At 40.5% G+C, this 64956-nt stretch overlaps 5 protein-coding genes and 1 long non-coding RNA gene across 8 annotated transcripts; 2 read left to right on the top strand and 4 right to left on the bottom strand.

Annotated features, from left to right (window-relative positions):
- The first annotated feature begins 2714 nt into the window (after nucleotides 1-2714).
- On the top strand, nucleotides 2715-4080 carry LOC311059092. The gene is made up of 3 exons (XR_014602122.1): nucleotides 2715-2760; nucleotides 3727-3794; nucleotides 3968-4080. It is a non-coding gene; the product is annotated as an uncharacterized lncRNA (long non-coding RNA).
- Nucleotides 4081-20949: 16869 nt separating this feature from the next.
- Nucleotides 20950-22110, bottom strand: LOC311058596 (protein pelota homolog; the record flags this gene model as incomplete). Its single annotated transcript, XM_084076058.1, has 1 exon — nucleotides 20950-22110. One exon carries the CDS (start codon nucleotides 22108-22110, stop codon nucleotides 20950-20952), a length of 1161 nt encoding a protein of 386 aa, XP_083932184.1.
- A 3977-nt stretch (nucleotides 22111-26087) lies between these two features.
- LOC311058595 (hydroxycarboxylic acid receptor 2-like) lies at nucleotides 26088-27065 on the bottom strand (the record flags this gene model as incomplete). The annotated part of the gene is made up of 1 exon (XM_084076057.1): nucleotides 26088-27065. The coding sequence occupies one exon, from the start codon at nucleotides 27063-27065 to the stop codon at nucleotides 26088-26090; it is 978 nt and encodes a 325-aa protein (XP_083932183.1).
- Nucleotides 27066-33837: 6772 nt separating this feature from the next.
- On the bottom strand, nucleotides 33838-43270 carry LOC311058766 (hydroxycarboxylic acid receptor 2-like). Of its 3 annotated transcripts, none has more exons than XM_084076238.1 (2): nucleotides 43132-43260; nucleotides 33838-35015 (listed from the first exon to the last, which is right to left on the bottom strand). In XM_084076238.1, exon 2 carries the CDS (start codon nucleotides 34925-34927, stop codon nucleotides 33953-33955), a length of 975 nt encoding a protein of 324 aa, XP_083932364.1. In that variant the 5' UTR covers nucleotides 34928-35015; nucleotides 43132-43260; the 3' UTR covers nucleotides 33838-33952. The 3 variants fall into 3 exon arrangements, with proteins under 3 accessions (XP_083932364.1, XP_083932363.1, XP_083932362.1); XM_084076237.1 differs by lacking the exon at nucleotides 43132-43260 and adding an exon at nucleotides 35375-35476; XM_084076236.1 differs by lacking the exon at nucleotides 33838-35015 and adding an exon at nucleotides 41494-42897 and having other exon boundaries at nucleotides 43132-43270.
- A 7452-nt stretch (nucleotides 43271-50722) lies between these two features.
- On the top strand, nucleotides 50723-51202 carry LOC311058594 (transmembrane protein 229B-like; the record flags this gene model as incomplete). The annotated part of the gene is made up of 1 exon (XM_084076056.1): nucleotides 50723-51202. One exon carries the CDS (start codon nucleotides 50723-50725, stop codon nucleotides 51200-51202), a length of 480 nt encoding a protein of 159 aa, XP_083932182.1.
- Nucleotides 51203-52181: 979 nt separating this feature from the next.
- Nucleotides 52182-60156, bottom strand: haao (3-hydroxyanthranilate 3,4-dioxygenase; the record flags this gene model as incomplete). The annotated part of the gene is made up of 10 exons (XM_084076213.1): nucleotides 52182-52254; nucleotides 52591-52673; nucleotides 52842-52910; nucleotides 53457-53602; nucleotides 54100-54143; nucleotides 54458-54547; nucleotides 55008-55114; nucleotides 55808-55891; nucleotides 57592-57670; nucleotides 60068-60156. The coding sequence occupies 10 exons, from the start codon at nucleotides 60154-60156 to the stop codon at nucleotides 52182-52184; spliced, it is 864 nt and encodes a 287-aa protein (XP_083932339.1).
- Nucleotides 60157-64956: the final 4800 nt, after the last annotated feature.

Genomic DNA, 64956 nt, shown 5'->3' with positions numbered 1-64956 from the left:
GGACCCCGGCCCAGTTACTAGTATTAAAATTCAATAGAACTTTAATACTAGTCATCAAGCTACTAATATAGACTGAAGTAATTAAAGCGGGTCATGTTTGCATGTTTGTAATTGTAACAGCTGAAATCAATAATATATCAGTATTCTGATATTAACCTGCGGGCCGCATTAAGTGAGGGTGGGGGCCGCATGTGGCCCCCGGGCCGCCAGTTGCCCATGTATGCTCTAACTGCACCACTGGGGTTTCTTAGTTCTCTACTGTCTTGTATGCTCTTCAGCAGTGGTGGGAGAAGTAAGGCCCAGCATCCCTATTCTGGGGGCGAACATTCGTCAAAAATAACAGATTTACAATCGCACAACGTGTCAACGTGTTGTGAGCTTGTAGATTGACCATTTTTAGTGAAGAGATTTGGTGTAGATGGTAACGAGGCAAGCGGGAAAGTAAAGTTGCAACTTTACTAAGAATAGAGGGTTTAAGTGAAAATATCAATACCACAATGTAGAGATATGCTTTGCATCTAAATTCTAAAAGGATAAGTATTTCCTTCCCATCTGAATGTTTCATGTCTCTGTGGCTCAAGAGATGTGTCACTGTTTATGAATCAAAGATTTTAAGGTTCAAAGCTCCTAAAGAACATTTTCACTGTCCATCCAAATTCTAAAAGGTGGGTTAAGTATTACGTCCTCCCATGCATTTTCCATGCCAGCGTAGCTCAAGAGATAATTCCAGGGTTTATAAACGTAAAATTTAGGATTCAAAGCTCCCACAGAACATCTTCCTTGTACGTCTAAATCCTGAAAAGGTGGGTAAGTATTACGTTCTCTGTTGCATCTTTCATGCCACCACGGTTTAAGAGAAAGCTCTGGGGTTTGTAAACCGAAGGTCTGGAGTTCGAAACTCCTGGAGCACATTTTCACTGTCCATCTACATTCTAAGAGGTGGTTTAAGTATTACGTTCTCATTTAGGTTGTCCATACCTGTTTGGCTCAATAGATAAGTACAGGGTCTGAAAGCAGAAGGTTTAGAGTTCAAAGCTCCTGAAGAACATTTTCACTGTCCATCTAACTTCTAAAAGGTGGGTTAAGTATGACGTTCCCAATTGTAACTTGTATGCCAGCGTGGCTTAAAAGATAAATACGTGGTTCATAAACCCAGGGTTCCTGGTTCAAAGCTCACTCAAAACAACTCCAACAACTAAACAAAACCTGAAAGGGTAAAACAACTCAAATTAAACTGTGGTCAATACTAACTGGTGATGAATAAAAAAAACACAATACAATAAAAAACAAGTATGACCTAAGTCATAATAAAGCCGCATGGGGCAGGCTTTTTTGGCCCCAATCTTTTCATACACCTGATTACTTGTTTTTTGGATTGCTTGTTTCTCTCGCCAAACCTGGCAACATTAGCCTTAGCGTCGCAGATTAACGCTCGAATGTTTTTTATATAAGTGGTGGCAACATTTTGTGACACCACACGGGTCTTCCCAACAATAGCTGAGATTGAAGTCAGTGTGAACATGGGCAAATAATAACTTAATAGCCAAACTAGGTCTAATGAAGCACGCTAGCATTTAGGCTAACCCTCCTGGCTGAAGCCGTCTCCCTTTCTCTCTCTCTCTGCTGTGTAACTCTGTGCGTTGCCTTGTTGTGATGTGTGTTCGTCCATGCTGGCCCCTAATATGGTCTGCTTCCGGGTGGTTCAACCTAACTAACAATGAGGATCGTTCTGATTGGATCCCTTCCCAACTAGTCCCTCAAAAAGAGTAATTCTGATTGGATCTCTTCTCCATTCGTCCCGCCCTAACATTTTCGTCTCGTCTAATTCGTTGACTAACGTGTCCATTACATTTTCGTCTCCCCATTGGCTTAAAAGGGGGTCTTAAAAGGGGGGAAGTGTGATGGACAGCCAGGACAGCCAATGACACTCAGGTGTCGACACTTTTCACTCGGGTGTCGACTAGGACTAGTGCTGTTTACAGAGCCGCTCGCTAGCGCATGCGGCTAAAAATGAAAACAAAACAGAACATTGTATTAAATTGCAATAGAGGATTGTGATTTTACATGTTTAATTATTCCACAGTTGTCCTGTATATTATCACAATCTTATGAAAAATACTGGTTAGTACAACCCAGTTACACCACTTGACAGTGTTGTTTCTACAGTCATATTCTACTCTTTATACCAAGCTCGTGGAAGCAATGTCATTGGGCATCCAGGTGTCAATCAACTCTAGTCAACATAGCAGGTTCTGACAGGGGGTGTGACTAAAAAAGCAGGAAGGAAGACAGTCTGAGAGTGAGAGAAAGAGTGTGGTATTGTAGAAGAGGTCTCCCTGAACGCGTGCGTATGTCCAAAGTGTTGCCTCGCGGAGCCGTCTCCTGTCCAGTGTCCAATTTGTATAGGCTATGCATTCCTTTGAACAGCATTTATCCATTTATATAAATTATTAATGTTTTAAATCCCTTTTTGTTACACAGAAACATAATATGTGTTGTATAGAAACATAATATGTCGTTTAAATGCTTAATTTATAGTTTTAATGTGCAAATTAACCGTTTTTCAATGGCTCCTTTTTGCTCTAGAGGGTACTCTTATTCTGAAGAGATCGTCCACCTGAAGTCTAATTGTTGCCACCTTATTGTTGCTGGCGGAACACAGCTCTTGTGAGCAATGGATGGAGCCAGCAGTCAGCCGCTGAAGAAGAACACATTATAAGTGAACGTTAACTAAATAGATTTTCTTCAGCGCGATACAAGGTACAAATGCGTTGCCATTATAGTACTGATGCAGATACTACATTAAACTCGCCACCATTAGGCTAGCTAGTTAGCTAAAACGAAGCGCCCATGTGAAAGAAAAGCTAATATTCTGACAAGATAACCTCAGCTAATACTCTTTCACTTTAGCCTTTTTATCTTGCAGCATATTTTACGTTTAAAACATATATATTTTAAGCATTGTAGAGGATAGGCAAAGATAAACATTGCGTTTCAGCCTATTCACTTTTTCGGTCATTGAATTTGGATTTTGTGTGTGACTTGGTTGGATATGTATACATTAAATGTATACATATCCAACCAAGTCACACACAAAATCTTGGACTTACAACAACAAAGAATCATCATCACAAATGTTGTGATGATGATTCTTTGTTGTTGTAAGTCCACACAAGTGTGTTTTGATTTGTTGGAAACAAAGACCGAAAATAAACCATTTATTCATTCATTCATTCATATTTAAATCAGCTATAGGCCTATAGGCAAGGTTACATCCTTTCCAAGAGTCATTGGAATTGAATGTAGACTATAGCAACTTGCACAACTGACAGGTGTCATTAATTACCACAGTGTCAATTAGTGCCCAATCCATACTGTATGTTGCTCACTGGAGAAGATGTGGTCTGTGTGAAACTGGTAAAATGGAGATATTAAATATCTGTGTTTGGTAAAACTTTTACCAAACACACGTTTTCTGCCAGAACCTACACATGCCATGGATATGAAAGTAGATGACAATAGCTATTATATCTGACCCCAAATTGCAGCAATTAATTATTGGGTGAGAACATAATTATGCATGCAGAGCTACAACTTATGAAATGTATGTAATGTCACAGCTGGCTGTGGCTACTGGTACTAACGGCACTACTGTAGTTGTACTACCTACAGTATGTGCATAATACATGTTTGTTTCTGGATTCACTTTTTATTTCGTCCCAACAGATGAACAGAAGACCAAGAACCAAAGTAGTAGAGTATACAGAGGTGGAAACAGACCTGGAAACAGACCTGTGAGTGTCTATTTTGTTCTGTTCTGTTCTTTTATGTTCTATAAAAAATATAGACTATAATAATAGAATATAGATCAGTCCTGATTTGTCATAGTATACTATACATTACAGACACAAAATTGTCATTGGAATTTCTATGTGTGGCACATGGGGATAATTAATCTGTTCAACAGGTCCTTCTCCCAGACACTGAGTAGTGAGGAGGAGGAAACTGAGGAATGGAAACCACCAGAGGCCAAGGTCCCCAGGACGACCACTGCTGCAGGGGTGAAAAAGGCAGTCGTAAAAAGACCTGCTGAACCCAAGGAACCCAAAGTGCCCAAAATTACTAAGGAACCAAAGCCCAGAGCTCCGCGCAAACCCGCAGTTCCTAAAGAACCGAAGCCCAGAGCTCCGCGCAAACCCGCAGTTCCTAAAGAACCGAAGCCCAGAGCTCCGCGCAAACCCGCAGTTCCTAAAGAAACGAAGCCCAGAGCACCGCGCCAACCACGTGCCACCAAGGTCCCCAAGGAGCCCGCGGCTGCCACCGTCACTGGGGAAAAGAGGAAGAGGACAGATGAAGAGGTCCAAGGAGATAAGGAAGATGAGGGAGGGGAACAGACAGGCGGCCCCCCAGAAGGAGACAGAGCAGGAGAGGAGCAGCACAGTAATAATAGATTGAAGGAGGAGGTAAAACAGCCTTTTAACTTGTCTTAAACCCTTTGATACTTCAGTCGGTCGGGGTCCACTCCCCCAGGGGTCTTTAGTTGGCCCCCCTCCTTTTTTACTCTACACCAAATCTCCACCAAAAAATATGTCCCAAAATGCAACACATTGTGAGCTTGTAGATCTGTTATTTTTTCAGAATTTTACCTTTTATGACAAGCCCAGGATAGGCACATGTGGTTCAATAAGCCTTCATGTCACTACGGTATTCCCTGCTGATCGAATTCATTACTATAGATTTCAAACATTAAACACACTTTAATAATATTGATACTCTACACATTAAATCTGGCCCTATTATTAATCTGGCATTTTCATTTACAGATAATCAGATAGATAAGTTAAACAGTTTGTTAGATAAGTTAAACAGTTTGTTAAGATAACCTAGATCATTTAGCTCCAGGTGAATCACACGTTAGCGGTTAGATGGCAATACCCATGCTGTTCTTAACACATAAATGTTCTAAATACTGTACCGATAAATCACACTTTCTTTGTTGCTGTTATGCCACTTATGGAATGTTTTGTTAAATCCTTTTCTTAATGTAACTTTACTGTTCTAACCTGGATTTGAACCCGGATCTCCTGCCTGCCTGCTCTGGGGAGAAATTGAAGTTCAAAATTTGTGTCAAACCAGAAACATGATTGTGTCAAAGTTCGTGTCCAAAATAGACACAGAATCTAAATATCTCAATAGAAGAGCAGGGATACCAAATACAACCACCGCAATTGTATGAGTTATTTTGTATTAACATACTCTATCGTACAGATTGGACAAAATAACATTCACAATTTATTTTTGCATAATAGCGCTTTAAGTACTTCCCCCCCAAAAATGTATTAATTAATTTACTCACCCCGTGATGGCCTGATTACAAGAATTGACGCATGTATAACATTCCTTTACAGTGAATGAAGAATCCCAAAATAAAGAGAATAGAGTTGAAAAAGAACAGAATTGGAAAAAATAGAGGTCCATGATTAAAAACTGTAAAACCTCTTCAAAAGTCTGTTTATAAACTCCAAAACAAGTGTTATGTATCCAGATTTATCTATAAAATCATAACTTTTTAATTGAAACTTTATTGTTTTAATACTTAGGGCTAAATCGTCTAATGCTCGAACGTTGCATGCGTGTGAACTGAGCTCCTGTGGAACCCCACAGGCATGTCCACCGGTGCGTTACTCGCTCGTGCATTAATAGACAGTTTACAATGGAAGTAGTTTAAAAAGTAGTTTTTGAAAGAACAGTATACAAAAACTTAATTTAGGGGGGGAAGGTCTCATAACTGGTTTTGCTCTGTTTAGGGCATACCAGTATCATTTACTTATCAGCGATGTACTGAACTACACACACCATGGATTGATTTAGATGGCTTGGCTTCACAAAAAAGTTAGAATAAGTTATTGTTTTCTGAAGTCCACGTTTGTCCTTTGTTTCAAAGCAGACATTAAAGATATTGATGGTCTGTGACGTCTATTGCAGGTGTAGGCTGCCTCATGGCAATAAAATGACACATCCTTGCTCTCTGGTTCCCTCTTTTTCTTTGCTTATACCTCTCTTTCTATCTGACTCTGTCTCTGTCTCTCTCTGTTTGTCTGTCTGTATTTCTTCCTCTCATCATCAACCTTTATTCAAATACCCATCTATCCTTCCATCCCCCTCCTCTGTTTCTTCACTCCGTCTCTGTGTTGGTCTCTCTGTCTCATAGAGGGTATCATTTAGGCTGTCACAGGGACCTCGGCAAGGTTGCTATGCAGGTGAGGGCTCGTCTGGATTGGCGCTGAAGGCCACGAAGAAAGAGGAGGCATCCGAGGAGGAGGACTTCACATTTGACATGCCCTCCCCTAAAAAACAGAAGTGTCCTGGCACCCCCAAGGGGCAATCCTCTGCACTGCCATCTTCCACTGCAGAAGGCCTAAAAAATGAACTCAACATGAACTGGGACCTCATAGAGGTATTTCAATACATTGTAATGTGTCCAATGTCAAAACGTATAACAATATTACTTGTTTCAATTATACAAAATATTAAAAATAAAAATTGCAGTAGTAATATAATATTACAATTACTGATTGGAGAAACGGGTCATTACCGCAAGAGAGCAATGTATTATTATTTTTTTGAGAGAGAAAGGATACAGTATGGGTTTGTAATAGAAAGTACTAAAATGTGTAGCGTAATAAGTGATTGCTCTGCTCTCATAAGTAATGTTGATGCTTTTGAAATTAGTATTTTCAGAGTATTTTCAGAAATATATATATATATATATATATAAACATGAATAAATAATTAGTTTAAAAAAAGAAAGACAAGTAATTCATATTTTCGGAGTAACACACCCAGCAGTTGATGTGTTGCATGCAGAACCTGTATAAACCTCCAGTATGACTTATTCACTTTTTCATAGTTTAACTTATTGAGATATTCATTGTCACGGCAGCCTTGCACAGCCAGAAACAATTTTAGTCTGCAAGTATCCACTGAGAATCGATTGAGCATGGCAGCCAGAAGTCTAATTAGATGAACTATTGGAAGTGTTTTAGATGATGACAACAAGCAGCTCTGTACTGTAAATGACAACAATGGATAAACTTGAAGATGTTACAGTGTTGATGTGTCAATAGAATTTGTTTTAAAATTGATTGATGGCCTTTGTCGAGAGAGAAGATATTTGCGCTCTTCTCCTGACTGGGTTCAGCATGAGCTTTTATCAATACAGTAGGTTCCACTGGTTCATGGAGGCTCTGACTGTAAAAACTGATCAATTTCCCTGCTTTTTTTGCATTGACAGATGCCTGCAGCCAAATCAAAATGCTTATGACTTGCTTGACCAAAATTAGAAAAAACAAATTTATGATCGGGCTTTGCCAGGCTAGAGTTATGGCACACATTTTTCACTGGCACCACTGAGAAAAGTTAATTTCTTTTATGTTGTTAAAAATATTGGAGAAGTCAGGGTGTTGACCACATGATTAAAATGTCCCTGGTTTGATTCTGGCTGTAGACCTGTTAATGTCCTTCCCTCTACTCTAGCACACTACTGCATATACTTTATGGATCTGTGTGTGTGTGTGTCTTCCTCCTCTAGGTCCTTTCCACTCTAACGGTTGTGCAACGCTGGGTTTGTGTGAACATCGTGAAGCTGTTGAGGGAGGAGAACACTGTGCCGTTCATGATGCGTTACCGCAAAGAAATGATCAACCACATGGATGCGGATGCCGTCCGGGATGTCCAGCTGGTGATGGAGGAGTTGTGGTAGGACTCTCTGGATTCTGATGCTGTGATTACAGTAGGGCTAGACAGTTGATTGCAAATGTATGTTTCATAATTATGTAATCTCTACACATCTCAGTCTCTCTCTCTCGCATTTGTGAACAGAGCTATATCACATTGCAACTTAGAAAAAACAGCTTACCAAAGCTGTTGTTAGAAATAGTAATACAATGCCCGGACCACTGGCCTAGTGCTCTGGGAACTTATGTAGCCTGACAGCTCATTGCGGGTTCGAGTCCCGTTCCCGACGATCTTTGCCGTATTTCTCTCCCCGTCTCTCTCTCCCTGTTTCCTGTCCATCTCCACTTATACTATCAATATAGCCCCCCCCCCCCCCAAAAAAAAGAAATAGTAATACACATGTAGGCAAGGGTAGACTGGTACAAAGCCTTTGAAACTAATAGCAGTCAGTAATCTTTCAGGATTTTGCTGTCACTTGATATAAAGCTTTTTGGGGAAAATGGCAGCAAGTATTTAAAATAGTACACAAATAGCAGCAGTTTTTAAAATGTATTTAACCCATTAAGACCGGGAACGCATCCGTGTCATTTTAAGATTTCTTTGGGCTATTCAAAAATAGCAGATGTACTGTACAAGCTCGTAGCAAATGCAAATCTCATGCAAATTTGCTCATGCAAATCTTATATATATTTTTTAAAGCATTTGGTTTTACTCAAATATTTGCTTCTGGGGATTCCACAAAATGTCTTCTAAACCGTTTTTTGAAAAAACGTATGTTGCTAAATCAGTGGTTCTAACTCTTTTCATGTCAAGGACTCCCAAAATGATATGTATTTGGCCGGCAAAATATTTCACCCCCCAGAACTTAGTAAATACATGTATTTTTAAAAAAAAATAGCAGATCTACAAGCTGAGCTTGTATATCTGCTATTTTTGAATAGTCAAAGAAATCTAAAATGACAGAGATGCGTTCCCGGATTGAATGGGTTAAAGGTAGTTGCTCTGTTCATAATAAGTAGTTCTATGTCTGGGATCAACTCGGTACAGATACTGCAGGAATACACATACTGTATGATTAGTAGTTCTTAAGGTGGTTGTATCCAATTGGACATCCGTCTCCTGTCACAACATCTCACAAATCTTGCTGTTGCCTTTATATACATAACTATTTGCAAGTTAACTGATATTGACATCAGTTATAAAGGATCAGCAGGTAATAATTGAACATCGAATGATGTACTTTTTCAGAGCAATGTCTACTGCCTCGCCATTACAAAATGATTAATAACCAGAACACTGTACTCAGACATCAGTCACAGAATTCATTACATACCACAAGAAACATGCCTCATGAGTAGGCTGTATAGTCTGAAGATCAATTTCCCCAACTCTAAGGGATAAATGGTTCAACACAACAGTAGTCTCAAATTACTAGACCACAATTTTATGAAACAGCTGTGTAGGCATCTTATCTTTTTTCAAAATTGGACAAAGAAGTGGAGTATTTTGCAACCAATCCCTGGAGGAAAAAATCAAAAAACAAAACACCACTTACTGGCAGACATGTCTCCACACTACTTTTTAGTGCTGAGTACAGAGATTGAGAGAGGAGTCACACAGTGCCAGATAAAACTAAATTGGTGCAGAAGAAGAAATATTTAGCATAATTTCCTGAGTTTAGTACTGATAGCATTCTCACCTCAAAGGAACCACACCACAGTCTTGGAAGCGGACAGACATACAGTAAACAGTGGTGAGAATGTGAGATCGAGGTGTTTTGGTTCAACATTAAGATTAGAGATGTCCCAATTTATTTAATTTCCCCTTTTGTTTTGTTTGGCCATGATCAGAGTAAAGTATCTGCCAATACCTAGTCATGATGCAATCTTTATAATATCCTACAGTACATAAACCAGCTGCAGAGTGCACACAAAGTTAGTAAAACAAATACAATGTAGACATCACTTGTTTTTCATAATGGAGTACAAGAACGTCGGTACTGTAAACTGAAACATTAGATTCGATTTTAAAAAATGAGGTCCGGGTCGACTTGGCTGGAATTCCCTTATAAGATTATATTTTCACTGCACACATTAGCTGCTGCTAAACGGTAAACAGGCACTCGCTGCCACAAGTTGTTGGTAATGTCTGTTTATATGACAGCTGAGCTGACATATATGTAGACTGAGCACAGTGGGATAGAATGTACAAAACCTAATATGGCCATTCCTTTTTTTTTATAATTAAGTTTTATTCCATAATTTTGCAATGATACATCACATGACTATATATGTGAATACATAGTTCATGACTTTGCATAGTTACATTTACCGGTAGATTTACCAGTGGTTTCAAGGTCAGTGCTTTCTTGTGGGTTTTCTATTTTTTTAAAACATCCCCTTCGGCTATCCTCCTACTTCCTAGTACCCCTTCCCTACCTCCCCACCCACCTGTCCACACCTTAAAACTAAAAGAAGAGGGAAGGGAAAACTAGAAGAAAGAGCATTGAGAACAGAAGAAAGGGAAAGAGAGAAAAAGAAGAAAAAGAGAAAGAGAGAAATAAATAAAAGAAAAGAGTGAAAACAGCATATTGACTCATCCTCAAATGGTGCATGCGCCTCATGTGTTGCAAGTACCTCACAATCCACACCCCCAGATTTCGGATGGTCCATTAATATGGCCATTCCTATCCAGTGGCAAGTCTATTGCTGGCCACTAGATGGTGATAGAAGTCAAGCTGTAATCCCGGGGAGAAAGTCTATGTGAACAGTATTAGATTTTTATACTTGAATGCCATGCTGTTGATGTATATTGTTTTAATTACCGATCTTGTGTGTGTGTGTGTGTGTGTGTGTGTGTGTGTGTGTGTGTGTGTGTGTGTGTGTGTGTGTGTGTGTGTGTGTGTGTGTGTGTGTGTGTGTGTGTGTGTGTGTGTGTGTGTGTGTGTGTGTGTGTGTGTGTGTGTGTGTGTGTGTGTGTGTGTGTGTGTGTGTGTGTGTGTGTGTGTGTGTGTGGGGGGGGTGCCCTAGCGAAGAAGACCCAGTCTGTGATTCAGACCCTGAAGAAAGACAGTATTCTGACATCTGAGCTAGAACACAACCTGAGGAGCTGCAGATCTGCTGATGAACTAGACCATGTGGTTGGTTGGACACACACACTCAAGTAAGTAAACACAATTAACAAGCTTATTTTGTGATCACAGTTACATTACAGTCTCAAAGGGCTTTAAAGGCCCACATTTAATAAAAGGGCACCACAATGAACAGCTGAGAAAAAAAAGAAAAGTGGTAAAGAAAAGAAAGAAAGCTCAGGAAGGATGAAAAAAGGGGAGCCCCCTTTCAGAGCAGACTGGCATGCAGGCTCACCGAGTAGGCAATATTCAAAAGCATAATAGTAGCTAAGATTGTATCTATACTACCGCAGACATATTATTAATAGTAACAAATTATACCAAATAGTTTTAAGTAGTAATTTAAAATGACAAAAAAAATGAGGCATACCAAAGTGTCTGTGAAGTTCACAACGCAGTAGTTGCCATAAACTATGGCGCTGTCTTATGCAAATGAGTTGAGGTCATACAGAGGTCCTGTGGAAGGCCATAAGTGGAGTTTTGATGTCTAGGGATGTCACTAATGAATAGTTTAATTGATAATGTAGCTGGTATGATTATTTGGTTAATTAACGGTTATTAAAGCAAGTTACAACACATTGTATTAATGGTGTAGCCTCGGCGATACACGGCACACGCTGAGTTTGAAGTGGATTGGTCGCGTGGTTATCGAGATAACCACACGACAGATACACACAGACGGATACATAAGGACAGATACACACGCACACACAATCAATGAGAGATTTGCATAATTTATAGAAGAATAATCTAAAATCTAAAATGTCAATGACCTGATCTAAGAAATGTAAAATAATGTAATCAATGAATTAACTTTGCCCCATCAATCCTATTATAGGCTTTGTTTCCCCGTGGGACATTTCCTGATCCTATATCGGTGGTTCTCAAAGTGGGGTCCGGGGACCCCCAGGGGGCCTTGGGAGGGTACCAGGGGGTCCCCAGCAAAAAGTAGTTAATATAGCGTCACAATCATTTTAACCACTTTATCCATATTTTTATGTGCAAATCTTTGAATTTATATTTCAAATATTTGCTTCTGGGGGTCCCTGGAACAAAATATTTTGAGATGGGGTTCCGCGGCCAAATATCATTTTGGGGGTCCTTGACATGAAAAGGTTTGAGAACCACTGTCCTATATCAAAAGTAGTGCTGTCAGTGTGTGACTGTGTGTGTGTGTGTGTGTGTGTGTGTCTCTGCCTCTCTCTCTGTGCAGTACTCTCCCTATAAGAAAGGCAGTAAACTAAGTAAGGCACGCAGGGCCAGGGAGCTGGGTCTGGAGGATGCTACCCTATTGCTGCTGAACGAACCACACACACTGGACCTGCGTGCTTGGGTTAAACTAGATACTGAAGGTAAGACATGCAAATGTATACAAACAGTGGACACGTGCACAGTATAATCCTCAGTGATGGGTGCTTGGGTGGCGCAGGGGTAACATTCCTGTCCACTACATCGGAGACTATGGTTTTGAAGCCTCCGTGGTGCCTCAGGCTTGCTGGGCATCCATATGAGTACAATTGGCCATGTTCAAGGACGGCTGGACGGACGGGGTGGGCAATCTTTGTTTGCGTTTACTTAACATAAATAGCTATACTTGAAGGTTGATTCTGTCATTTGCACATGGTTGCCTTTTGCAGTGCACATTCTTCTTTGCCTTGTAAATGATGTTACTGTCTTGTGTCTTGTGGCATCTTAATCAAAACCAATTCCTGTATGTTCTAATCTAGATACTTGCAATAAAGTGCAAGTGAGTGAGTTTGAGTACACATGCACTGTGATCAAATATATGCATCTGTTTATTTGATTGCCAGAAGATGGCAGCAACAGTCCACACACAGCAGTGGTTAATGTAAAAATCACACAAAGATTTGGCGGACCCCCTGGCCTGCAGTAACTCTGAGGACCCCCTAGGGGTCCCGGACCCCCTGTATTTAGAGCACAGTAATGTTATTTTGATAGATACAAGAAGAGTGTGCACTAAGAAAGAGTAGGCACTAAGGAAGTGGGCACCTCAAATTTGCTATTTTGTCCAAAATGTTTTTTTTTAAAAGTAAAGTGTACATATTTGAACATGCACGGTACATCATAATCACACTTAAATGTACCCTTCAACTCCTTGTTTATGCCCAAAATGATTGGAAATACAGGTTTTGTAGCAATTTAGCAATTGTAGAAATAATTAGACCTTAATGGTCAAATGTTCATTCATGTTCTCTAATCATTTATAGCTTACATTGCTTAAGACCCTTTTCCAAATCTCTCTCTCTCTCTCTCTCTCTCTCTCTCTCTCTCTCTCTCTCTCTCTCTCTCTCTCTCTCTCTCTCTCTCTCTCTCTCTCTCTCTCTCTCTCTCTCTCTCTCTCTCTCTCTCTCTCTCTCTCTCTCTCTCTCTCTCTCTCTCTCTCTCTCTCTCTCTCTCTCTCTCTCTCTCTCTCTCTCTCTCTCTCTCTCTCTCTCTCTCTCTCTCTCTCTCTCTACATTTTCGACCAAATAGACAATTTTACATCGAGGTGCCCACTTTTCCTGTTACCATTTTGATATACAAGGTGTGGTGTATAATAAGGTCGTCTACTTTCATTCCTCTGCAGAAGCCTTCCATCCTGATGAGGTTCCCGGCAACTTTGTCCGCTCTGTGAAAAACTGTGTTTTCTCCAGATCCATGCCAACCTCTCTGAAAGGCCCACTGAGATTGGCAGCAATCTCTAAGGTGAGTTTATAACATTGTCACATTTTGAGACTATAAGGCAACCTTTATTTAATAATGTTGTGAAGTAACATAAAAAAAGCTAAAGTATATTAATACATATTTCTTTGGTACATCACGGGTGTAAAGAGCATTTTAACCACAGCCTGCCTGTGGTATTATATAAGCAGATTTAAGCAACAGTGCTGTCAAAGCTTTGATTGATTGATTGATTTGATTGAATACTTTATTAGTCAGAAATGTAAACAGTTAGTGGTACAGTAAGACATTAAGGCTAAAAGGATAACACAAAAAAAGTCCTGGGGACTGACTTGTTTCCATTGTGGTCCTATGTAGTCAATTCATCAACATACTGTAGCATAACAAATTAACACAATAATACTGTGACAATGACAATACATGTCATCAACAAATACAGTACAAAACACTACACTACACTACAAAAAGGAAAAACGGTGGCAGTGAATGACACCTCCTTTCGATTTACCTCCCCTTGTGGTCTCCTGATAGATGTTTTTTCAGGACAATTTTGAAAGAAACCAGTGTTACACATCCTTTAATGGATGGTGTCAGGGCAGTCCACCTTTTGGTGGCAGAGCAGTAGAATGAGAATTATCTGTGCTGTCCGAGCTCACTGTCAGATGGCTCCTTGTGTCTCCATAGGATGTCATTGAGAACATCTTAGATTTGGAGGTGTCTTCAACACAGTCTGATGATTTTCTGCATTACGCCAGTGGTGGCGGACTGCTGCGTGGATCAGACCTACTGGCACACAGATATATGGGGGCCATCAGGTACACTGTGTTTAGGTATTGATGTTGCCCTGGCCTAGAATGGCTGTGATATTGTGATTGTGATAGATACACAGCCCAGGGGTCGCGCTAGGATTTTAATCTGCCGCCCCCAATGTCCGGAAGGATTCAAATTGATCGGACATCTGACAAAAATAACGGTCATAATTATTTGTATGCATTAATGACAAGCAGGTGCGTAAATACAGCATAACAATTAGGCCTACGGCATTATATTTTGGATTGAGCTATTTGAACATGAACCATCATAATATACACATTTTATATAGCAGGGTCATCTTACACAAATACATTAATTACCTACATTACCATTTGCGCATGCTGCGTGCGTAATGGTTTCTCAATACTCAATTGCGTTTGTAGGCATTTTCTAATCAAAGGGCACTGCACAAAATTGGGCATTTCAGATGAATCCTTCATAACGTGGCTCAGCTGACCTGTTAGGGCAATAAATATAGACCACTACTCACTCACAGGGGGTTATACTGTATAATTAGACAGTGGATGCGGTCCGTGCGTCTAGTTGGGACAGCCGTGGGAAAGTTGATGAGTTGTGAGAATCTTGTCGTCTCCTCATAGAGCTATTCAGTCCAAAGAGGTAACGTTTTAACGTGTCCACCTCATAGAGTTAAAATAGGTCCACGATTATGATTAACGTCATGTTTCACCTCGATGCCATAGTTGCAGTAGCCTATAGCTGTTGTGAAGAGTATTACGCATATGTGTTAGATTTCATCTTCAACCTGCACTGTTGTTAAACTGTAGGGCAACTTGCCAACTTTACTCACAAGTGCCATTGTATTAGCCTAGTATCTGTGACATATTCTAACTAGTAATGATACAACTTGTGTGTGACTGGCTGTTAAATACACAACTTTATATAATGTAACTTGTAACCGGACCGTGGACTGCCGAGAGCGCTGGCTACGCAGCAGCAGCAACAACTAGCTCTCTTCTTTTTCCTGTTGTACCTTCACAATAACGTGTCTCCTATTTACCGCCCAATGCAGCACATTTTACACTGGTTATTATTAACAGGAAATAGGTGTAACCTAACAGCGTGTGACAAACTCTTTTCTGTCTACGTCTAGTAGGCTACGTCTCTCTCTCTCTCTCCCAGAAACACACGCACGCTGTTAAGAGAGAGAGAGAGAGAGAGAGAGAGAGAGAAAGAGAGAGAGCGAGAGCGAGCTTGCAAAGCAGAGGATTTGAAATGTGCCTAATTTTGCGGTGATAATTAATGAACAGCCGTGTCATTATCAACCGGTCAGGATGTCCGGAGAGATTTATTTTTTCCGGTCTTTGTCATAAAAAAACGGTCAAAACCGGCAATTATCGGACTAACGCGACCTCTGACACAGCCATAGATCACCCCCATGCTAGACTGAAAGAACGAGCCCAATCGATGGTCTTGAAGGGCGGAGCCAAACCCAGGCGCTGGATTCCAGCGCCTGGGTTTGGAGCACTCTGATTGGTTAGGAGATAACAAGGTCCTAAGACCAGCGTTCCTGCAAGGTTCTCCCAGGCTTTTTTTCTTTTGAAACAAAAAAAAAATGCATGGGTTTCCGAGGCTACCCCCATGCCCTCGCGGGTAGCAGACTCATTGTGGCGGCATAAAACGTTGTGGCGCCCCGTGTGTACTCACCCAATAATTCATTTCTGTGACTTATTTGGAGTCAGATATTGTCCTCTAGTACTTTAATTCATATCCATTTGAAAGTTCTGAAGGAAAACGTGTGATTAGTGAAATATCTTCACTTTTCCACAAGCTTCACACAGACAACATTCTCTGCCCGCAGCAGGGCCCAAAATGATTGCTGGACTGAACATATGAAAACGTATATGGGGAGCACACACGTATGGGGCACAGAATTGACAGGTGACGATTAATTACCCCGCACCAATCGCAAAGCACCTGTCGAGTTTAAATGCCACCACGAAGAGTCTGCTACCTGGGAAGAGTCTGCTACCTGGGGCCTAGGGGCCTAGGGGTGATCTATGGCTGTGTATTTGGAATACATGAAATGTATGCGATGTCACAGCCATTCTAGGGCTAGTATTGATGTTGCATCAATTTATTGGAATTGCTTCAATCCAATCCAATCCACTTTATTTATATAGCACGTTTCACAACCAAAGTTTACAAAGTGCTGTACAGAAAATCATGCAAAGTACACTGTTAAAATATGCTAAAACACAAAAAACACCAGCAAGGACACACAAAGAACAATAAGACATAGACCACAGAAACTCTCAAGCGGGGTTAAAAAGCCAAGGTATAAAGATGTGTCTTAAGCCGAGATTTAAAAGTCTCAATGGCTTCTTCAACTTATTTAAAGAACTCGTATCTCTCTGTTACACTAGTAGTTTGGCTATTGGTCTGGGCAGCTGGGAGATGGTCGGGCACATCTCCTTGGTCAGCACACTAACAGGCAAGCAGGTTTTTTGAGTTATACAGCTTAATATTTGCAAAAGTCTTGACTCACTCATATTTCTGTTTTAAACGTTCCATTTCTCTAGGAAGGGAGAAATATGGGAACTCCAGCTCAAAGGCTCAGGGAAAACTCCTTACTCAAGGTGTAACACAACGTTCTGACTCCTTTATCATTTAATTTCTCATTTTCAGTTTGACCAGTTAAATGTCTTGAGTTACCTGAAATGCAACTCAAATACAGATCCATACTTTATACTGGAGAGATCTCTAGAATACCAAACCAAATACAACCACCCCAATAGCATAAGTTATATTGTCAACCTCAGTTGTGCATCAGTGCCTTTTTAATGATTTGCAAGGTCGATTGAAGGCAACGAAACACCACTACAAATTGATACTGTGTGTGTGTGTGTGTGTGTGTGTGTGTGTGTGTGTGTGTGTGTGTGTGTGTGTGTGTGTGTGTGTGTGTGTGTGTGTGTGTGTGTGTGTGTGTGTGTGTGTGTGTGTGTGTGTGTGTGTGTGTGTGTGAGAAAGTGCATTTGGCTTCTTGACTGTTTGGATAAAGACACATCTAAGCCCTGTTTCAAAAAGGCCAACTACAAGTAAACAGCGCCTCCCAATGTCGATGGCCAAAATGGGGATGCCAGGCAATGTCAAGACAGTCCACTATAATAATCAAACAATTTAGCGCCCACAAGTTATTACCTCAACGGTCGTGGTCTTTCCTTTAATCTTCTTGTTTTCACCGTCATTCCTCCCATAGATGTAGGAGACAGTTCAGTCAAGACTCCTGGACCACAGGCCCATCACCCAAGGAGAGATTTGCTACTTTGTGAGGGAGTTTGAGGTAAACCACGTTGAGCAAGTCACAGATGCATTGTCGGAGATGGAGAACACCCACAACACTGACACATGCTCTGTTATTGAGATGTTAAATAGGTTTTCACTGTAACACACATCCTTGGGAAGCCACAGTGTATCTGATGAAAGCTAGTCTAATCTGTGTTCGTAATGATAATGATAATGCGCCCCTAACTGTCACATGATGGCCTACATGTGATATTTTTTATATGACTTAGCACAGGGGTCTTCAACGTTTTCAGGCCAAGGATCCCCTAGCTGAGAGAGAGATGAAGCAGGGACCCCCTACTCTATATTGTATAAAATTGTGTTTCAGATTACTTTTTTTTTTTTTACTTAGTCTGCTATTTTTTCCCTCTACACCTATAGCCTCTTTGCCAAAAATAGCCGATCTACAAGCTCTCATTAGCCGAAGATCTGATATTTTCGGCTAATGTTCCCCTTAGAAAAGGAATTCAAGGGTTCAAGTGGTTAATGTAAAAAAAACTAAATCCTATCACACAAAGATTTGGCGGACCCCCTATAGTAGCTCTGAGGACCCCCTAGGGGTCCCAGACCCCTGACTTAGCAGAACTGTGAAAATAGGTTTGTGTGGTACAAGTTCATACATTTCTTACCGTGTGTTTTTATAGATCGTCAATAATAATAATAAGTGAATATAATTGACCTAAATCAGCAGTACCATCCGAACAAAAACGTCAGTTTAAAATGTACATGAGAGAATGAACAGATCATGTCCCTTTGGTTGTTCTAAAGGAGAAGAGGAGGCCACAGGGGAGAGCAGACTTCTGGAGAACCTCCAGAAGATGGTGGTGGAAACAAATGAAAATGCACTGCCCAAATGTACGGACGCCATGCAGGAGCACTTGTGTGATGTCATAACGCGCTGTAAGTCCCCGCCCACCCTCGCTCTCACTAGGGCAGGGGTCTTCAACAGGGGGTCCGGGACCCATAGGGGGTCCTCAGAGCTACTATAGGGGGTCCGCCAAATCTTTGTGTGATAGGATTTCGTTTTTTTACATTAACCATTTGAACCCTAGAATTCCTTTTCTGAGGGGAACATTAGCAGATCTACAAGCTTGAGAGCTTGCAGATCGGCTATTTTTGGCAAAGAGGCTATAGGTGTAGAGGGAAAAAAGAGCAGACTATGTTAAAAGAAAAACGTTGAAGACCCCTGCACTAGGGGCTTGTCTTGTTTGTCTACTTAGACAGTTAAAACAATGTCAGATGTAGGTGTAGTTCTTTGGAATAACTACAATTCCATTATACCAACAAGTCAGTTTAAGACTGAGGAAAAAGAGAGAGAGGGAGAAATGCAATGACATCATTCAATGACATTGATATATTGATCGAATAAGGCCTTGAATAATATGCTGTTTAAAAAAATGTTTTACTTATTGCCCTTTAGCCATTTTAGAGTTCTCTGGCATTGAATTGCTTTGTAGCATGGAAGGAATGTGATTCACCCAAACTTGGCTCTTGTAAAGATATTTTGACTGGGAGTAAAACCTGTCTTGTCTTATGTAATTATTTATGTCTGGTTGTTAATTTGCTCACACAGTGGAGGCTGCAAATCACATGGCACAGAGAGTCCAGCAGAGGGAGCTAGATCAGGCACACCAGGTAACATTCTGGCTCCATATAGACAATTGACTTACATTTATAGTAGCTTAATGCACCTACAGTATAATGCAGTCCATAATTTGAAAATCATTAGAATCCTAATTATATTTTTGTTTGCATATCAAATGATCCAGTTACATTATATGATACTGCTGATGAAATGTAGTCAGATACATAGATGTACAAACTACACAGAACCTTTCTCACTTGCTTTCTGTGACCATCTATGACTCCACCTGCCAGAATAACTAAACTTGTTTTGACTCTCTAATCATTAGAGAGTCATTTCGGCCATTTGAAAATAGCCGACCTACAAGCTCACAAAACATGTGAAATGGCATTCTGCATAATGAGTACTTTTACTTTTGTACTTAGTGCATTTTGATATCAATACTTTTGTATTTTTACTCAAGTAAATTTTGAATTCAGGACTTTTACTTGTAACAGAGTATTTCTACATTGCAGTATTGATACTTTTAGGCTACTTAAGTAACAAATGTGAGTACTTTTTCCACCACTGATACCAAGTACCTCTTTTGTTGAGTTAAACAATACTTACTCTGACCTTTTTGAATCCTGCACCTGACAAATAACCCAATGTATGAAAAAAAACGAACACTAAAGCTAATAAAAACGAAACTAAAACTAAGCGTTCTCAAAAAAATAGAAACATAAATAGAAATATAAAATAGAAATAGAAATAGAAATATAAAAACTAGCAAACCCGCCCTTAAAACTAACTGAATTAGAAAATAAATAATGTCAAAACTAACTAAAACTAACTGAATTAGAAAAATAATTGTCAAAACTAACTAAAACCAAACTACAATGAAAAATCCCAAACTATTACAACCTTGCAACAGACTGAAAAACAATGACGTATAACTGAATGTGCATGAGCACGCATGCGTGTCTGCTTGCCCACATCAAGTCACTTTTTGACCAATGCGGCCCAGACCCCAAAATGAGTTTGACAAGCCTGGGCTAGACCATAGAGCAGGGGTCTTCAACAGGGGGTCCGGGACCCCTAGTCTAAAAGTTTTGTTTTCAATTTGGCTCTTGTATTTTGCACAATATCCTAGTTAGTTGTATTTGTGAAATAGCCTTATTTAGGCTATATAATTATTAATACATAATTGGCAATGGGGGGACCCCTCTTTCTCTTTTTTCTTCTTAGAATTGCTAAATACAACGCACAATAACTTAGTATCGATAAAATTGATGATTTGCATAGCAAAACGATTCGATACGATTATTTGCATTGCAAAACGATTCGACACGATACAAAGTCAAACGATACGATATTTTGCTGTTTGCATATCGATATAGTAGATTGTTGAAAATTAAAATCGATTTTTCGATGCAGTTACTTAGCAACAATACAAAAAAACGATATATATTTTTTTATTAAAGCTCTGCTGCATTGCATCCATCCTCTTCCTAGAAAGCCTGCTTTTCACCAGAATCTTTTTCTGTTGCTGTTCGTTGATGAGATCCAGCTAGTTACTGAGGTGTTCATTCTCCTCTGTGATGCGCAGTGTTGTTCGTGCAGGTGACAGTGTTCAATTCAGTCTGCTCATCCAGCCACCTCTGTCTTCTGTATTTCCTCTAAGGTCTTTTTCCAGTCTCTTTCCCACGCTGCATTTATCTCAACTGAAGTCGGCATCTGAACTGTCGTCCTCGGGCGCAATGGGGTAACGCAATATAGCTGCCACTCCACTCAGCTGAGTCAGCTGCTGGCCAGACACATGAAGACTCGAAAATATTCGGACTTTGCTTCCATTGCCTCGCACTTTGTCCACCAGCCGTACATACCGACCCCTAGCGGTGATATCTTGGTGCCTGAAAAGTTCATCGCTCATCAGCAAGGTGTCGATAGCCTGAGCATCAGCAGCCTTCTCCACATGAGCCAGCCCATAGAAAGCTCTGTCAGGCTTATGTTGGAGCATCTTGTGGAAGTCACCCAGGGCTTTGACCTCTCCTGCTGCCTTGGTGTCAGAAAGCTTACTGGTGACAGTGGGATCAGACAGGATTGCTTTGAGGGAGTACCAGTGACCTGACGAGGAGTGGACCGGCAGGAATTTGGGCCGGTTCTCCAGCAGTAGCTTGTTGTCCTGACGGGCCGCGTCCCTGAAGAGATAAGTTAGGAACTGGTCCTTGACAAACCCTGGGCTGCCCACCAGGATGCACTTGACCACGTCAAAATTGATGTGACGGAGAATCCCCTGCATCACCGCCTTGTAGAACCTCTCCAAAGCCTCCTCATGCTGGGTGCAGTTGCCCTTCGTCTTGCGGGGAATATGGACTTCCACCTTTGAAAGCAGGGTCATGGCAGGAGTCACCAGCACTAGGCTAGCCAGACCCTCTTGCATCACCACCGCCGCCACATCTGCCGTCTGGGTGGGCTCACATGCCTGCCTGATCCTATCAAGCACAACGCTGTCCCAGACCTTTTTGGTGAGAGTGAATTTCTTGTTGAGCTCCAGCTCAATGGTGTGGTAGGATCCCATCCTGACATACTCGTTCTCCTGTATGTTTCTGCCCTTTACCCTCAGCTGGCAGGCCTGCGAGTCAAAGTCAATAGTCTCCACACACAGAGTCAGGGTAGTCTGCACACTCCGCTTCCTGTTGCTGCCCCTACTACCGGTATCCTTATCCTTAGATGACGGTATCTGCACCTTTCTGAAGGTTGAGGCCGTAAGACTGTCACCAACTTGGAGCAGATTATAGATGTGCCACATGTCCTCTGCCTCCTCTGGCACGAGAGACACCTGACCAGCACCGTGTTCGTGTTCCTTAACCAACTTCATGGTTGTTGCTGCTGCTGCAGGGGTGTCCAGGTAAGAAATGTCTGAGCGTACAGGAATAGTTATTGCTGTAAGCTCTATGTAAACCTGCTATGATATTTATCCAGTAGGTAAAGCCGATATGTAGCGCTATAGGCTGTGAAAAATAGCTACTGATGAGTTGTCTGATGCTTATCTCTCTGGAAGGAATGTTGCTCAGTGTTAATGAGGCCTTTTATACTGTTGGTTACCATAGTTACCTCAACATATGATATCAACACAACGTCCAGGACTGATGTCACTACTGTGATGTCAGGTAGTGTCAGGCATATCCATATATGGACGTTGTGTTGATATCGTATATTGTGGTAACTATGGTAACCAAGATGTGTTGTAGGAGCTGGAGCAGGCCAGATGTGACGTCAGCGACTATGTGTTCCCGTTTGTAGCATCAATAACCAGAACAGTGCAGTCGGAGTCACGTTGTACTTATTGGGTGTTACTTTAGGAAACACGGCATGGTGTCAGAAGCGACTGTCAGCGTTACTAGGGGGATGAGGAAGATAACGGCGGAGGTGCAGCTACTCCAGCTAACCCGGCTAGAGCTAACGTGGCTAACACTCCAGGAGCTACATTTAGCATTCAACCACCGGAGCAGTGGTGGGAAAAGTACTCAAATGTTTTACTTAAAGGACGACTTCACCACTTTTCAACATATCTTCATATAATAGGTCCTCACTAATGCTCATGATAAAATGATACAATTTTTTTCTACTTGGTCTGTGTCTCATAGGAGGGCTGTGGACAGTCCAGAAACCCGTCTACCAGTGACATCATCGTTAGGCAGGATTTTTTTCCCCAAAAAGATTACAATATTTGTATTCATATTTTTATTAAGGCGAGAACAATGGGATCTATTATTGCATTGCAACTTTCCAGGAATACAAAGCCTGCAGTTTCTATTAGCTTGGATTCCCCATTGATGATGTCACTGGTAGACGGGTTTCTGAGCTGTATACAGCCCTCCTCTGAGACACAGACTGATTAGAAAAAAATGGTACCATTTTATCATGAGCATTAGTGAGGACCAATTATATGAATATATGTTGAAAAGTGGTGAAGTCGTCCTTTAAGTAAAAGTATCTATCTGCAATGTAGAAGTACTTTGTTAAAAGTAAAAGTCTGGAATTAAAAATGTACTTGAGTAAAAGTACAAAAGTATTGGTATCAAAATGTCACTTTGGCTCATGGCCATCTGAAAAGTGTAAATTCCACTCAAATGTATTTGCATAAGTCAAATGTGTCTTTTTCCTTCTTCATATAATTTGAATTGAATCTACAGATGGAGGGATAATATAATTTAAAACATTACCACACGTATTGTTCAATGAAAAGCATTTTAATCCGATTGGTGGCCAGTGTCTCCGAATTTTCTCCGTTTGCTTTCAACTACGCGACCCTATCGGTTGGTAGGTGTATTACACTCTGATACATTATAACTCTATGAGAAAATGGCCGCCGATCGGATTAAAATGCTATTTATTGAATAATACGGAAGATACTGGTACTCAAACCCACCCGAAGTGAATTGTAACATCCATGGCCATGAGGTAAGCACTTTATATTTGAAATGTGAACATGGTCTTTGGCTTGAGAGAGGCGACATGTGGTCGTCTACTCTACACCCTCCTCTGACCAGTGGTGTAACTAAGTACATTTACTCAAGTACTCTGACCGTCAGACCATCAACTGTGATCTACAATGTCATGTCACAACGCTGCATTGTGAACATGTTGTGAATAACAAGCCACACTATGCTTTGGAAAACTAATCAGCAGTAATGTAAAGTACACTGTGAGTCATTAATGGGCTAAATGTGCCAGACCAAGAGCTATGGTCCTTTCATTTTGGCCAAAAAAACCTCAAACTGGTCAAAATGATGGTGACCTAGTTAATACATGTTTACATAGCCTATACACTAGCGTACTCTGAGAGAAGGTTGTTACTCTACACCCCCAGACTCCACAGGTGGTCTGCTGTGTGAAACCCAAGCCAAACGCCCATCTCTGTCTCTGCTGACCCTTTTTCTCCAGCAAATTAAAACACATGCTCCTAAAACCACCCAGATGGACCTGTATTGATGACGACTAAAGTGATTAACGTTGATGTATTGATCAAGTTGATGACTAAATAGATAGATAGACCCTTATTGTTTTTTGTTTTATGTATCCCATGACTCATGGGATGCATAAAACAAAAAACAATAAGGGAAGTCACAACACACACACACACACATAGACAGAAAGACAGGTAATATCTCAGCCACCCCTGCATGTATCTGGCTGTGACCTCAGCAGCTAGGGTGGGTGACCTACAGACCCATTTCTTACACACACACACACACACACACACACACACACACACACACACACACACACACACACACACACACACACACACACACACACACAGCAGCTACTGTATACTGCCACAATCAACTTCGATTCCCCAGCCCACTTTAAATCTGACCTAAAAAATCTGACCTAATTGGACCCCTACTACTTGCCTCAGAGATGCAAATAACGCACTCCCTCGGCACACTACACCACAAAGACACCCATGTACCTGTCAAACTACTTCACAAACGTCAAAGACGTCCACAGACACAACACCAGAGGGAGCTCCACAAATCACGTTCAACCCATTTGGCTCAAACAAGGGGTTCAATTCATTCTACTGCTATGCCACCACAATGTGGAATGCCCTACCACCAGTCATTAAAAAGTGTGAATCCTTAATCAAAACTCCCATTGCAAGTTGATGTAATTTGTCCGTATGTGGTCCAGCCCTATGGAATGCATGTGCTAAGAAACATCTATTACATTTATATTTTATTACTAAGACATCCTCAAAAAACACTTTCACCTAGAAACTCCATTCACAGTTCAAAACAATCCACCTTACTGTGGACATGCATCCTTGAGATGTTTTACTTTGAAATGATTTGTAGTTTTTGAAATATTTAACTTTAAGCTCCCAATGCATTGTCAATGGCAAGAAAGGGGAAAAGTACAAACTTTGGCAGGTACACCTAGAAACCCAATTCAAACTTTAAAATGTTCATCTTACTGTGGACATGTTTGCCTGAAAAGGAATCTTTGAAATGTTTCAAAAGTAGTAAAAATAAATCCACATAACACAAGCTTCTGGAAAGTTTTAGATGTTTCAGATGGGGCAGATGTTTCTTCTTTCTATTTTGTTCCACTGCTCTCTAATCAATCTACAGTACAGAAGAAGAAAGCACAGCTGTCTGACCTATGATTTGATTATGCACTTAACATGTTTAAATATTTTTAATGAAATGTACAGCATATACATGTTTCTTTTTTCTTTCAAACAAAAGAGGAGTAAAGAAAAATAAATTGACATAAATGAATTCACAAACAATGGGGAAGCATATAAAAACAAAGCAATCGACTCCAATATGATCAACAGTTTGTGAGATTGAGACATGAACTTCTTGATACAATTAACAAATATGAGACAATTACTGCTATGACAGCTATGAGATTGCATAACATTCATAACCTAATCTGGAATAAATCATCAAATCACAAATCACAATCTCACGCACAAAATATATGACACAAAAAATAGTACCATGTGACAGAGGCGTCGAAATTGAACGAAACCTGCTCTATATGGTAGAAATAGGTCAACAATACAAATGACGCTAGTTTTTTTTATTAATTTATTTTTAATGATCGGCCCCCACCAAATCTACTAATCTACTTCATATTTATCAGAACCGGACCATAACTCTGACCATGGGACTCGGGCAATCAATTAATACCTTTGCAACCACTACATTAATGGTAAGTATTTCCTACAGAAAATACTCAAAAAATCTGAACTAACCCTTTAAGACATTCTATTGTAATCTACTGTAGGCCTACTGGTTCTCAACGTCTCTCTCTCTCACTAACACACACACACGCACGTTATATTCCATCGCTGGTGGTACTGCGACGTCCCACCTTCATCTCCACCAGACCCAGCCTGTTGATGTAGGTCTTGAGGACATTGGTGAACATGGCGCTGGAAAAGCAGTAGATAACGGGGTCCAAGGCGCTGTTCAGGTAAGTAAAGCCAATGGACAGGGTGAAGAGTTGGGCCACCAGCCTGTAGGACACACAGTCGGCAGGATGGAATTTCTTTATGTATACTGCCGCCAGCCCTGTGGCAATGCCGGGCATGAAACAGATGATGAACACGGCGACGATGGTCCCCACCGCGCGGACGGCTCTTCGCACCTTCCTGTCTTTATCCATCTGCCGGCGGTACAGGATGAAGATAATCCGAGCTGTGCAGAACAGCAACACCATTAAGGCCAGGAAGAACTCTGCCACAAAGACAACCTTGTGCAGCATTATCTGTGGAGGTGGCTTACCGTATTCGTCAAAGCTCCGACAGAAGGAATTGTTGCGCTCCTGCCGAAGGAGATCCACGGTCAATAGCGGGCCCCGAAGAGCGACCACAATCACCCAGATCAGGCCTGCCACGCCTGCTGCCTGAGTCGTTGTCATTCGGTTGATCCGGTGATGCGGGTGGACCACCTTGAAGTAGCGGTGCACTGCCACAGCGGTCATGAAGCCAATGCTACTCGAACGGTTGACAGCCAGCATGAAGAGGTTTATGCGGCACCAGGCCTCCCCGAACACCCAGTACTCCTCAGTGAGGTAGTTGTGTATGCGGAATGGCACGCTGATCATGAGCATGAAATCGGCCAGCAGGAGATTGAAGAGCAACAGCGTGCTGGGCTTCCAGTGCTTCAGACAGATCCAGAAGACCCATAGGGCTAGTAAGTTTACTGGCAGTCCAAACATCATCTCAATAATGAGAATAGGGGGTAGGACCGAGGCAGTCAAATCATGGCTGTTATCACAGTGGTGTGTGTTGGTCTGATTTACCAAAGCCATTTTTCTCTGAATATAATTCACTCACTTTTGCCAGGATCCACACCTCCTTATTTTCAGCAACTCATAGAACTGAATCTCCCCGATTGTTCTGAAGGGATGAATGAGAGAAAAGTATGTTAGTACAATGCTCATTTCTTTGGTAATGAGTAAACTGTAGCCTGCAGTGCATCCATCCCTTGAGCCAGGCATATACAGTATGTGGAGAACATCCCAGTACATCCCAGCAGGCTACATCCCAGTACATCCCAGTACATCCCAGTAGTCCATGAGCCAGAGTGAGTGAGCAGGAGTCATTAATCCAAGGACATAGCAGAACGCATGGAGGCTTAGTAGATGTTGATACTGCAGATTTGATACCAAAGATAGAAAGCACCTGTACTTGGGCAATGGTAAGCTCCTTCCTATACATATAACTGCCGTGAATGTTTTACTGTCAATAAATTGTATATTCCTCCTCATCATATCCCCCTTTCGATGGTCTGTAAATATATCCATTCATGGATAATAGATGCATGCTCATATTATTGGTGATAGATTGTCATTGTACATGATACGTATGCCTACATTTATATCTATTAATAGATATAAATGTAGGCATACGTATCATAGTATGTAGTTCATAGTTCATAGAATATGCCAGGTTAAGTGCAGATGGCCAAGCCAGATATTAAGACTTGTATGTTGTATTTTTAGCGGCGCTAGCCGCTCTATACCTTTAGGTATAGAGCGGATATTAGCCCTCTATACCTGGCTTTTGCGTCAACGTTCTGATTGGTCAGGCTCGCCAAGGTTCTGATTGGTCAGGTCCGTCAACGTTCTGATTGGTCAGGCCCGCCAAGGTTCTGATTGGTCAGGTCCGTCAACGTTCTGATTGGTCAGGCCCGTCAACGTTCTGATTGGTCAGGCCCGTCGAGGTTCTGATTGGTCAGGTCCGTCAACGTTCTGATTGGTCAGGCCCGTCAAGGTTCTGATTGGTCAGGCCCGTCAAGGTTCTGATTTGTCAGGCAAGGGGACTATTCATGACATCACTATGATATCATGAATATAGAATTAGATGTCTATATAAACAATGACTAAATAAACAATGAGTAATATCTAGAAATATTTAGTAATTTCATTTTATTATTCATTTGGCTAAAGTCTCCTTCTAGGTAAGTTTTTAGCGGCGCTAGCCGCTCTCTATACCTTTAGGTATAGAGCGGATCCTGCTCTATACCTGACTTTGTCCGTGTTCACCGTCAACGCTCTGATTGGTCAGACCCGTCAACGCTCTGATTGGTCAGACCCGTCAACGCTCTGATTGGTCAGACCCGTCAACGCTTTGATTGGTCAGACCCGTCAACAAAGTGATTGGTCAAGCTTCACGTGACATGGCTATAAACACATTATAAACACATATCGATGACAAAATGTATCAAAGGCGCCGCTACCTTCACACAGGGTGTGATTTTTACTTACTAGCCTACTCTTACCTGTATCTCGTCTGTGTTCCATGCCTACTGTGGTGCTGCTATGACACCTGAATTTCCCCCACGGGATCAATACAAAAAGAAAAAAAGAAAAGCGTACTCACCAGTTCCTCTCAAGTTCGTCAGTAATGTTAGAAAGAGCCTTTTCAGAATCCTCTCCTCCTCATTGGGGTGAGAGGGTACTGTGTGTCGAGTGTTGTATCAATGTCTTAAACAGTGTCTACTGTTTTATGTGAGTGTGTTGCATTCAGACCCTTGTGGGTGTCAGTGATTTTGACACAAGATTCTTGAGAACTCATATCAAAGCTGACTTCCTCTCTGGCCTGATGAGGTGTGATGATACCGTACCACAGGAAGTCAAAGCTATGAGTGGGCCTTTCTATTTCACAATTTGCATCCTTCTCAAACCATCAAAATCTTCCACTGTGAACCCCAGCATATGAATCCAGTGTTAACTTTGGGGTGCCATGATATGAAATCTTTTTGACTCCGTCAGGCCGAAAGACCTCTGCCCCAAAGTTTTCACATGGGCCTGTTATAGTGCCACCAGGAGGCCACTTTTTGCAAAACACATTTTGACAGCACTCCTGCATATTTTGTCCATACATCACGCAAATCGGTACACAGTATCTCTTTAGTCATTACACAAAACAAGTCTTTCAGATTTTTCATATTACATCCTGATTGGCTAAGATCTGCTTCCAAAGTTTGCAGGACTGCTCCATTTTTAACAAAATGCCTCAAATCATGAACACAGCGTGCGATGTCCGTAAAATCTTGCACACACATTTCCGCTAGGCCGAGGAAGTAATGCCACTTGAAAATTTTAAAATCAGCGTCATGGTGGTGCTAACAAGCCGATTTTTACCTTTAACTGCACCGACCTGTGTAAAACCTTGTATGTGCACTCCCTAGAGGCCAAAACATTTGCCCTGCATTTATCACATATGCCTTTTATAGCGGCCGACTTATGTAAAACACATTTTTTGATATTACTCCTTTGGATTTTATCCACATTTCACGCAAGATGGGAAGGCATGATCTCTATAGTCATGTGATCAGGACCGATCTGTTAGATTTGTCATATTCCATCCTGATTGGCTAAGATTGACATCTAAAGTTTTATTTGCGGGAGTGGCCCGTTTTGATTAAAATGCCGCAAATCATGAATCATGTCCGATTGTGGTGAAACTTTGCATGCACATTTGCACTACGTATTTTTGCAAAATATATTTTTTTATTACTCATACAAAATTATTCCAAACATCACGCAAATCGGTGAAAAAGTGACCAGGACGGATCTGTCTGATTTTTCATATTCCATCCTGATTGGCGAATTCCGAACATTGCTGGCCCACAATAACCTACGTGACCTGCCGGAGACTTCCTAGCCCTTTTACTTATAGACCACTGGGATGTACTCTAGTACCATAATCAGAGGCCTGCTGAGGTTAACAGCTGTAAATGCTTCACCAGTGATAGATGCTATATTGCACATTATATTCACTGTAAAAAAAAAAAGATCACTTAGAATTTGTATTCCTTTTTTATACATACAATACACATCACATACAAGAAAACAAGGAAAGAAAAGACAAGACCTCACAATAACCAAAAAACAAAAACAAAAAAAAAAAAAACAACAAAAAAAACAACAAAAGACAAACATTTTGAAACCGACAACTGTTTAGATATGCATCTTCTTGCTACAATGGCACTTCACAAGTTCTTTTTTTCTTTTCTGTTTTTTTCCTTTTCTTTTTTGTATCAAATGTCTTTCCCACACCCTCAGTCTCCGTTAGAGTTCTTGCAGTTTATCCATTTTACCCATTTCTTTTCCATTTGTGTTTCCTGGAGTCTCAGGCGATGTGTCATTTTTTCCATAACATATATTTCCTCCATCAGCTCTTCCCATTGTCCTTGTGTTGGAATTTCAACCTGTCCCCATTTCCTAGTGATGGCCTTCTTCCCTGCTGCCAATAAAATCCTAACCAAATACCTGTCCTCCATCTGTATGTTTCCCGCCTCTAGGCTACATAAATATAGAACCTTACTTTCCATAGGAACCTCATAACCCAACATCTCCTGGATTTGTTTGTGTATCATTTTCCAGAAAACCTCAAGTTTCTTACACTTCCAGAAAACATGTGAATGGTCTATGTTTACTTCTCCACATTCTCTCCAGCATTGAACCTGTTTATTTAACTGTTTACTCTTCATTCTTGGTGTTATAAAGAACCTGCTCCGATTTTTCCAGGAGAACTCCCTCCAGAGCCGTGAATTGAAAAACAGTCCTCACAGACCCTCCCCCCCACCCCTTTCCCAGAATGGTACACTACTCAACCCTCTCTGCGTCCAGTTTCTCATGGGATTTTCTAAAGTGTTGTGTTCTCAAACCAAAAGTATTCGAAACTTACAGTATAACCCGAACCTGTGAAAGCCTGAAAAGGAAAAAGTGTGTATATAGGGGACCTTCCTCTTTACAAAAGGTGGCGTATTCGTTAAACAGAATTATTTGGATTAGATTCAAAATAATTACGCACCCAGCACTTTATTGTGCATTGATATTTTATTGTGAATTTGATACGAATTATTTATTGAAAGGACAATTGAAAGTGCTATATCTCCAAGATATTGGCAAGTCAAATGTGATACAATTTCGGCCCTGTTCACACTTTCATCAGATGTGTTCATCTATGTTCCTCTTTTCAGGTTGATATACTGATTATTGTGACCAGACTGTCGTCAACAGTCTGTTGATGTGAACGTTCGCAAAAACACTGTTGCAACCAACGTTGCAATGGAGTTGTGAAAACAAGTTGAGTTCAGGGAAAAGGACCACACCACACTTGATCAAATAACAGATTTCAAGCTCTTAACCACTTAAAGCTGCACTATGTAACTTTCCTCTTTACGCTTCAACTATGGTCATCTGCATTCCAGTAAATGCCTCTGCACTTTTTTCATAAAGGCTAATTCCTTTTTTATTTTATATTCATTCCAAAAACTATGGCTCTATAAATGACTGCTATTTTCATTGACTTTGTCTTTGAACCAGGTATAACAATATGACCATTAAGTTAACAGCATATCTTGTATTGTATGTGTATCATTACAATAATCTGGTCAAACAAAAACAAGGGCATCTCTGAGTTAATAACACTACAGAAGAATATGGCCAAGCTTGAGGAAATAATTTACTCAATAGTGAGCCAGAGAGAGGCTGGAGTGCATCTTTTCAAGTAGTTTAGTTCTAATAGAACAGCCCAGAACAAGTCTAGTAGCCCTGTTTTGTGCAAAGCGACTTACAATAAGTGCATTCAACATAGGTAATCTTAAGTGCATTCTAAAACGAGCAACTGACAGTATACCAAGCGCGTTCTAGATATAGATGACCATTCCGTAATAATAATAATAATAATAATCCAAGTGACACAAAATTAATCATTTAGAAACTTGACCCAGGTGCCAACCCGGGGGAATAGGCAGGATATTGTACTGTCAACTGATACCAACATCTGCAGGGAACTCCAGCCTGAGAGGTCAGACTGGAAAGAGTATTTTTTTTCAGGTTTCAGCCATCAAGGGCTTCAGCTAGTAACAGACAAGCACTTGGGATTAAAATTTCAATTTGTAATTACGACAAAGGACATTTATTTGGTGCATAATCCCACACTCCTTATAAAAATGTACATAGTATAGTTTCATTTGTTTATAAAAGTTATGTAACATTGTTTTTTATTTTATTTACGTAAACATGGAAAAAAGTTCAGAAATGTGTTTTTGCTGGATTATTTCTCTGTTGTAACAATGCTTCTTGGCAATAACTTCTATACCGTTGGAAAGCCTGTTTATTTCACTTTTAAACAGTGTAGCTGAACATGTGGGTTGTGCCCCTGAACAATGTGATGAATCGGGCTTAAAGGAACTCTTCACCCAAAAGATGACTTTATTTCTATCAATTACTCTCCCCATGAAGCCTTTTATTCATGGAGATTTTTTTGTTTTTGTCGCATTCCTGAGCGAATAATCCAAATTGACTAATTGAAGTTAATAGGAGACCAATCTTAACAACAGCAAAATCATATTTAAAACATAGTTTTTGAATCTGAATCATCAGTAGGCTCATCAGTGATTACACTGTGAGAGTATTTTTGGAGTTTATATTATTCTTTTATATAAATTTGTTTAAATTTGCTTTTTTTTTTGGGTGAAATATTCCTTAACCAGCATAATGGGCTAATGGAAAAGGAAGGCAGCCACCAGAGGGCGCCACACACCACAAAACACAGTTCCCTCCCCAGGATGTCTTTGATAATAACATACCATTACCAACAACATTTCAGTCTAAAATGCATCAACATGTACAGATTGAACATGAGTCTAGACATCGAACATATAGTACACTTTTATACAAAAGATTATATTCAGTGAGTTGTAATATAATTCAAATGTGAATGTGATAGCGGTTACACGCAAAAAACAAAACTCACCATCACAGTTAAAATACTTAAACATCAAGTGTTGTTTCTCTGCATACATCTTATTGAGATGTAACTAAGCCTCCAAGCGTTCTGTTATGTCCTTGGATTAATGACTCCTGCTCACTCACTCTGGCTCATGGTCGGCTGCTGGAACTATAGCGTCACCTTACTAAACTAATGGCCTAAGTCATTTTTTGAGGAAAATGATATTTTTGCCTAAGTCAGGTCCTCATGACACTGGCCACCTCTGGTAAAATGGCCCATCTCCTAATTGAAAAGGATCATGCTGTTCACTCCCCTTTTAGTATAATGGCTAACTCCCTAGTGTGACTTAGGACAAAATAGGCCTTTTGTTTGGCCTAAGTCACACGGTTTTGTGACTTAAGCCAAATTATTTACTGATTTAGGCCATTTTGTAATTTGTTTTGCTTTTTATTTTGGCCTAAGTCAGATTTAATCCTATTTAAACCTATTTAAATCTCTATGTTACATAACTGACAGACAGTGTTATTTCTATTTAAATAGTCATAATTTGTTATAAACATTTTGGGTGAAATGATTAAGAAATATCATATAGTTTTGTTCTGGATCAGTTTTTTTATTTTTCCTGAAAAACTTAAAAAAAATGACTTAGGCCATTAGTTTAGTAAGGTGACGATAGTATACTTTAAGTTTCTTTGTCCGTATCACAATGAAAACATGAACACTTTTAATGTCATGTTATAATCATGTAATCCAGCTGCCATTCTGCCTTGTTTCATCCATTACTGGTAACTTGTAGTACTGTGACGTCTCACCTTCATCTCCACCAGAGATGGAAGAGACCATGATGTGTGATCTTTGTCTTTGTACATCTTAATTTACGCACGCACGCACGCACGCACGCACACACACACACACACACCACCCCCTCATTCCAGTAAGTTGCCTTGTTTCATCCATCGCTGGTGGTACTGCGACGTCTCACCTTCATCTCCACCAGACCCAGCCTGTTGATGTAGGTCTTGAGGACATTGCTGAACATGACGCTGGAAAAGCAGTAGATAACGGGGTCCAAGGCGCTGTTCAGGTAAGTAAAGCCAATGGACAGGGTAAAGAGTTGGGCCACCAGCCTGTAGGACACACAGTTGGCAGGATGGAATGTCTTTATGTATACTGCCGCCAGCCCTGTGGCAATGCCGGGCATGAAACAGATGGTGAACACGGCGACGATGGCCCCCACGGCACGGACGGCTCTTCGCACCTTCCTGTCTTTATCCATCTGCCGGCGGTACAGGATGAAGATAATCCGAGCTGTGCAGAACAGCAACACCATTAAGGGCAGGAAGAACTCTGCCACAAAGACAACCTTGTGCAGCATTATCTGTGGAGGTGTCTTACCGTAGTCATCAAAGCTCCGACAGAAGGAATAGTTGCCCTCCTGCCGAAGGAGATCCAAGGTCAACAACGGAGCCCGAAGAGCGACCACAATCACCCAGATCAAGCCTGCCACGCCTGCTGCCTGAGTCGTTGTCATTCGGTTGATTCGGTGATGCGGGTGGACGACCTTGAAGTATCGGTCCACTGCCACAGCGGTCATGAAGCCAATGCTACCCGAACGGTTGACAGCCAGCATGAAGAGGTTTATGCGGCACCAGGCCTCCCCAAACACCCAGTACTCTTCAGTGAGGTAGTTGTGTATGCGGAATGGCACGCTGATCATGAGCAGGAAATCGGCCAGCAGGAGATTGAAGAGCAACAGCGTGCTGGGCTTCCAGTGCTTCACACGGAACCAGAAGACCCATAGGGCTAGTAAGTTTACTGGCAGTCCAAACATCATCTCAATAATGAGAATAGGGGGTAGGACCGAGGCAGTCAAATCATGGCTGTTATCACAGTGGTGTGTGTTGGTCTGATTTACCAAAGCCATTTTTCTCTGAATATAATTCACTCACTTTTGCCAGGATCCACAACTCCTTATTTTCAGCAACTCATAGAACTGAATCTCCCCGATCGTTCTGAAGGGATGAATGAGAGAAAAGTATGTTAGTACAATGCTCATTTCTTTGGCAATGAGTAAACTGTAGCATGCAGTGCATCCATCACTTGAGCCAGGTATATACAGTATGTGGAGAACATCCCAGTAGGCTACATCCCAGTACATCCCAGTAGTCCATAAGCCAGAGTGAGTGAGCAGGAGTCATTAATCCAAGGACATAGCCAAGCCAGATATTACAACTTGTATGTTGTATTTTTACTTACTAGCCTACGCTTACCTGTATCTCGCCTGTGTTCCATGCCTACTGTGGTGCTGCTATGACACCTGAATTTCCCCCACGGGATCAATACAAAAAGAAAAAAAGAAAAGCGTACTCACCAGTTCCTCTCAATTTCGTCAGTAATGTTAGAAGGAGCCGTTTCAGAATCCTCTCCTCCTCAATGGGGTGAGAGGGTACTGTGTGTCGAGTGTTGTATCAATGTCTTAAACAGTGTCTACTGTTTTATGTGAGTGTGTTGCATTCAGACCCCTGTGGGTTTCAGTGATTTTGACACAATATTCTTGAGAACTCATATCAAAGCTGACTTCCTCTCTCGCCTGACGAGGTGTGATGATACTGTAGCACAGGAAGACAAAGCTAGTGGTTCAATTCTTGTGAAAGCCTTTCTATTTCACAATATTGCATTCTTCTCAAACCATCAAAATCTTCCACTCTGAACCCCAGCACATGAATCCATTGTTAACTTTGGGGTGCCATGATATGAAAGATGAATTGACTCTGTCCGGCCGAAAGGCATGGCGAGAGAGTATGTTTTGCACCCGGTCCATCCGTCCGTCCGTGTGTGTATACTGTGTGTGTGTGTGTGTGTGTGTGTGTGTGTGTGTGTGTGTGTGTGTGTGTGTGTGTCATTTTGTCTGTGTACAGCTAATCTCCGGCACTGTTGGCTGGATCCCAGCGAAGCTGTGCACGCAAAATCCCTGGATGCCAGAGCAGAATCTCTGCCCCAATTTGCCTGTTATAATTTGCCACCAGGAGGCCACTTTTTGCAAAACACATTTTTAGACAGCACTCCTACAGATTTTGTCCATAAATCACGCACATCGGTACACAGTATCTCTTTAGTCATAACACAAAACAAGTTTTTCAGATTTTTCATATTACAGTACATCCTAATTGGCTAAGATCTGCTTCCAAAGTTTGCAGGACTGCTCCATTTTGAACAAAATGCCTCAAGTCATAAACACAGCGTGCGATGTCCGTAAAATCTTGCACACACATTTCGCTAGGCCGAGGAAGAAATGCCACTTGAATTTTTTTAAATCAGCGTCATGGTGGTGCTATAACAAGCCGATTTGTGTTTTTACCTATAACTGCACCGGTCTGTGTAAAACTTTGTATGCGCACTCCCTAGAGGCCAAAGAAAAACATTTGCCTTGCATTTATCACATATCGCCTTTTATAGCGCCACCAGGAGGCCGACTTATGTAAAACACATTTTTTGATATTACTCCTTTGGTTTTATCCACATTTCACGCAAGATGGGAAGGCATGATCTCTATAGTCATGTGATTGCACCGATCTGTTAGATTTGTTATATTCCATCCTGATTGGCTAAGATTGACATCTAAAGTTTGCGGGAGTGGCCCGTTTTGAGCAAAATGCCGCAAATCATGAACGAAGGGTCCGATTGTGATGAAACTTTGCATGCACATTTGCACTATGTCGATTTTTGCAAAACATTTTTTTTATTACTCATACTAAATTATTCCAAACATCACGCAAATCGGTGAAAAAGTGACCAAGACGGATCCGTCTGATTTTTCATATTCCATCCTGATTGGCGAATTCCGAACATTGCTGGCCCACCACAATAACCTACCTGACCTGCCGGAGACTTCCTAGCCCTTTTACTTATAGACCACTGGGATGTACACTAGTACCATAATCAGAGGCCTGCTGAGGTTAAATGCTTCACCAGTGATAGATGCTATATTGCTCATTATATTCACTGTAAATTGACTGTACATATGTATAATATCACTACTTTGTAGCAGGCTGACCATGAACACATATCAGCCACAATTTACAATTTACAATTTAGGCATTTATCAGACACTCTTGGAGTGACTTACAGTAAGCTAGGTAAACACAAGGTAATATATCACATGCATTGATATAGTAATCTAGGATAATAGGTAAACCAATAAACTATCATCAGTCTAAAGCAGGGGTTTTCAACTGAACCCTGACTGAGAATCAACCTGGGGACCACTGTTGTGTTGGGAAAGGGGATATAGGGGCGTGGTGTGGGGGGGAATTGGGGGAAAGCTTGAAATTAAATAATGTCTGTCAAGGGCTTAATTTAATGTGTTAATTCGAGGTGAATTAAATTAAGCCCTTAACAGTTATTATTTAACTGAGATATGCTAGTGGTCCTAGAGCTAAAAAAAAAGATTGAGAACCACGTGATCTATTTCCCATGGTTGCCCTTATTCTGTTATCTTAACCTTCCATATTAAGCTCATGTTAATTGATTCATTGCAACTTATGTATGAGCGAGCAGACACATGCGATTGATGATGGGCACATCTCCTAAAAATGGTGACTGAACCAGGCGATCCGGTACAGTTTCCCTTGAGATTCTAAAGTTCTTGACATCCGACTTCCCAGTAACTGACAACATTGACGCCTCATTATACGTCATCAGGTAATTTACTGCACTATAACTAGTGGTTGATAAAATAAAATAAAATAAAATACAAATCTTCACTTTCCTACATTACTAAATGCATGGTCAGGGACCACATGCAATACCTTCACAGACCACCAGTGGTCCACGGACCATTAGTTGAAAACCCATGGTCTAAAGTAACATTATAATTTAAAAAAGAAGAGTGAGTGAGTGAGTGAGTGAGAAGAAGTAAGAACTAACAACAAAGTGGTGCAGTGTCACAGTATTGAATGACAGGAATACGCCCTATGGAATCACATGAAACAGGAAACTCTGTCTTTCTACTCAGTCCTGCAGACATTTGAATCATTTCAGCTACTCGTATGAATAATATGAAACCAAAATAATGCAAAACTAAATATTGTTAATTTATTTGAAAGATGAATTGTGTGGTCTAACAGAAAATAACAAGGCTTTGTTATTCAACTAGCAGGACTAAAATAAATACAAAACTAGGGAATGCTATTTGATGTTACCTTTCAATATATTCCTTTTGTGAGAAAGTGAGACAAAACTAATTATTTTGCTATGGAATAATTTAAACTCTTATTAACGACATTTCTGTCCCATCAAATTCCCCTTTAATATATCATATATTGAATAGTTTTGACATTGGCCTATTATAGCACCACCAGGAGGCCACAATAACCTACTTGACCTGGCGGAGACCTGTGCTCCGAGGAGCACTTTTTTCTAGTTTAGCTTAATCTAATCATGTTGGATATGAAAATCTCAATCTACCCTTTGAAGCTCCTGAATCAGTGCTCAATCTACCCTCTTAAGCTCCTGAATCGGTGCTATTGTCGTGAATAGTATTTACTGTGTTATTATGAAGCATTTTCCCCTCCGAGACTAGAAAGTAGAACCAACTTTTATTGCTTTCATCAGATATGTTCATCTATGTTCCTCTTTTCAGGTTGATATACTGATAATTGTGACCACACTGTCGTCAAGGGTTTGGTCCAATCAACACTTCCTCCAGTGCTGTTACTCTGCCAAAGTTGTTTATCAACGACATATCCCTAGACTCTCAGAAGGAGAAAATAGTGAACGTTGGCAAAAACACTGTTGCAACCAACGTTGCAATGGAGTTGTGAAAGTCAAGTTCAGGGGGAAGGGCCACACCACACTTAACACACACATAACAGATTTCAAGCTCTTAACCACTTAAAGCTGCACTATGTAACTTTCCTCTTCTACTTCAACTATGGTCATCTGCATTCCAGTAAATACCTCTGCACTTTTTTCATAAAGTCTAATTCCTTTTTTTAATTTTAAATTGTATTTATTCCAAAAAACTATGGCTCTATAAATGACTACTATTTTCATTGAGTTTGTTTTTGAACCAGGTACAACAATATGACCATTAAGTTAACAGCATATCTTGTATTGTGAGTATGTGTATCATTACAATAATCTATCTGGTCAAACAAAAACAAGGGCATCTCTGAGTTAATAACACTGCAGAAAAATATGGCCAAGCTTGAGGAAATAATTTACTCAATAGTGAGCCATGAGAGGCTGGAGTGCATCTTTTCAAGTAGTTTAGTTCTAATAGAACAGCCCATTTTATCCAAAGCGACTTGCAATAAGTGCATTCAACATAGGTAATCTTAAGTGCATTCTATTCTAAAATGAGCAACTGACAGTATACCTAGCGCGTTCTAGATGTAGATGACCATTCCGTTGAACAATAATCCAAGTGACACAAAATGAATGATTTAGAAACTTGACCCAGGTGCCAACCCGGGGGAATAGGCAGGATATTGTACCCTCAACTGATACCGACATCTGCAGGGAACTCCAGCCTGAGAGGTCAGACTGGAAAGAATATGTTTGGTTTCAGGCCCCTACAGCCATCAAGGGCTTCAAGTCATGACAGACAAGCATTTGGGATTAAAATTTCAATTTGTAATTACGATAAAGGACATTTATTTGGTGCATAATCCCACACTCCTTTTTCTCAAATGTACATAGTTGTAAATAGTTTCATTTGTTTATAAAAGTTCTGTAACATAGTTTTTTCTTTTAATTACATAAACATGGAAAAAAGTTCAGAAATGTGTTTTTGCTAGATTATTTCTCTGTTGTAACAATGCTTCTTGGCAATAACTTCTATACCGTTGGAAAGCCTGTTTATTTCACTTTTAAACAGTGTAGCTGAATATGTGGGTTGTGCCCCTGAACAATGTGATGAATCGTGCTTAAAGGAATTCTTCAACCAAAATGACTTTATTTCTATCAATTATTCACCCCATGAAGCCTTTAATTTGACCCCATGAAGTCGCATTCCTGAGCCAATAATCCAATTTGACTAATTGAAGTTAATAGGAGACCAATCTTAACAACAGCAAAATCATATTTAAAACATAGTTTTTGAATCTGAATCATCAGATTTTTTTTTTAGTTTATATTCTTTTATATAAATTAGTTTAATTGAATTGTCTCCGCCAGGCCTAAAGGCATGGCGGGAGAGTATGTTTTACCCCCTGTCCGTCCGTCCGTTCGTACGTGTGTCCGTCTGTGAACAGCTAATCTCCCGCACCGTTGGCTTGATCGCAGCGAAACTGTGCACACACACTCCCTGGATGCCAATTCAGAACCTCTGGCCCAATTTTTTTACATGGGCCTATTATAGTGCCACCAGGAGGCCGCTTTTTGCAAAACACATTTCTTCACAGAACTCCTACAGATTTTGTCCAAACATCACGCAAATCGGTACACGGTATTTTTATAGTCATTAAACGAAACGGGCCTTTCAGATTTTTCATATTCCATCCTGATTGGCTAAAAATGCCTTCAAAAGTTTGCAGGACTGCTCCGTTTTGAACAAAATGCCTCAAATTATGAACACAGCATGCATTTTCCGTGAAACTTTGCATGCACATTCCCACAAGGCCGAGGAAGAAATGCCACTTGAACATTTTCTAATCAGCCTCATGGTGGCGCTATAACAGGCCGATTTGGGTGCCGTTATGGGTTTTTACCTATAGACCCCTTAACAGACGACGTCACACTGATAAGAACCAGTATGCGTGCAACCAGTATGCGTGCAATGAAACCCATTCTATCAGGTCTCGCTAGGACGCGCCTCACTAGCCAACACACAAGAGGGGGTTGGGGTGCGCTGAAACGCACGCCCGCCCGAAATAACAGGTTGGGAATTGATTGCGTGAAACAATCACCTGTGCGTCCAGTCTCAATGTTAGTAAACAAATAATTGGTCTATAACTGCTTCGATCTGTGTAAAACTTGGTATCCCCCTAGAGGTCAAGGAAAAACCTTTGCCCTGCATTTTTCACTTTTACAGCGTCACCAGGAGGCCGACTTATGTAAAACATATTTCTTTATATTACTCCTTCCGATTTTATCTAAAATTCACGCATTTTATAATTTGGTCTCCTACCGCAGAAGTGTCCTCAATTATTGCATTTTTTATAAATCTTGCTTTTTTTTTGGGTGAAATATTCCTTAACCAGCATAATGGTCTAATGGAAAAGGAAGGCAGCCACCAGAGGGCGCCACACACGACAAAACACAGTTCCCTTCCCAGGATGTCTTTGATAATAACATACATTACCAACAACATTTCAGTCTAAAATGCATCAACCTGTACAGATTGAACATGAGTTTAGACAGCGAACATATAGTACACTTTAATACAAAAGATACACACAAAAAACAAAACTCACCATCACAGTTAAAATACTTAAACATCAAGTGTTGTTTCTCTGCATACATCTTATTGAGATTATTTTACAGGTGCAGAGGGGAAAGTTGAATGCGTACAGTATATGCCAGTGGTTATCAACCATTTCTGGATCAGGGCCCACTTAAATCTTGAAAGCTTGGTGGCCGCTGCTGAAACTATCATAGTATACTTTAAGTTTCTATTTATCTGTATCACAATGAAAACATGAACATTTTTAATATCATGCTATAATCATGTAATGTTTTTAATGTCATTTTATCATTAAAATTGTTTTAATGAGAACCACTGGTGTACAGTATAAATTGATGGGAGATACTATTAGAATAAGAGCACGCACGCACGCGCACACACCACCCCATTCCAGTTGCCTTGTTTTATCCATCGCTGGTGGTACTGCGACGTCTCACCTTCATCTCCACCAGACCCAGCCTGTTGATGTAGGTCTTGAGGACATTGCTGAACATGACGCTGGAAAAGCAGTAGATAACGGGGTCCAAGGCGCTGTTCAGGTAAGTAAAGCCAATGGACAGGGTGAAGAGTTGGACCACCAACCTGTAGGACACACAGTTGGCAGGCTGGAATGTCTTTATGTATACTGCCGCCAACCCTGTGGCAATGCCGGGCATGAAACAGATGATGAACACGGCGACGATGGTCCCCACCGCGCGGACGGCCCTTCGCACCTTCCTGTCTTTATCCATCTGCCGGCGGTACAGGATGAAGATAATCCGAGCTGTGCAGAACAGCAACACCATTAAGGGCAGGAAGAACTCTGCCACAAAGACAACGTTGTGCAGCATTATCTGTGGAGGTGTCTTCTCGTAGGAATCAAAGCTCCGACAGAAGGAATAGTCGCCCTCCTGCCGAAGGAGATCCAAGGTCAACAGCGGAGCCCGAAGAGCGACCACAATCACCCAGATCAAGCCTGCCACGCCTGCTGCCTGAGTCGTTGTCATTTTGTTGATCCGGTGATGCGGGTGGACCACCTTGAAGTAGCGGTCCACTGCCACAGCGGTCATGAAGCCAATGCTACTCGAACGGTTGACAGCCAGCATGAAGAGGTTTATGCGGCACCAGGCCTCCCCAAACACCCAGTACTCCTCAGTGAGGAAGTTGTGTATGCGGAATGGTACGCTGATGATGAGGAGGAAATCGGCCAGCAGGAGATTGAAGAGCAACAGCGTGCTGGGCTTCCAGTGCTTCAAACGGAACCAGAAGACCCATAGGGCTAGTAAGTTACCTGGCAGTCCAAACATCATCTCAATAATGAGAATAGGGGGTAGGACAGAGGCAGTCAAATCATGGCTGGCATCACAGTGGTATGTGTTGTTATGTGTTTGATTTGGGAAGTCAGTCACCGAATCCATTTCTCTCTGAATGTGGTTATCTCACTTGGGTTTTGCCAGGATCCACAACTTATTTTCAGCAACTCATAGAACTGAATCTCCCCGATCGTTCTGAAGGGACGAATGAGAATAAAGTAAAAAATGTTAGTACAGTTCTCCTTTCTTTGGCAACGAGTGCACTGTAGCATGCAGACATAGACGACTTCTATCTTGTATTTTTACTTACAACTCTGACCTGTGTACCGCCTGTGTTTCATGCCTACTGTGGTACTGCCATGACACCTGCATTTCCCCCACGGGATCAATAAAAAAACGTATTATAGAAAAAATATACTGAGTACTCACCAGTTCCTCTCAATTAAGTCAGATGTCAGAAAGTTTCAGAATCCTCTCCTCCTCACTGGGATGAGAGGGTATTGTGTGTTGTATCAGTGTCTAAAACAGTGTCTACTGTTTTCTATGAGTGTGTTGCATTCCGACCCCAGGTACAGTTCTTATGACATAAGATCCCCGAGACACTGATTTAAAAGCTGACTTCCTCTCTGGCCTGATGCCAGCATATCACTGTACGCTTGAGGTGTGATGATATCGTGGAACACAGGAAGACAATGCTATGAGTGGAACAATTCTTGAGAAATCCTTTCTATGTCACAATTTGCATCCTTTTCAAACCATCAAAATCTTCCACTGTGAACCCCAGCACATGAATCCAGTGTTAATTTGGGGTGCCATGATATGAAAGCTTAATTGGCTTAATTGAATAATGTTGGATATGAAAATGGTTTGTAGGAGTAGCAAATGTAGTTTGGGGATGAAATTCTAGGGAAACTTAACAATGAATGTTAATTTTCTAATGGGAAGATTGTTTTAATTTTCAGTGAGTTTGTCTTAGCGACTGGAAGGCACAACGTGCTGAAGGAGCTGAGGTTGCTCCCCAGATTTGATCTCCAAAATTAACAAGCACATACGTACATGAATGCTTGCACACCATACAGTCAGTGATCCACACACACGTTTTCATCATGAATCATTGCTATTGTCTGTGGTGAATAGTATTTACTGTTTTATTGTGAAGCAATTTCCCCACCGTAACTAGAAAGTACTACATGTACCTACTTTTATTGCTTTCATCAGATATGTTCATCTTTTCAGGTTGATATACTGAGCATTGTGAAAAACACTGTTGCAACCAATGTTGCAATGGTTCGTGAAAACAAGTCAAGTTCAGGGGGAAGGACCACACTTGATCACATCACATGACAACAAATTAGAGTTCTCAACGGGCCTGAAAATTAAGGCTCGGTCCTAACTGGGCCCGACTGGGCCGGCCCGAGGCTCGGCCCGAACCCGACTATTACCATCATGTTAGGCCCAAAAGCCCGAAAAAACCCGAGGGGGGAAAAAAAATCGATTTTTTTTTCCTGTTCTGAATGTGTATTTATCTATTATTATTATTATTTAAAAAAATCATTAAAAATATATATATATATATATTTTTTTTCATGGAGCCCGAGGCTCGGCTCGGCCCGACCAATTAGCATACTTTTGAGGCCCGGCTCGGCCCGAAAATGTCGGGTCGGGTTCGGGTAGAATTTGAGAACTCTACAACAAATACAATTTCAAGCTCTTAACCACTGTGCAATCTCCATACAAAGCTATCTCTTCCAGCAAATAGACAAAAATTACAGAAAATAAGAAAACTATTTACAACAATTCTGTAGACAAGAATAAAAAATACAAAACAATAAAATAAAATAAATATGTATGGTATCCCCATTCACATGTCGAGGAAACCGACCCTTTGCTTAAAAAATAAAACAAAGAAGCCAAACAATTTAAAAAGAATATACCGAAAAACCAAATGTTTTTTATGTAGGAACTTCTTGGGAAATGGGGGATTGGGGTTTATGACGATGTGTGGGTTGGCGAGGTATGGGTGGGTGGGAAGGTATGGTGGGGTATGGGAGTGGGGTGGAGTCTCCATCTATATGGAGCTCAACTGACTGATTTGTTCACGCCTTATGCCATGACGACACATTGAAGTTAGACAACACACTAATTTGGGCGTAGCTGCATACAGACAGGAACTCCCATTTGTGCTTCAACCTATTGCATCCCTCCTCTCTCTCTCTCGCCCTCTCTATTTATTTTCTCTCCCTTTCCATGTTGCTCACACAACCCAGAAAGCTTGCAAGTCAACCTTTTTTATTTTCAAAAGCATTACTTAGTTTTGAGTCCTAATGCTCTGCATAATTCACATATTTCTCTGATTCTCTTATGTTCTCTCGTGTTCTCTGGCCTCTAATATGTTTGCTATAACGGCAAAATGAGATCCACGCCCAAAAAGCTATTTTAAATGTTTCATGGCAACAAGAAGGTGGTAATCGTGACATCTCTTTTAGTGTAGCACAAAGACTTGACCTGTACTCTGTGTTATAGCTTAATTATCATTAAGAAAAACAAACAAACAGATGAATGCTTTATGCTTTAGTGAGCCAAACATGCTTAATATTCTACAATAACACGCCAGGATCTCAAAGGTGTTCTAGACAGTTCAGCTCAATTAAACTGCAACCACACCAATTGAATTCAATAATGAATTGTAAACGAAAGAGCAGATATAGGAGCACTGCTCCACTCACCACTGTACATACAGTCAGACCTTTGTCAGCTCAATAACCTAATGGTCATTGACATCCTAAACAGCACAGTGAGAGTGGTCTCTTACCCCAGCCCAGGGATTTTGTTAGATTTAATGGACTCTGATCATCTGGAGATCTGTCATTTATCTCTTCATTTTTATTAGAGTACACAGTAAAACAAACAAGACAGGTCAGGCCCAACATCTGCTTATCCAAATGGAGACTTTATGGCACATCGCATGGACTCTTTTTATACACATATGGAGACACTGTACTGTATGTTGTGTGTGAATGTCTGCAGCTTAATATCCATGTTCATAGTGGTAGCAGCTTCACCCTGAGCCTGAATGCTTTGTCTGTATGTTTTTTGAAGAATGTGTAATTGGAAAACAGTAACAAATAATAATAAATACGTATATTTATAAAAAATATAATATATATATTAAAGTTTTTATTTATTTAGTTGGTTAGTTATTAAAATGTGTATGGTCATATGCCCCTGACATAGACAACAATGATTATATTGTACTATTATGTAAATGTTATGGACGCAAAGAGGAATGGGTGATATATTTTATTTCCTCAAGTTTTTATTGTGGAGCTGCATGCTGCATTTTTACACCTGACTACTGTGCTCCTCTGATAACCTACAGGTTACTTCAAAGCACTGCCTCTTTGCAGCAGAAAAAGGGCTGTGAATGTGATAAACACATACCGGAGAGTTTACTGTATGTGATGCATAGACATTATGTGACTGAGCACAGCAATTAGATGGTCATTTATTTTTGCTAGAGGATCAAAGCTACAAACTGTAACCAATAGTTTTGGAAATACAGCTTATAGAAACTTCCTCACATTTTCTCAGCTTGAAATGTTTATTATATATTTTTTAATATTTTCAATATTTTACCCAACAAATGTAGAATGGTGAATGTGGTGCAATAGTGAATATGCGATCATAAAAGTATGATTTTTTTTCCAGTTACATTCTTTACCTACTGTCTACTAACCTGTTCCTTCATTAGTTTGGAACTTTAAAGCAGTAAAGGGCAACAGATCATTTTAAAAGCTGGAAATTCAAGTCATTTGAAAAACAGTATGCCTACATTATAATTTGGCTTTCTCATAAACAATACATATGTTTGAACAGCTAAATCCACCTGGCACACAACATTTCATATTCAAGGCTATTATGTACAAGAAGTACTGTCAATACAGTATGTACATTTAGCAACTTCCCCCACTCGTGATGTCATCACTGTGCAATTCCATTCTGCTACCTGCAGGGTCACCTATTCAATATGTCTAATTTTAAGTAATTTCCCTATAATTATATGAAACTGATATTGTTGTTTAGATGTGGACTACTAAATATCAAAAGTTGTCCCTTATCTGTTGCTCTACCTTTAAGAGATATTGTGTTAAGAGTAATCAAATTTGTCAGTTTGAGATTATGTCCTCCTCACCAACTGCAGCAGCTGCTGCTAAGCTGTGAAGGGCTGGAGGACTGAAGGGGGGTGGAGGCTCAATGATTAAGCTTAACCACTTAATCACCTATAAGCACAAAAGGTTTCTAAATTATTTTGAAAACAGCCGATCTACAAGCTCACAACACATCAGCTGATAAAGGTGCATCTAACTCCATTAAATTAATCTGTCAAACTAAAATAGCACATAATAGTCACAGCAGCTGCTGTTTAAGAAAATTGCACAAAAAATACATAAATGATAATACATTATAAATATAATAATGCATAGTGCATAACTATCACTCCCACATATAACGTTGACTCACATGAATGATAAAAACATCAACTAGGAAAGTGCACTCCTCAGAGCGCAGATCTGTGCCTGCCTGGTAGCTTACCCAGGGGTGCAGCCGCCAGGACAAGAGCAAGCAGGGAGAGAAGGATGGCTGGGCACTGTGTCAGGCACCTGGAACTGATGGCGAGCGAAGTGACACTGTGGGAGCCAACCCAAGGCACAGCGAGGAGGGGAAGAGGGTGCACCACCCAACCCCCAGCGTGACAGTGGCCAGAAACACAACAGCCAGCTTTAGACCCTGATGCTGGAAGGGTCGGAGTGGAGGGCAGCGATACAGGCTTCCCGAGTTCGTGTCAGCTAGTCCGCACCCTTGCATTACATCGCATTGCAATTTTGTCAATTACTCCAATATAAAGTTAAAAAAGAACAAAAAGAAAAGGATGCTGCTTGACTAAAAGCCAATTCACCGGTCAGGAACAAAATTTGTGTGACCAGCAATCAAATAGAGGAGCTTTTGATTGTGATGCAGCTGGTGAATTAATGCGGCAGGCACAGTACCACAATACAAATCTGTTCTTATTCTGACAACAGCAGTTGTCACAGTGCAAGTCAACCGTACTGAAAAAGTGTTGCAGGTAGCTTCCATTTTTTCCTGATGCCGTCCCTTCATCCACTAGTTAGTTCTTTACAGCACAAACCAAATAATCAACACTTATAAGGAGTTAATAGGTGTTAGAGGGATAGCGAACCTATACAAAAACAAAGACAGTTTTTTTCTTTGTTTGTTTTTTAGAACACAACAGCTTTTGATTGTTATGGGGATGCCGATTCCACTTGGGAATCGGAAGGTCCCCGGCTCCTCCAGGCTTAGTATCGAAGTGTTCTTATTGCAAGACATTGAACCCGTAACTGCTACTGGTGAGCAGGTTTGTGCCTTGCATGGTTTGAATGTGAATAGGTGAATGTAATGCACATTGTAAAGCCCTTTCGAGAAACGGATATACACTATATGAATGCGCCATTTATTTCAAATAGTCCATACAGTATTTGCAAGTGGTTATATGTTATCACTTGGCTGCTTCTTTGTTTATGCAAATTACTCTCTGTGTGGACAGAAAAGCACCTTACTTGAAGTGAAACACGCTGCATTCCTGTATAAACTACCTTGCTAAGTAGTGGACCATTTATGTACTTATTAGGACATACACAGTACACACACAAATGCTGAGAGCAACTGGGCTGGGATCAATAGTATTACTACTACTACACACAGACACAGTGTACACACTCATGGTCATTGACGATCCAGGTGGACTTCCTGGGTCTTTTCTGACCTCAGCCTGCAGAGACATCACCATCCCACTCAGATAACATGGAGCAGCTTAATGTTTAGCCCAGGATCAAAACGAACGTACACACACACACACACACACACACACACACACACACACACACACACACACACACACACACACACACACACACACACACACACACACACACACACACACACACACACACACACACACACACGGCACACAGGGAAGCAGGATTATTTGCAAATCCACAGAGATCCACATGCTGCCCAGGGATGGAGGCGAGAACAGTGCATGCAAGGATGACTCCTGGCATTAAAACTCAAGGTGAGTAATATACCGGTCTATGATACAGTATGTGTATATTTGTTGCCTTTGATCGTCACACACAATTGCATTAATGTTGCATCTACTGCAGGGTGAGTGAAGTAATGAAACTGCAATCTTTGAGTCTACTCTAAGACATGAGTATCTGGGCAGACTGCCACTGACAAACTTGTGTTGATGTATTTTCAAATACAGTAACAGATGGATAACTTTGTTATGGATTTACCAAGTCTTTGATTTGGCTAAGCTGGGTTATTAGGCCACTAATCCACTGGAGACTGTGCAATGCCTGAGAAGCAAGGACAAACAGGCATAGGAATTATATACTGTAGTGCAGTGCAGGAGTTGTAGACACAAATAAATAAATAATCATTTTGGAGTGGAAATTGTAAAATAATTTATTTATTTTCTAAGACCAACACCTTTTCAGGGGATTTTTGCTGTATGTAGGGTCAGGGTGATGGTAAGACAAATAATATTACGCTATGTCAGAATGTACACAAGGCATTTCAAAAGTATAATTTTATTCTACTGTATATTAATTCATGCTTTGTATTTTCATGCTCTGTTTAGATTAGATCTTTACACATATTGTACCTGAGGTCAAAGGACCAGCAACTGACTACTCAAAAGATATGCTTTTCCTTTGTATTTGGAAAACATTAATTCATATTTTGTGATCTAATTTGTAGTCACAAGTAACGTATTGTCATTGCAAAAAAATCACTAATATTTCAGCATGGTCTACGCTACGGTACTGTGATATGGCATGTATGGCATGATCATGCTTTGCGGAAGAAATAATAGGTGAAACCTCGCATATGGCTTGACCTTGCATGGGCAATGTGTGAAATTGTGGGCAATTTATTATATGAAATTCTTAATTTCATAGATGAAATGGCAATAAAGTAGCAAATTCTTATGATTTTGAGCAGAATTCCATTTTAAAACACACAAATGTGTGCTCAGAACACAGACAATTACACTGTTGAACAGCAGACTATCTGGTATTTGAGCATTACCATGTTCTTACCTCTGGTCTAGGTCACCAGAAAAGAGGAGTCAGAGAGAGTTCATGAGAGGACACATAGTTGCATAACTGCACAATACAATCGTGTTACTTAACTCAAAGAGTGTAACAATGGACCCAAATGGACTTGCAAGAGTTAAATTAACATTGAGGATTTTTTTTGTGTGTGGTTGGAAGTTGATGCCATTATCCTGGAGACAGAGATGGAGAAAACGATAAACTAGTATACATGAATGTTTATTATAATTTCCAGCAGGTGTAGACCCCTTAACAGACGACGTCATACTGGCTGCATGCAGCCAGTATGCGCGCAACGAAACCCATTATATCAGGTCTCGTTAGGACGCGTCTCACTAGCCAACACACACAAGAGGGGGTTGGGGGTGTGCTGAAACCAGTGCACCCCGAAACAGGTTGGGAATTGATTGCGTGAAACAATCACCTGTGCGTCCAGGCTCAATGTTAGTAAACAAATAATTGGTCTATAGAGAAAGATGAAAGAAAGAAATGGCCTTCTGGGATTGGTCAATGCAGCACAGGACCTTGTTTTGGTTTTTTTGTTAGTGGAGTTGAATGTGATTACAAGAAGACTCCGGTGCAAAGGGAAACACATTTTTAAAACTGAGGATGTTACAGTGTGTGCTTTTAGTTGGTATTATATAAAAATACTGTCAATTAATTGCCTTAAGTAGTACCAAGTACAAGCGAGGGCTACAAGGCTAACGACTATATGTTTGATTTGAATATTTAATACCTGGAACTGACCTGGATGACCTTCACAGAATTGTATTTCAATACACTCCAAATGGAGAACGTGATGCTGACATTAATGTACTTGTACTGTTTGTGGTCATCTCATGACAGGAGCTGGTGATGATGAAGAACGACTAGGGAGCGTTTCACTGCATCCTCTTCCTCCCCTGGGCCGCCTGTATGTCTACGCCCTGCATGGCTGTCTCTGTGAGGTGGCCTTTACCGCCGTTTACGACTGGTGTGCCACCCAGGACAGGAGGCTGGCAGGACATAGCAGCCTATGGGCTCTGCCCATGTACGCCACAGCCATCTACCTCATGGAGAGCCTCGGAACCATGCTGTTGGCACAGCGGCTCCCCTTGCCTGTGCGGATGATTGCCTACACCTTGTTCATTTACCTGTGGGAGTTTACCTGGGGGGTGGGGCTAAGGACGCTGGGGGCGTGTCCCTGGGACTACTCAGGTTACAGGTACCACCTGGGCGGATTGGTGACTCTGGAATACGCAGTGCCCTGGGCAGTGGCATCGCTCATAGCAGAGAAACATGTCATTAGGAACACTCTGAGGATACGACTGGTCAACTGAACTGAACGTCGGTCTAATCGTGGCACTACCGAAATCCAGTCGAGCAGCATTTCATAGTATATGTTTACGACTAATACCACAATGCAATGTTATTAGTCATAAATAAAAAAATAAAAAATAAGCCATGTTTTAACTGTTTGTACTGAAAATACTGGTGTTTAAATTTAAACACAATTGTCCCTATAAAATAAGGTTACATACATTATTGTCAATTTTAAGAAGTGTAATGACTAGTAACCTCTCATGTTTATTCCATCTCAGGAATGCATCACTTGATGATCTCACAGATTAAGGAGAGAGAACATACACTGGAATATCCACTCACTCTGATTATCTGGAAATACCCTGGAAATACCCTGGAAATACGCAGAGAATTGCATAACAATCCAACCTGATACTATCAAATCTGATAAAGTTGAGTGAGCTGAAACATGTTATACATGGGTGTCCATGGAGAATTACAACACAAATACAACATTCTAATCTCTGCTTCCTGTGTAGAAAATATAGATGAATAATCATTCTATGCAGGCTTCATTTCAAAACACGTTTATATGCTCAATTTCTCTCAACAGCAAAGAAGTGTTAAAAATAAACGTATACTGCGTAGTGAAAATATATAGTGTCAGTTTCAATACCTGCTAACATCATCATTCATCAATAATGTAATCATTGTATTCACACTTTAGTAAAAACAGAATCCCATAACTTAAATGTAGATATTCTCCTTTTTTGAAATTGCGATACCATAATTTGCTTTATAATCCTGTTTACAGATGTTCAGTCCTATACATTTTAGAGATGAGGGTTGTTAGCTTGAGCATCTTGGGTCTTTCTCCCCACTTACTGTATATTTCAAAGGTGTTTTTGTGCGTGCGTGTGCGTGTGTGTGTGTGTGTGTGTGTGTGTGTGTGTGTGTGTGTGTGTGTGTGTGTGTGTGTGTGCGTGTGTGAAGATGTACAAAGAAAAAGATCACATCTCATGGTCTCTTCCTCTCTGGGTTCTGAACAACAAACAAGGCGACACACCCCTCATCTCTTTGCCACTGGTACCTACAGCAGAAGCAAGTCATATAAAGAAATATCAAATACAGCCCAGAAATAGGATTACACAGAGTCAATGAAATCGATAAACTATAAATTCTTGTATTTTTATAAATATTTGAAACAGTCTAATACTCTTTAAATAGCCAAACACATTCATTCACATATCAGGGACAATCTCTTTAAACACGTTGAAATCAAACCTGTCCCTAGATCCATCTCTACCTTTCAAAATGGATTAAATTATTCTGTGCATCGCCAAAACATGTATGTTTGGCTTTATGAAGCCTATGAACATTGAAGAGATGTTTGTTATATATGACGGGTGACTGATATCCCACTTACTGGCTCTGCCCTGGAATGAGAAGACTGTCTCCGGAAGAGAGAGAGAATATCTGGTCATTCAGAGTCACACTAGAGGAACCTTCCTGAGAGAGAGAGAGAGGGGGAGGGGGGAGGGGGGGGGGGGGGATTTGATGTGAGATTAGCAATCTATGCTTTCAGTCAGTTGAACAATCTTCTAAATCTAGACAGCTCGCCTTTGATGAGCCACAGAGTAAAAACATACTGTAACATACAGTATCTGCTGTGCATACCAGCTGCCATATCCACACGTCACTTTGTGGTTTACACTGCAACGTCACCCCAGGTCCATACAGCATTGTCTGTACAGTAACAGAAAAATGGAGCTTGTGTGATCATCATTGCCAATACATCACCAGCATACAATTATGCTGAAATCACACCAGCAGCGTCATGATGCTGCTGGTGTGTATTCACGCCAAGTGTGGGAGCACATTCACAGCCAAACCCACTGTAACTCGAGTCTTCTCTTGCCAACATGACCCCATCAACATTTCTTAGAATTGTTGAAACAAGTTGTTGTAAGTCTACTGACAAGACTCAGTGACATTTCTAAACAAATGTTGCATTGTGAAAGAATAAACTACATGTCTGTCCATGGTTCAACTAAACTAGAGTATATAAAATACAATATGTAGGTACATTAACTTGAATGAGGGAAGAGGAACAATATTGTTTGAAAAGAAAGGAAAGGAATAGCCATTTCAATTTCAGAAATTGCATGTTTCAAAAACAAGGTTACAAAATATTTCACAGTCTGCTAACTAAAAAGTAAACAAATAAATAAGTAAATTCATAAAAGCAAGAACAACACATATTAAAAAAGTGCAGTCAAGTGCCTTTCTCACCTCAGTCTCGAACTGCGCTCCAAACATGTCGATGGGCCTTCCGCTGGCCAAGGGAGCCCTCTGTTTCTCCAGCCAGTCTTTGAAGCAGAAGGGCGACATAACATTCATGGTGTTCAACTGGAATGGAGGCTGTCTGAAGACCTCATCTGCTCAGCCACACACAAACATAAACAGATGGACACAGCGTCATTTACATCTCTCTATGTCTTCTCAGTTCTCTCTCATACGCAGTCACTTAACAATGATAAGGTAGACATTTTCATGTTTTGCTGAAGGATGGACACAGTCCACAACTGTATTGCCTTTAGGAAAGCTCAGAGGCAGGCAGTGCAGGGGGACTCTCATGACTAATTTACTTTATACTCTACAGTACGACAGTGTCGCTTGTCACTTGCCGGCATGCAACACTGTCATGTGATGGAATATGAGGCAGAGGACACAAGCAGGATACAATCTCTGGATAACAGAGGTAGGCCTGATGCCGAAGATGAATGCCCTAACTGCCATATTGATGTGCACATACGCGTACTGTAATGTAGTTGAAAGCATTTCAAGACGTCTATCCCAGAGGAATTTAACAATGAGTGAGCATATACAGTTGCAATTAGAAATGGCCACACAAGACAGTGCATCAAGAACTCACTTGGGTCAGGTTTCCCAGTTTTGTATTGCTTTGACGCCATGAACCTACGAGAACCAAGAACAATGTCAGCCAGCAGCAGTAAACAACTAAAGGGCTTTTCACACAGGAAGCAACTGACTGATGCACATAGTAATTCATTTTCAATGAGAGGTGAGGGTTCAGGTAGGGGTATTGTTTTCTACGCGATGCATATTCTATTCACATGAGGACCACAGTGCAACCCCGCGGACCCAGTATCGCTGCCAATGTGAAAAGTCCTTAATTCAAGAAGTGCAGTAAAGGAGACCATGGTTAAAAAAAAGACCCATGGGGGTCTTTAAGTCGTTAATGCATGAATTAGAAAGGGGATATGTCTCACTCTTTGATTATAGGCACCAGCTGGGTTCCCAGGTTCTCACAGTAGAACCACTTCTCAAATAAGATGTTTGTAGAGTTGTCCACATAGTACCTGAGTGCACAGCAATATTATGTCATAAAAATATATATATATATAGTGTGTTCCTTTTACCCTCATCATAGACCTTTAATATCTCAAGTAACTCTAGTGACCCATTTTGATATTTTGACATGGAACTTAAAGGAATAACTGTGAGTGTAAGTGAAGATATATGCCATTAAAAGGTCTCTTCACTTACAGAGACATATACCTTGTCATGAACCCTAGCATCCCTATTCTGGGGCAAATATTCAGCGAAAATAGCTGATCTACTGTGCAAGCTCACAATGCGTCACAACGTTGTGAGCTTGTAGCTATTTTGGGGGTTTTGTGTAGAGGGAAGAACTAGCAGATCTTATAGAACCCTGAGGGACCCCGGTCAACTAAGTATATACTGTAAGTGGTATTTACATGTAAGTGTTATGTGGTTAAACTAAGAAGAAAAAGAAGGGAGAGGGGGGAGTCAGTGAACCTCAAGCAATCAGTCTCAGTCAGGTGTCTTCTCCTCTCCACTACCAGTCCCACTGTGTTGGCCTGTCTCTGGGGGGAGTGAGGGATCCGAGCTGGCAACAGAAACATCTGAAAGTTTGGGATTGTTTAAAAGGGACAGAGTAGAGAAGGTCAATGCAGACTGAAAAAACTAACTTAATTTGGTGAAGTTTCACGTATAAAACAATACAACTAAAATGTGATCAAGGGACATCATTGTTTTATTTGATAATGGTTTGATACAGTGTATCAAAGGATCAACCTATTTACCCCCCAGTCTGATTTGTGTGTCTGCATGATAGCAATGTACAATTTAAGAATTTAGCAGAGACTCTAAAGCGAGTTACAAAGTGCAAGATCGGAATAAATGGCATGAACATTAGTCAACAAATGACGGGGTAAATGGTTAAGTAAATAGAGAGCTAAGAAATCATGTGCTACAAAGTGACTATGACACCAGGTAAATGTGCTCATAGCTGAAAGCATTTCGAGACTGCTCTAAAGCCATTGTATAATTTACCGAAAATAACAGATTGTTAAACTAGGCAGTGGTTCAACCAGTGGTCCCTAGATTATCTGATTACATTATGGCGCTAAGTTGGTCAAGTTCAAGGTCAATGTGTGTGTTTTTTTTTGTGACAATATCTTTGTCAAAAATAGACAAACTTTTGCTTTCATCTCGTTTGTCTGTTTGATGGCTTACATTTTTTTTATGGGATCTGCAGGTATAATAAAGTATATGAGCTAAAAACAACAGCTAAAAAGGTAAATGGTAGATCTCACCTCCCCCTCTTTGATGTGCACATCCTTGTGTTTGCCATTTTCTATCACCTTCAGACACATGTCTCCTCTCACCTGGTAGAACAACTGAGCATGGAGGAAGACAACAGAGAAAGTAAACAGAGCTGGATGGTAATTTTAAGAGTAGAGCTGCTATCTGTCAGTGTACTGTGCACGGTTTTAACATAATAATAATATGTAATTGTGATACATATAACCTTTTTGACCATTTTGGGGCCTCCCGATGCTGTCTGAACTAAATGGTGAACTAGGAAATGTAATTCTATGACTCATTTTAAGAAAGTCCCTCGTTCAATATGACATTTATCTGTTCTAATATCTTGTACGCAGCAGAAACACAAATCTGATGCAAGCATCAGCTTTTTTCTGCTATAAGAGGTATAGAAGAGATAAATGTCATATTGAAATGCTACTTACTATACTGTATACATGCAGTGACCTCCAGAGGCCATGATTCACAAGGTATTTCTTTGAACACCTTGAAATGCTTCAATAAATCTATAAAGGAGTATTTGCCTCATATTGATGCATTCTTGCAGCTGAATGAAACAGAAGCATGAAGCATAAAAGGACACGCACGCACGCATGCACACACAAAATGTAAAAAAATACTAACAAGTCATTACTGGAGATAATACTTTGTGGTAGAAGTTGACTTGTTACTGCACAGTACAATCCAGTTAATTTAACTCAAGTGTACAAAAAAGTATATGGCTATGCATGTTTTATGAGTTAAACTAAAAGCAGGATTTTGCTGTGTCCACCTGTGCATAAAAGCCTTCATAACCTCATTGTCCATTAGTTAACCTCCCTTCTATACTTGTCACCGTGAATTTCACATGAGCTGAAATAAAAGAACAGCAACAAAACCAGCTAGATGGACCCCAGCAAAGTCAACAGCCAGACAGAGCAGACCAACAGATAGCATTGTATTTACTGTGGTGGAGTTTGCCCCATTTGGGGGAGAGAACTATCTGTCCCAGGGGGGATTGAAATTACATTACAAGGTACAAACATTTTGGACTGGCTAAAAAGAGAAAAAAAGAAGCGCTGCTAACTGGACTGGCTAACTTATTAACAATTTAAGACAATTGCTGGTCTCTTTGGTATCGAGGAGAAAAAATGGAAAAAGGATGGAGCCTAGTATAGAGCCCTGGGGGACACCACTCAATGAAGTACAGTATATAGGGTTTAAGTGGTTAATCACAATATGGCAGCATTCCTTTCTTCAGCTTTTGAAGCCATAGACTATGCAACCTTTGTGTTACTTAATAACAACACATTAACAAATGTTGTTATTAGAAGATGTTATGTTATGTATAATAAATTGTGTATCATGTCATGTTAGTTTTACATGTATGTTGTAATATGATTGTTGTATATCCTGTTGGAAAATATACCAATATCGCAACAATGTGAGGCAACACCCTATTTGCAAGTGTTCGGTTGAGGAGACACACCACTTTCTCTATATCTGTAGTTCAACATTTTAAATTCTACTGAGCTCTGAAACAGTAGTTAAACAACTCGCCTGTGTGTGTGTGTGTGTGTGTGTGTGTGTGTGTGTGTGTGTGTGTGTGTGTGTGTGTGTGTGTGTGTGTGTGTGTGTGTGTGTGTGTGTGTGTGTGTGTGTGTGTGTGTGTGTGTGTGTGTGTGTGCGCGTGCGTGTGTGCGTGGGCTGTGGGCACTGCCACTGGGCAAGGACTGCCGTTCAATGGAGGCCAATAAAATGATGTAGTAACTGGTTAGCTGTGATTCATTCTCACCTCCTCTCCTTCCTCTATATGGTAATCCTTCCTGGTGTTGGGTCCTCCGACATACATGATGTTCAGCTGGCAAAAGTGCCTGAGCACAGAAAAACAAACTTCATTTAGTCATTTGTCTGTTCTGTGAAGCTACAGAATCAACTTTATTAGAATCAGATTTACTGTCAAATCACACAATTTACAGTGTAAAAGAGTGGGTGAAATTATTTTTGAGCAAGCTTTCAACATTGCATTTACAGGAAGAGTTCAAGAGAATAGAGAGGAAAGGAACATAACGCATAAGAACAGGTAAAATAATACAAAGCTCAATATACACAAAGTGTATAATTTGCGATGGATAGATGGCCCTTTGGAAGGAAATGCTTCTCATGCAGGTGGAACACATACTGTATCCAGCATATAAAAATAGCACCAGACTGGTATCCTTCCTCGGTGTGCGTATCATTGAAGACCCGAGGGAGTGCGGTACCCGGTGGTTCTCAAAAAAATAAATATGTGAATCCCCATATATGGTCGGCTCAGCGACCATACATGGGGTCCAACACACAAATCTCCATATATGCAGATCCCTGATGTGATCAATATGACATCATTACACGTATCTCAAGTCTGTGTCCCTTTTATGCCCATATATGGAGATTCGTCAATCCATACATCAACATGACGTCATAGGACTAGTGTTGAGGATTTATCAATAGCTTTTGGAGAACCGGCGATCCGACCGACTTCACACCAGGCACCGCCATGGGTCCTTGGTGACGAACCAAGGAGGTTTGTCGAAGAGGACATGTAGGACGGCGGACGGTTCTCGAGTTGCAGACAGACAGACAGACATCTCCATGTATGCCCATCCGACTGAACCGTCGATCCGTGATCCGTCCGCCTTCACACACAGACATATGTGTCTGTGTGTCCCCCACATACGTATCTTGAGAACGGTCTGACCGATGAACTTGTCGTGCATATCGCCGAGGACCCAAGAGAGTGCAGTGCTGTGTAGGAACATGGCCGGATCTGCAGTTGTCCAGAACTTTCCATAAATCTCCATATCTGTCCACCTATCTGTCTGTCTGTGTGCCTTTTATGCTCATATATGGAGATACCTGATGTCATCAATATGATGCCATGGTCCTGAAGTCATAGACTGGCCTCCAAGTGCTCCAAGTGCTACTTCATGAAGACAGTAGGCTTCATTAAGTTCTCTGACAACAAGTAAGCGGGTGTTGCATATTCAAAGGAGCATGCAGTGGGTATAATTCCCAATGGGCATCGTTCCCAAATAACCTTTTTTATTGCATACTTTATAAGTCAGAAATGTAAACATCACGTGGTACAGTGAGACATTAAGGCTAAAAGGATAACACAAAGGTCCTGAGGCCTTGTTTACATTGTGACCTATGTATTAAATTCATCAACAAATACAAAACACTATGCACAAAGGAGAAAAAGGAAAAATGGCGGCAGTGAATGACACCTCCTTTCGATGGGAATTTACATTTACTTCCTATTGCAGTCTCCTGATAGATGTTTTTTCAGGACAATTTTAAAATAAACCAGTGATTCACATCTTTTAATTGATTGTGTCAGGGTATTCCACATTTTGGTGGCAGAGTAGTAGAATGAAAATTCTCCCATGTTTGTTCTACGGTGGCTCCCTCTAGTGTTATGGCTCTAGTGTTGCTGCTGTGGGTGTCTCACTTTGGAGAAGTAGTTAGTCAGGTATGACTGAGGGTATTCCTTTGACTATCTTTAATACCAATCCCATTTGTATTTGCTTAACCATGTCTTCTACCCTGAGCCATCCCAAACTAGCAAAGTGTGTTGGAATTAGGTGGGACATGGGCTTAAGGCAGAGAAGTATTCGTATCATATCATTTTGGTTTGGGAGGTCTGAAGGTTAGTTTTTAGTGACATTGAGATGTTAGAGAACCAAGAGGTGCAAGCATAGTCAAAATGGCATTGAATGAGGGCTCGAGCTACAGTCAACTTTTGTTGACAAAAGAGGAAATCCTGCCTTGTTTTATAATATAGATTATAAAATCACAGTATCATGTGCATGGTTAAAGTTAAATGGATTTAAAATTAAAATAGATAATCAGGATGTCAGTTATAAAATCAAACAAAAATAGCAGCATGTATAAAAACATGGTTTAATGTGCAAATAGTTAAAGTGGCATGGTTAAATAATATTTAACCAGCAATATATAAGTGAATAAGTGATGAACATTGTTGTATATCGCTATCACTGACAAATCTGTGCTGTAAGGTAGCCTATGACAGATTTTAGAAGCAGGCAGAGGTAGGAGGGAGATACTATGCTGTAATGTTGGTGATAGAACAGTACCTCACGGTTAAATCTAAGTATGATAGGTGAGCAGTGGGCATATAGACATGGGATTCATAGAAAGTGTTACTCAACAGAGAAACTCACTTTTTTTTACAACTCGCATAACTTTACGTGAAACTATTTACTCACATGAGCTTGTTGCATACAGGCGGTAGAAATGCATTCTCATTCTCCAAAATCCACTTCTCCACATTCACAAGAAGAGGACCCTCACTCATTGTTACAAACTTCCACAGCAAAGTTACAGCAGTTGTTACTATATCTATTCACTCAGCTGAATCCCAAACACTCTCACAGGTAGTTCAAAATTTGGACTTCAGAAAGTCCAAATTACAGATAAGAGGGGAGGAGTTTGGTTCACCAGACTGGTGAAAGGTTGCTTGCCCTTGTAATAAGTTATCTAGTAGGCTAGTGAAGTTATGTGACGTCTATCGATTGTGTATCCATGCAGGGTGCACTATTTAAACATGTTTTTTTATGAGAGTGCAACAACTTTTAATAGTCCTCAATAGTCCACTGGAAAAGGCTACGAGTTGTGTCAAGGTATATGAGCTTCAGTCAGAGGGTCTTTAGAGTTTTCCTTTTAGGGTTTTTCTTTTCTTTTCCATGAACCCTTTGGCGGTCGGCCTCTAATGGTTACATGTGGTGTGCTCCAAAACAGATAAATAATCAAGTTATTACCACAAAAAAACAACATATCCTTGCTGTATTGAAATATGTACTTTCACTGCTGTGGTGACTGATTTCCCCCCTCAGGATCAATAAAGGTCTGTCTGTCTGTTTACATGTTATCTACAGTATCTATCTGTATCTCACAGAACTGGAAGGCTATATTCTAGATAAAACTAATGAATAATAGACATACTAATCATAAACGTAGCAAAATAGCAGCCAACTCACATTTCTGATGCACACAGTGGTGGGTTGAGAAAATTAGTTTAGATATAGTTTAATGGTATTATAGCTTTAATCAGACCATGCAGGCATATATATTCCAATTTTATGATTAGAAATACTCTGCTGATGTAATATCAATTCATGACAATACTGTACTACTGTATAGGCTACATACAGGATGTTACTGGGGACTACTATTCTACCGACACTACTGGGGGTAGATACCTGTTGATATAGCTACTGCTAGTGCACTTTGATAATTACACCTGTTAAAAAGCTATTTCACCACACTATTCCCAGGCAGTCCAGTGTTGAGGGCCAAGCAAGATTTCAGTTGTAGCCTACCTGCTATTCCCAGTGGTGGAAAAAGTACTTAAACTTTATACTTACGTAAAAGTATCAATACTGCAATATAGAAATACCCTGTCGGGAGGCCGGAAATCAAAATGTACTTAAAGTGCCAAAAGTAAAAGTACTCATTTTGCAGAATTCCCATTTCACGTTTTCAAATGTATAAAGATCTTTTAAAAATAGCAGATCTACAAGCTCCAAATGAGCATTGCAACGCATTGTGAGCTTGTAGATAGGCTATTTTCAAATGGCCGAAATGTAAGGGTTGAAGGGATTAATGTATGTTTTGTAATAATAATCAAAATCTAAGTGAAGGTTTCAAATAATTGTAGTGGAGTACAATATTTGCCTCTGAGATGTGGGGTAGGCCTACGTCAATCAATCAATCAATCAATCAATCAATCAATCAATCAATCAATCAATCAATCAATCAATCAAAGGATGATGACAATGTGTCGGTCTGTCTGTCTGCCTGTCTGTCTGTCTTGACTCTTGTGTAGATCTGCTATTTTCGTCACGCGACACCGTCGTACGGCGAAGGAGACGCAATGTATGCGCATGTGCACTGCAGATTGTATTATTATTAGCTGACCAGCAGCGGAGTCAGGCTCAATGCCTGTGTTGCCATGTCCGCGTATTATAAGCAACTTTGGGCTTGTTTTTCTGTAAAGTTTCTTGTAAAATGTAATTGTTATTTAAACCAGTCGTTCTCTAATATTTTCTTGAAAAGCGTTTTGTGCCAGGGAGCATTTGTGTTGTTAGAATGTTTAAAAAATATTCCTTATATTCCACATTTTATTGCAAGAGTTTTTGAAAATAGCAGATCTACAAGCTTACAACGCGTCACATTGCAAGCTTGAAGATTGGCTATTTTCAAATAGCCGGTGCATTAGCCTCGGTCCCAGCCTCACTCAGCCGATGCATAGGTTTTAAGTGCTCACGTAAATTGTTTCTTTTGGGCTTGTTTTCATAGACCTGGTTGCTTGTTTCTCTCGCAAAATCTGGCAACAGTGTTCAATGTGTATCTGCGGTAGCTCATTTCCCGCAGCATGTCAGTCAGGCAGCTAAAATATAAACCGAAATCAGCCCACAAAGAAACAATGAATGTAAGCATGACCAAATCCACAGACTCAGATGCCACCTAAACATGTCTGGTGTCCACACAGACCCCGTTAGTTAATTCATATAATCAGAAGGTAACGCTGTTAGCTTATAAGCTAGCCCTAGCAATGGCCATGGGCGAGCGAAAGCTAAAAACATGTATTATTATAGAGCCTGTGACGTTCATGGAACCTTGTGTATAAATGCCTCATGGTGGTTGGAAATCACATAGAACGAAGCGATAGCGCTTCGAAACGTCCAAGATAAAGATAGAAGAGGAAAATGAAAATCATGACTGATTTTTTGTTGTTATGTTTATAAAGCCACTTGCAGCTTAGTAATGCCGAGCTCCAGTGGCGCAATCGGTTAGCGCGCGGTACTTATATGACAGTACAATGTAGAGCAATGCCGAGGTTGTGAGTTCGAGCCTCACCTGGAGCAGATGTTTTGGATTCGTCGTACCGTCTCAGTTTTGACGTGCATGCAAACATTTTGTGCTTGATCCGCTTGCCATGTCTTCAGAAACAAGTTGTGCTTCGTAACACTAACCACAGAAGTAGTCTGACAAACTTAAATTAAAATACATCTTCCATAGGCTGCTAAAATTGCGGCTTTGGTCCAAGGAAGAGATGCAGACATAGATCTTTCCAGAGTAGTTATAGTTATACCTGAACAATAAATTATAGTTGACATCCGTAACTGAATAAAACGATATTTTAAACAACATACAGAGTACGGCTTGGATTTGAAAACATTTGAAGCGACAAATAGGCAATACTGCAGTACCAGGATATTTGTATCAAGATTTCCTAGTTTGCAAGCTGACCTGTTGTGCTGGATGCATAATGGAGAAATGGATCTGTCTTTACCATAAGCAATTCAATCCTTTCAAAAGTTTTATTACACTCTGTGTCAATTTATTAAATGCTTTATTAAGCAGCAGTGTAATTAGCAGAATAAAAAATAATGGTGAGGAGCAGGTCATTGTTTAGAAATAAACCTCTTCAGGGCCAAAACCAGTCAGGGTTTATTTCTCAATGACCAGCTCACCATCATTATCCCTTGCATAACTACTAGCATATCTGCAGTGGTGGATGTGGCTTTAATCTTATTATATTGAGAAATGCAGACCCCTGGTGTCGGGTAGGACATCTACTGGTTGACAAGCACTGCTTGAAGGTCATCAGGTCACAAGTCCAATATCTCTCCTCTTTAAAGGCATTGTAGGGAACATTAAGCCTAAATTTAAAAAATATTTATATATATATTTTTTGCATTTTTTCCCCTCTATCAGCCACTATATAATGATGCTGGGGTGTTTTGAAACACAGTACTCTTTCTGAAAACCCTATTTTCCCTCATTGTTATTGTTTGTGCAGTTCGTTTCCCGGCCACCAGGGGGTGATGCCTCCATAGACTTCCATAGACTTCCTTACGTACCGGACAAATATAACAACAACAACAACAATAGGGAAAATAGGGTTTTCAGAAAGAGGCCTGTGTTTCAGTGCAGGAAAACACCCCAGCATCATTATATAGTGGCTGATAGAGGGGAAAAAATGCAAAAAAAATATATATAAATATTTTTTAAATTTAGGCTTAATGTTCCCTACAATGCCTTTAACCACTTGAACCCTAGTGACATCATCAGTAGGTCTACTATGATGTCAGTATTTTCCATATTTGGGCTTAAACCGAGGAGGACATTGATTGATGGAATAGGCCTACTTTATTAGCAGTTTGTAAAAAAGGTACAGTGGTACAGATTTATACAAAACAATGCTAAAAGGATAGCCCCAAAAAGGCCAGGGCTTATTTCCATAGAGGTCCTGTGTATTCAATTCATCGAGACATTTAAAGACAAACAATAATATGCAACACTTTTTAACTATGCTGCATTGTATGTATTGGCATTTATTTATTTATTATCTCACAAATATATGGAATGTTTATCTTATCCAGTGACCCTTGTTTTAACTGTGAATGATCTGCTTGGGTTCCTCAAGGCAGCTGATATATTATAAATAAATACAAATTAGTTTAGTACTGTCCAAAGGCACAGTCACCAGTAGGGGGCAGCATCAGCATTAGACCATCCTCTGGTCTTTTAACGTGAAGAGTTCTAGTGAGAATTGAATGTTGAATAGGCTACCTTGGGAACAAATATAGACTATAATATATTATGATTATATCACTGCAGGTTACAACACCGTTCATAAGTGCTTGAAAACTGTTTAAAAACACAACCTTCCTACAAATGAGTAGGCTAGGTCTACTAATAAAGATATTTATTTTGTTGCCATTGTGGTGGGATGCTTTAGACATATGTTTCTTCCAAAGAAACTACACACCACCTTTTTTCACCCCCAAATAACCCCGGCCGCGATCATGGGCATTGTAATTTTAGGGCCTACCTAATAAAATCCTTGATGCGGCGTAGTTTAGCTTATTTTTAAAATACAAAATAAATGTAAGTGTACTTTCCGGAGACTATTTAGACTAGTCTACCTTTGTAATCGATTCAGCATTTAAATTGGGGAACCAAAACAAAGCGGCTCCGCAAAACCGGAAGCACGAAAAACAGGAAGCTATTTCTTTTCTCTTTTTTTTTTTTTTTTTACCGGATCACACTATGGATCACACGGGCCATTTAATAACGAATACCAGGC

The sequence above is a fragment of the Gymnoscopelus microlampas genome (assembly GCF_963454915.1).
Source record: "Gymnoscopelus microlampas genome assembly, chromosome: 13".
Classification (NCBI taxonomy): domain Eukaryota; kingdom Metazoa; phylum Chordata; class Actinopteri; order Myctophiformes; family Myctophidae; genus Gymnoscopelus; species Gymnoscopelus microlampas.
The sequence above is the reverse complement of the archived record's forward strand: the minus strand, read 5'-3'. Positions and strand labels throughout refer to the sequence as shown.

Excerpts from the sequence above, each read along its gene's own strand:
- LOC311058766 (XM_084076236.1), bottom strand. The coding sequence starts at position 42,807 with ATGGATTCGGTGACTGACTTCCCAAATCAAACACATAACAACACATAC.